Source organism: Lygodium microphyllum, chromosome 22, assembly GCF_053477565.2.
Source record: "Lygodium microphyllum isolate KBCC chromosome 22, Lygodium_microphyllum_v1.1.10, whole genome shotgun sequence".
In the NCBI taxonomy this organism is placed as follows: Eukaryota; Viridiplantae; Streptophyta; class Polypodiopsida; order Schizaeales; family Lygodiaceae; genus Lygodium; species Lygodium microphyllum.
In genome coordinates, this window is record NC_141156.1 from 81,700,627 (window position 1) to 81,772,715 (window position 72,089).

General features: G+C 39.0%; 1 protein-coding gene across 1 annotated transcript; it reads right to left on the minus strand.

Annotated features, from left to right (window-relative positions):
• Positions 1 to 29,166: 29,166 nt before the first annotated feature.
• LOC148017344 (copper transport protein ATX1-like) lies at positions 29,167 to 30,729 on the minus strand. The gene is made up of 3 exons (XM_087663032.1): positions 30,572 to 30,729; positions 29,689 to 29,764; positions 29,167 to 29,548 (listed from the first exon to the last, which is right to left on the minus strand). Exons 1-3 carry the CDS (start codon positions 30,587 to 30,589, stop codon positions 29,406 to 29,408), a joined length of 237 nt encoding a protein of 78 aa, XP_087519158.1. The 5' UTR covers positions 30,590 to 30,729; the 3' UTR covers positions 29,167 to 29,405.
• Positions 30,730 to 72,089: the final 41,360 nt, after the last annotated feature.

A 72,089-nucleotide genomic window follows, 5' to 3' on the forward strand; every position in this document is an offset into this window, starting at 1 on the left:
AAATCACTCGACCTTAGTGGTAATGCTGCTCTAAATATGGATGGTCAAGATAAGGAATGGTTCTTCCCATCCGATTGTCTTGGTACCTACTACAAGATAAAGCTGAATCCTGAAGGATCTACACAGCCACCAAGCCTAATGTCAACCCTTACATGTAGTAAGGCTTCAACTTATTAAAGCTTACCTTAGTTTTAAACTCTACCCCTATAAGTTTGCTAAAAGGGTTGTAGAGCCATTCTTTCCTATATGGACAAATTTATATGCCCCGTCCCATTTGGTTTCTAGTTTACTAGGAAATAGCTCATGAACGACGTGCATCATAGTACAACACCAAGTGACCCTTCACAAATTTATACTTCTTACCCTGAAGGTCGTGAAGCACTTTCATTCTATGTTTCCCTACCTCTTGATGTAATAGAGCCTGCAACAATCGAATTTCATCAAGATGCGCAAGAGAAATAAATCTTTCTTGCAATGCTTCTGCCTCACCCAACGAGAAATCGTATAGTCGGCAACTCTATTTCCAATGGTAAGACACACTCTTCCCCATATACCAGCTTGAACGGGGTGTGGCCTATAGCTCCCTTAAATGTTGTATTGTAAGCCTAAATTGCCACATACAATTTCTTATCCCAAACTTGCTTGCTTTCAGACACTATCTTGGATAAGATCCCTACAAGCTGTTTATTCTCTCAACTTGACCATTTGCTTGCGGATTATATGGGGTGATTTTATTGTGTTTAATCCTCAAATCTTTTGTTAAGCCTATAATAAACTTATTTAGAAAGTTTGTCCCTCAATTAGATATACTAACTCCTTAGGTGGACCAAAATGACAAAAAAATTTCTCCATAATAAAATCGGCCGTCTTCTTAGCATTATCCTTCATTGTTGCTTGAGCTTTAGACCACTTTGAAAAGTATTCTATCACTACAATGATATAACACTTCTGTGTAGTCGATGAAGAGTGTATTGGTTCAAGAAAATTGATACTTCATTTTTCAAAGGATAACATAACTAAAATAGGATTCAACAGGGTGCTTACGATTCTCCGTGGCATCATGTCTTTGATAGATATCACAACGCTTAACATAATTGAAAGCATCCTGGAAAATCAATGGCCACTAATATCCAACATTGTAGAGCTTTCTCTGGGCAGTAAGCCATCCAGCAAAATATCCCCCACATGTTGAATCATGGCATTCCTCAAGAATAAATGGTACCTCATCAGGTACTACACATCAATAATAGATCTCATCCACCCCTTTGTGATACAAGACACCTGCTATAATCGAAAAGTATAGTGCTTGCTACTTAATCTTTCTTTTCTCGGGAATTTGATAGAGCAGCCCCAACCTATCTTGTGGGTAGATAATGCGTTATAGCTATATACCAAGAAGGGATGGAAGTTGTATCAATTTTGAATAAACCTTTGATGTCACTTCCTTCGCCATACTTTCCTTTGGCTTCCCGAAATCCACAAGAGATTTCACAATGCCCTCCAACTTGGTGGCTTACTCTTAATCTCATGATCAAACTATTGTAAAGTGATTAGCCACTTTGCTAAATGGTCAAGCGGTTGACACTTATTCATCGATAGTCTAAGTCCTTCCGCTTTCGTAAAAAATACCACCTTCCCATAAAGAATATAGTGCCTAAATTTTTTTACTGCGAAAACCATTCCAAGGCACAATTTCTCCATATAAGTATAATTAACTTTAGATATCCCCAATTTACAGCTAGCAAAGGCAATTGGATGCTACCATTTCTCTTCCCAAATTTGGGCTAAACAACAACTAATACTATGCCTTGTTACTGCTGAAAATATATAGAAAACCTCACCGCTTTTGGTGCTTTCAGGATTGGCACTTTTGCTAGTTCTTGCTTTACATCCTTCAAAGATACCTAACAAGCTTCACTTCAATTAAACAGACAGTTAAAAGATAGTAGGTTCGTCAATGGCAATGTTCTTTCTACCAATGTATTAATAAATCTCAAATAATATCCCAACGATGACAGAAACATGTGTAGCTCTTTTGGAGTGCATGGCAGACTCATAGCAACTATGACCTTTATCTTTTCATGGTTTGTAGTAATACCAGCCGAACTAATCATATGGCCCAATAACAACACATAGGGCACCCCAAAGACGCATTTTCTTATATTGAGAGTAATGAAAAATTGCTTGCAACGCTCAAAACATTTCCTTAAAATGATCAATTATCTATTCTTTATTATGGTGGCTGCCTCTGCCCCCATATCATCGATGAATAACTCCTCTGGGGAGATGTCACAAAAAGTCTTATTGGCAATTCATTGCCAAGAACCACGTGTATTGCATAACCCAAAGGACATAACATGATACACAAAGGTACCGAAGATAGTAATAAATGTCATTTTTAGCTTATCTTTCTCTGCAATAGCCATTTGGTTGTATCCAGCAAAGCAATCCATAAATGAATAGATTTCCCTATCCCCACTAATTGATCTAAAATCTGATGGATAGTAATCCTTAACCATCTGCTGCTTATTAAGCTCTCTGAAATCTATGCAAAGCTGAATTTGATTACTCTTCTTATCGAAAATATCAGACCAGCTTTTTGTAATTTTGTCAATTCCTTATATAGCCCATCCCTTAGTTCAAAAGGCATATGCCTTACTTTTTGTTACATAGGGTAGCTATCTTCCTTTAGGGGAATGGTATGAATAGCCAGGTTGGGAGGAATACCTCTCAACTCGTCATAACTCCAAGCAAAGAAGTCAAAAAATTCTTGAATCAAGGACACATAGTCCTCTCTTTCTTTTAAACTAAGCATGGATCCTATTTTAATCAGCCGTGAATCATTCATCGTCCCAAGCTCAACTCAATTATGTCCGTGTCTCTTATCCTATCATCTTGAGCCTCTATCGGTTCATTCAAAGTTACCTGATAGATATCCTCTGTAATGGACCCCTCTTTGGATTCATCACTTGATGACATCTCACTAGCAAATAGATCCTCTAATGCATCTAACTCTAATGATGAAGATAAAGGAACTCTCGACTAACCTGGTAGTTCGCTTGTAAGATCCATGGCCTATCTAGCAATACTTGATAGCTAGGTCGCCCTGCTAACCTGATAATCTTAAAGTCCAAAATACATTCCACATTAGCGACAATGACATGGAATTTACTGATGCAACTTTCAGGTTGTCTTAAATTGTCTTCAGTCATTCAGAGAATCGTGGAAGCATCTTTTTGGATTTCTAACCCTAGCCTCTCCATCAATTCCAAACTCATAATGTTGATGGAGGATCCCATGTCCAATAGCATATTCCACCAATATATGATCAACATATGCTACTATATTTGGACAATGCTTTTCATCATGCTCAAACCAGTCATCTCCTACCTGCACTATTCCCAAGGGCTCCACGATATATATAGTGTGAAGAATCTTTTAAAACTCTTTACGCACTCCTGGGGATAATTGTAGGAGATTTACATTCAGCTTAACCTCGCAAAGAGAACTTGCTAAATCAAATTCATGATAGTTAGCGATAGCTCTTTTCTCTCGCCAAACCATTCTCTCCTTTCATCATTGGACAAGCTTTGGTGCCCTTTTCTTGGCTTTTTCCTTCTTCTTTGGCAAAGCCGTATTCTTCTTGGGGTTAGTTTTACTTTTAGAGATCCGTTTTCTATGCCATGATTAAGGACTTGCACCCTTTATCGTCTTGCTTAGGATTTCCCTCAATAGGTTTTACCTTATCTTTGTCATCATCCTTACCCTTTTGACCTCTTATAATGACCTGTAGATTAGAAGCTTTAGTGCCATTGACACATACAACTTCAATAAGGCTAACTCCACTACCACTAGGTAGCTCCTCTACAATAGCCTTCCCTCTTTGTAGTATTTGTTTCGGTCCCTCATCAATAGGTACTAGCTAAGTTTTTGAACTTGCTGCATATGTCACATTTAACATTTGGACAATTCCTAGAAAAATGTTGGCCACCACACCACTTACAGTTGAATCTTGAGGGGACACCCTATTCAGGGCATCGACTCCCTATCAAATTCTACTGCTTTTTAAGGAAATTGAAATCAACAGCTATTTGCATGTATTATTTGGTGATCATATTAGTATAGTGCTTCATCATATCCTTAACTTTGCTAAAGGACATTCAAGGCACTTGACTCATAGCTGTGATCATCTACCTATTGTTCCATTAGCCTAACCACTTGATTGGGAATTGGCTATTGATTCCTTGAAACAACATTAGAATTTGTCATTTGGCTTCCAACATTTTGTGGATCCATATGACTGGCCATAGGCATGGTCACACTAGGAGGAGCTAGTAACATGGACACATTCTAAATTATGCTTTCTCTCCCATTGGAAGTACTCATGGGTGTCCCTTAACCTCCATTTGTCAATGCCAAAGTATTTTTGGTACCTAGACTCGGATTCTACTTTTCCCTAGAGATATAGGCCGCTTGTAATCGCGACTCTATCTCCTCTGCTCATGTAATTAATAGCCATATCAATATCGGAAAGAGAAACACTACTCAATTGCACCTGAATATTAAAGTCCAGCCCATGCAAAAGTATTGCAGTTGAGCAACGACTGGAATGGGATTACAAGGTTGTAACTTACAAAATACTTCCTTCAATTTCTTGGCATAGCCTCAAACATTCTCGTGAGGTTCTTGATGTGTTACATTGAGAACATGTAGCCAATATTGACCTCTCCTTTCAAGGGCAAACTCTCTTCGAAAAGCCGCAAAAAATAGATCAATTGTAGTTATGGTTCTGGCCTATAGGCTGTGATACCATATTGCAGCTCGTCGTCCTTTCAGAGTCATATTAAAGAACATCATCAAAAGTGTCCTTCATCTTGGATTTGACAATTGAACATTAACTTTTGGAACTCATTAATATGAAGTTTTTGCATCTTCCTTTGCTAAGCCATTAAAAATGGATAGAGGAAATCCTAAGGCTGGCAAGTCCGGCATTCCTACTAGGATTGCAATGGGTTGCACCATGACAACCGGATTCGCTAAGGGAGTTTGAACGGATGGCACTACTACCCCACTTGAAGTGGGCTGACTAAGTAGAAGAGAGGAAGTACTAGAATTTCTTCATCCTGCTAACGGACTATTTGTGAAACTAGGGTTGCTAAAACCCCTCTTTTGTTGCAAGGATATTAGACCACTCTGTTGAGGAGAATATCTCCTAATAATCTTGGCCCGCCATCTAGCCCTTTTAGCTCTTTCTTGCTTCTAAAGCTTGGCTTGACGGTCTTTTGGATTTATTTCACTGCATTTTGGCATACACTAATAAATTGGTCCCTATTGACGGACACCGCCACTTATTAGCATATCTCGATAAACACACCACCTGTGGAGACCTAAAATGAGCCCAACACTTGCTCGAAGGCTCTAGCCAGGTCTCTATGTTGCTCAACCAAAACACCCCATGGCCTTGTGGCCAAGAGTGTCTGAAAGGCTAGACATTGATCTAACCAAATAAGCGTTTGTATGGCTCATAGTCCAATAGAAAACCCTTTCCAAGCTCCTCACAGGGATCCTCTACACATATTGGTGTTATACACAACGTAAAATAGACACAGAGAGCACCCCAAGGCTAATTTCTGTGGCCCCTCTATGGCTCTCCTATACCTCGAGGAGGATTGGCCCCCCGAGATGCATCGTGAACACTTCCTTTTGTATTAAGGGTTTTCCTACATTTTTTTTAAGCTTGCCTTTCTTTTCCGCTTTTCTTGCCTTTGGCTGGCATAATCCTCTCTTTTAATCAATAGTTCCAGGAGATAAAAGATCATTCTCACTGCAGACTCCCCAAAGGAAGCTTGGGATACCTCACTCTCAGCATGGGTCAATGTTTATGAAGACAATTGCCATGCATCCAGGATGATACCATGTGTTGAATATAATGCAACTGTGAATGATTCATAGTGCTCAACCATTTTTATTAATTTAAAATAGCATTGTGACAGTGCAACACCATTTCTTTTCATGCTTTCATCCTAATTGTAATCGATGCATTGCATAGGGTTAGCATCAAGTATGCTTGTGCTAGTAAACCCTTTAATTCTAAAAATGCATGTATCCTATATGCAATATTCATCAACAAAAATCAAATTCATCATGTAATCAGCACTTATTACCCTCTCCTCTCCCTATCGTTTAGGGTTGTGCATTTGGTGGTAGGTTTAGAGAGCGTTTTGATATATTTTTCTTCATAAAGAGCAATAAATACTCACTTTAACATAAAGACAGGACTAAGATGAGGCTAAACCTCATACTTCAGCCATACCATACATCCACGAACACATATATTATTTTTTCCTATTTTTAAAGTGAAAAAAAAACTATTTTTTCTCATTTTTCTCTATTTTTTCTATTTATTTACAAATAATTGCTTATATTTCTTGATTTTTTAATGTGACTTGATTAGACTTGCTGAGAATTATCTTCATCCCTCATTTCATCTCATGCGAACACTATTGACACATCAAAACCCCCAAAATCCATGATTTACCTTAAAACCACAATTTACGGGTTTTGTGTGTTTATAGAAAAACTAATAGAGGACTGATTCTTGCTGATTTTCGTAAGGTTTCTCATATATCAGATCATTGGCAATCAAACACAACCATTTGCAATCGAGATTTATCATAAAACCAACGATGAACTTTATCACTTACTCATAAAACCGCGTTTTATTTCACACGTATCTCGCATTTGGAAGGGTGTTGATGCTCATTAAAAGTCACTAACACTCCTCCAAACATCGATCTATGCTCCATCATGTCTCAACATCATCTCCCAATCAAAATCTCTCAAAACAACACACCCTCTTCTCTCATAGCTTGAACCATAGAAACATGTATCAAGAGAAATGAGAGGGAGGAAAGGAAGGAGAGAGAAAGACTAGATTCTAAGATTTCAAACCAAGCAGGCATTTCACATGATGAAGCATGCAACGGAGAGCAAAAAATTTTAGGATTTCATGGCATTGAGTAGTTCTTGCACTTGTTATCAACCCCTAACACCCTCTCTCTAGAATCGTCATGAAGGAGTGGATGCGTCGCATGTGCTACCATCGGAAAAAAAATGTCGCTCCCCCCATGTGATTAATTTTTGGGCCTTTGGCCCCCATAAGCTCCAAAGGTCATGTCTTTCTGTATCTTGGCCATTATTTGGCCCTTCAGATGTCTGTTGGCCTCTTGCTTCTTCTTCATTCAGAACGACTGATTCGCAATCCGGAGAATCATATGCGCCTGCGTGAGGTCCTAAACGGCTGGGAAGTCATCTTACTTTGATTCAGCACTCGAAAAAATTATAAAAATCTACAACCACTACAAAGGTCAAAATTTGCATTCACATCTTCCATGGTCACTTAAAATTGTTAGAGCCGCATCTTTCACTTCCATCACACTTTGAATTCCGCATAAAATTTGAGAATTCCACTCTTTTTTGACATGTTCTAGGCATTTGGATTCTACTCTCACTTAGCGTACATTATGTTGAAGAATGGAATAGCCACAAACTTCTCTAAAGTCAAAGTGATTATAGACCTTTCCCCTTTGACCAACTTCAAGGGAGTTGAATGTTCCTCCTTAGGCCAAGCAGGATACTACCGATGGTTTGTATTAAACTATGTGTTGATTGCTAGACCCTTGTACAAGCTATTGATAGCACTCAAGTGGACCAAAGAATGTCAACAAGCCTATGAAAGGCTTAAACAAACTCTAACTTCAACTTCTATATTCTTAAGAGCCCTAGATTGGTCCATTACCTTTCACGTGCACATTGATGCATCAAAATTTTCCATGGGGGCAGTGTTGTGCCAACCTAGCAAACATAACTTGAAGTATCCAATGAGCTTTGCTAGTAGCAGACAACTCACTGAGACAGAAATGAAATATTCCACAACGGAGAGGGAAGGGTTAGCCATGAGGTTTTCCATAAAGAAGTTCAAACACTATCTTCTAGTGACACCCTTTACCTTCTTTGGGGATCATAAGGCATTGCTTTATCTTGTGAGTAAACCTTGCACGATGCAACGAGATGCATTGCGTGATGGTGGTTGATTTTGCTTTTGGAATTTGACTTCTCTCTGGTCGTACACAAGGGCAAACAACATTATTTGGCATATCATATGTCATGCTGCATACCCACAAGAGAAGCCATGGGATGTGACTCCTTGTATTCATGATGTAAACTATAGAGGTCCATCTTCAAATAAATCTCCTAATTTTTTTGCTTTAGCACCAAAAAATTTATTCCCTTGTTTTTTTTTAATTTCTTTTATATTGGTGTGGTGGATAAGGCTTGGTCCAAAATGCAAACCAATTAAAGTAAGCGATTGTTTATCCTTTTCTACCCATTCTTTAGTAATTTGTGATGGTGCACTATCTTGAATTACCATCCATAATTTTTTACACATGAGCAAGAGTTGCATTTGAGTTTCCCAAGTGTCATATTTTTCCCACCCTTGAATTTTTTAATGCTAAATGAAATATTGGAATTTGAGGCCATGATTTTTATGGAGTGGTCTTGCCAAGTTTATAGCAATACTTGGCAGTGTCTAATTTTGATTTACACAGGATGCTTTAGAGAAATAACTTCTCAAAACTTGTATGCAAAAAATTCTTTATGCTTTTACAATTCTCATGTATGAACTACCTTTCAAATGATTACATGGATCAATTCATACAACAATCAATGTGAGGGAGGCTAAAAATAAACCAGTTTGAGACTGTGAGTGTACATAGCTAAAAAATAACTTGTTCAAGAAGAGATAGTGTGAATGGGATTAATAGTATTAATATTTTAACTTTTATAATTAAAGGATAAGAAAAGAAGAATATTATCATGGAGTAGGGATACCATTTTTTAATAGTGTTGATTATGCCAGGACAAGACTATGTCCTGATTAGCTACCTCCACCACAATGTCCTTTTGTAATTGGCAATGTAGTTAGGAGCCTCAACCCCAACCAAGATCAGAAATAGGCCTCTCTCTCTCTCTCTCTCTCTCTCTCTCTCTCTCTCTCTCTCTCTCTCTCTCTCTCTCTCTCTCTCTCTCTCTCTCTCTCTCTCTCTCTCTCTCTCTCTCTCTCTCTCTCTCTCTCTCTCTCTATCTCTCTCTCTCTCTCTCTCTCTCTCTCTCTCTCTCTCTCTCTCTCTCTCTCTCTCTCTCTCTCTCTCTCTCTCTCTCTCTCTATCTCTCTCTCTCTCTCTCTCTCTCTCCTCAAAACAAGACCCTGCTTGATTGATAAGCAAACCCCCAACTTTTGGCCACAAGTAGGCCCTTGGTGAAAGTTACCCTCTTAAGTAACCCCCTTTCTTGACAATAGCACTTGGCAACCACCAATTTAAAGCTCAAATAATTGATGAGTTGAATGAGCCCAATATAACTCAATGATTTAGTGATAATGGCCTCTTGATTTGTTTCAGGGAATCCTTGCTTTTTGCCTTAGATCTTCAATGGTTTGCTTGGATAAGGGATGCAAACATCACAACCATGAGGATGGTGGCTCTAATACCAATTAAAAAGAAAATAGACTCGTGGAGGTTCATAGGCTATGTAGGCCATAAGTTTGAGAAGCAAAGAAAACCACATATATCATTGCATAGAGGTTTCCTCTTTACATAGGCACATGAATACATTGGATACATTGTATTGGGTTCAGTTTGACTTGCCACCTCATTTCCTTATCCTTCTAACTCATCATCCTTATCTATTCACACTCTAAAGACTAGTTCATATTACATTTTCATACAAAGAAGGCACCACCCTTACATACGCTCAAACAAATGTTTCAACAAGAAAATGTTAGGTTTTAAGCCCAAAAATCAATACGGGGATTAGATTTGACCATGGTATATGCATATCCTTGATGGGATATTGCATGTGGTCTAGCAATGCACAATAAGACTGGTTCAGGTAGTAAATCAAATCTTTTCATGCTTAGGGGATCATAAGTGGGAAAAGTAAGAGATTCATGAGCCTTCTCCTAAATATTTGGATGCCTTTTTTGAGCCTTGCCAAGCCTCATCTTCATCAACTTACCTTTGCTAAGATCTACATAATGGAACCTAATGATTAGATATCCTATCTCTTGGTTGAGACTAAACTTTGTTAAAGTACACAATAGATTTCTTTGCAAAAAATGATGAGCATGATCAAGAAATATATGCCGCCATACACATGCTTGTAAATTTCTCCTACCTGTAATCTCTCCTAAAGAGTGACCTCCATAAATTCTTGAATGTGTAATGATAGGTTGCTTGTGTTCAAGCACACACCTTTTGAGTACTTACTGTATGACCCTCTGATACAAAGTGCTAAGAATAACATGATATGACATGATCTTTAAGCCCAAGTTTCATTTTTTGATACCAATATAGATGAGTAAGTGATTCATTTGGGAACTTGAGAAATTTCTCATAAGAAGAATTAGGTTAGACAACTTGCAAAACTGGAAAAGCTTTACATTCCAAAATTAGTCATTAACTCTTATCCCTAATTCCTCAACGTCCCACCTACTTGCATAATAGATGGGGTGAAACCACCCATTACTTTCTCCTACATCAATATATAACCCATTGCAATATCAAATGAATTTACAAACACATGAAAAGGTAGGTCCAATGGAAGCTACCACCAACATCTTCTTTAAGAATCATCATCCCCCCCATAGAAAATGCATTCCTTGCTTAGTATGTGTAGTAAGTGGGGTATAAATATGAGATGAGCACCTCAGGTACCTAGCATGCCACTTGATGTGGCCAACAAATTTCATATAAACATTCTTGGATGTCTAGACCTTTTATGCTCCTACAATCTTTCTAGGATCAATAGCCATGCTACCCCTAAAAGTATATGACCAAGTGGCACTTGCATTTCTTAAAGGAAACATGCCAAATCTCAAGCATTTCTTAAAGCATAGTCAAAGTTGCAAATACCTAAAAAATCCAACAAGGTTATAATGAACTTTGTAAAGACAAAGGCATTATGAACTACTCCCCTAAAACAAATCATGACTAGTATTAATGAAAAAAGGTTATTGGTGTACTAAAAAATGCTCCCCATCAATAACTTAGCCTTCTTAAGTCATGGGTTTTAGGGCCATATGAATATAGGTGTAACTTGAGAAGCTATCAATAAAGCTAATATTTGATGTCTTACAATACCATCAAAATGAGAACATATGAAATTAATTGGAAAGATATCACTTTTAGTGGGGCTACATTTAACTTGTATTCCAAAACTTTAATCTTTCCATTATTTTTGGGTGATGCAACAGTTGAGATGGCAAGCTCAACACGTGCAAATATTGATGATGGACCGCCTAGTTAGATGGGTATGCATATATACACTTAGCACATCAGTGGTCATTACAATTCTCATACGGTCATTGACTTATCACTTATTATATTTGATTTGTTACAACTACCTATAGTTGGCATACTTATAGCGCTAGTTGATTAGTATAATCAACTATGCACTAATTGACTTAGTAGGCTAATTTTCTTTATGTTGTTTCCTATATATTGTATCTCATCTCCACTTTGTGTACATTATATTGTGTGTGAAAGAAGAAGAAGAAACTAGCAAGAAAACGTTTTGGCCTCCATCTCTCTTCATATGTTCTTAAATGAGCTTCCTCTTGTGTGTACGGTGTGTATTTGGTGCAGTAACTCAAGCAAGTTCCCCCACCATCATGCAATTCGTGACATTGCATTAGAGTGGCACCATTGATAGAGTTGGTTTTGAAAGCTGAAGTGAAGAAGAAGAAGCACGGATGATTCGAGCAACCAAGCAATGAGTAAGAAGCTCTCCCATTATTCCACTCTTTCTCATGGATAGTACATGTGGAGGCATCGAAAGCAAGACAGAGCAAAAATCTCAAATTTATGTGAGATTTAGTGTGCAAGCAAAGCATTGTATATTTTGGAAATAACACCTTTAGGGTATTCTTGCTAGTTTTTTTGCCATCTAAGATTGTTTTAGGCCCCATTTTAGACCCGCAAGGTTACAAACATTAGTTTTGAGATATACTATGATTTTTGTTGTGTCAATTTAAAGTGGGTACACATATTATAAATTTTGAACCTATAAGTTCTAAGGTGTTTTTCAAGAAACAAACACAGGTTTTATCTATAAACGGATTGCAAATTGCATGTACTATTTAGCAGTCAGTGAAAGAGGTTGCTTGGTGTGTTGCTATACACTTGTAAAAGCTTACAAAAGACTTGTTTACTGTTTTATATCAATTTTGTGGAAATGGCAGAGATCAATAGAAACCCCATCATTGAGAAGCTAAACAAGAACAATTACCCACCATCATGGAAGTTTTGTATGACAAACTTCCTTATTGGAAAAGACCTTTATAAGTTTGTTTCAGGTGAAGACAAGGAGCCATAGCTAAGTAATCCTGCGACGTGACTACAAAAGAATTAAAGGCATGGAAAGAATGGAATGCAAAATACAAAACGATAATGTATTGGCTATATCTAGTCGTTGATAATACTATGCTGGGAAATGTAGAGACTTCGCATGTAACTTGGATAAATTTTTAGAACATGTTTTTAGTAAATACAAAAGCACAAAAGATTCAACTCAAGTAAGAGTTGAATAGTTTGAAGAAAGGGAAGATGTTAGTAAGTGAGTATGTTTTAAAAGTGAGAAGCATTGCAAATACCTTAGCAACTATTACTACAATGCGTGATGATGATGATTTGGTTTCATCTACCTTGGGTGGCCTTAAGATTGAGAAGGCCTAGAAATCTTTTTCACTTCTATATATGTATAGAAGCCATTTCCAATTTTTAATAAATTGGTCTCTCATGATCATTGAAGAGATCAATGTTGGAAATAAAAGGACACCATGCTTGCACCTTACATGGGTGTGAATATATTCTTTGCAGGTAGTATTGTACTCTATTTGATATATCAAGCTGAAAACCTAAAGAGGTACATATTATTGTACCCACACATGCTATGTTTTCTCTCTTCACTGTCAACATATTGCATCTCCATTGAAGCATAGAGGAAGATCCATCTCGAATCCTTCACTTCAAACTGGTATCAAAGCTGGACATCTAGAGGAGCTCCTTGGCATTGCTTCCAAATAGACAGCTCAATACCTGTAGGATTGGCAACCATGGTCAGAGCTTGTGAAGGTTCAAATGAGAGCCTACTCTCATCTATGTTTATGTATGCCTATTGAGGCCTTGTGAGAGGATTCTTTGGGACCCCTTTGAGCTCTCTTAACCCTCATTGGTGCTCATCATTTCCCTCAACCCTCCCCAGGATAGCAACATGCAGATTGTGCCTTTTTTTACAGGCAGCCCTACACACGTCATGATCAACATGTCCTCCTTCTTGGCAATCATTGGCTACTTACACACTTCATTGGCAACTCCTAGATGCTTGACATTGGTTCTTGGCTTTGATCTTTGACTTAGCATTGATATTTGAGCTACACACTCTCAATCAAGGGCTTGAAATTACAAGTTTATAGGGTAGAAATATAGGGCAACACCCTATTTGGATGCTTCATGCTCATTTGTGATGCTTATATGATACCCATCCATGAATTTTTACCTATTGATTGGCCATCATTTTTGCACTGATTTGAGCCTCTATTTGCTCAATTTGGATAGAGATATGCTTGCCAGAATACATAGGGTTGAATGCATGTCATAGGGGTTATGTTATGCCTAATGCTTATGGCTACCATTTCGAGTGCTTTCTATGATGCATTGATGTCTACCATGGATATTATGCACTTGAATGTGATTATGGGGATATTTTGAGCTTGGATTTGGGTTTGCCAACATTGTCATTGGCTATAGTAAAATTACAAGTTGCAGGTACAATATGTGGAAGAGCATTTGGTACAAATGTATGCTTTCTATTGATATCTTCAGGTACTAATTTGGTACTGAATCAATGGCATATGCTTGGATAGTGATTGCACATGCTTTGTGTCTCAATTTTGGGCTGAAATATATCATCTTTTGTAGAGACTTTCATGTTATATTGTGGACAATAGGTCTTACATGCAAATAGATTTTCCATCATGCTATCAAATGCTATTTGGTAATGTATTGATATACCATATGCTTGGTTATGCTTGGACATGATTAGTAAGTGGTTGTACTAAGCTGAAGATTTCAAAAATATTTCCGGTTGGTATTTATCTTTCATCTTGGTCATTTGCGTGACAGATTGGGCTTGTATTTGGTGGCATTTAAGTCATCTTTGGGCTATAATCATAGCTAGTAGCAGTGATAACATCAACCTTTTGCACATCAAGAAGCTTGAGGGTGCACATAACTTTTCCATCTTTTGGTTGTAATCATGGCTAGTAGCAGTGATAGCATCAACCCTTTTCACATCAAGAAGCTTGAGGTGCACATAACTTTACCATATGGCAAAAGCACTGCTACAATGTCTTGGTGTAGAAGAAACAAGTGAAGCCCATTAAGATAAAGGGGGTACGATGAGCAGACATAGAGGAAGAGGATTGGGAAGATCTAGATGAGCTTGGATGTTCTATGATAGAGCTTTGAGTTTTAGACTCTTTGTCGTTCAACATAGAGAAGTTGGATTTTTCCTATGGTAGGTGGACTAGACTTGAGGAGTTGTATGCCCGAAAGAATGTTGCTAGCAAGGTTTATTGGCTAAAGAAATCGATGGACCTTCGCATGAAGGAAGGTACAACCATGTCTGTACATCTGAATGAGCTTAACTCAATTTTTAGTCAGATGGTTGCTTTGATGCTTAACATTGATGATGAGTTCAAAGCCACTTTCCTGTTATGCACTTTGCCTTTTAATTTGAGCCACCTATTGTCACATTGCACATGCTTATTGTGGTCATTGTTTCCACTGGCTAATGGACCTATTGCCAATGTTGATATACCTTACAATCTTTATTAGTTGGTAGAGGTGCATAGCCAATGGCAAGTCTACCAACACCAGAATGGTCTTCACTAGTCTTTGTTAGTTGGTAGAGGTGCATAGCCAATGGCAGGTCTACCAGCACCAAAATTTATAGAGCATTTCAATGCAAGTAGATCTACCACCATTGGCGATGCACCTTTGGTGGCTATCTTATTGCTGAATTTTTTATTGAAGTGTTTCTTTCATATGTACTACACTTGAATGCCATGTTGATGTACTTTGATGTGAGAGCTCTTTGTGTATGGAAGAGCTGAATAGACATAATAATGCATCCAACAAGTATTCTAGTGCATTGCATACTAGAGCCAGATCCTAGCAAAAGGGAAAATCTAAAAATAAAGCGCACATCGAGTCTCGTGGGAAAGATGTAGAGTGCCATCATTGTGGCAAGAAAGGACACTTTAAGTGTGACTAGTATAGGTGGAAGAAAGAGAAGGGAAAGGGTAAAAAAATTGATGATAGCAAGGATGAGAAAAAGGACAACCAATCTACAAAGAAGAGCAATTATTTCAAGATAGAGAAAGTCAATATAGTTAGTCACAAGAGTGACAGTAGTAATGACATACTCTTTGCCTCTTCTTTTAGTGCATAGTCTTTGATTGCAAATTCTAATGATGACATGTATACTTGGATTCTTGATTCAAGTGCTTCATTCCATGTAACACCATACTATGAGTGGTCCTATGACTATAATGGTGGCAATCATGACATTGTCCACTTGGGGGACAACTATGCATGTGATATCGCAGGGATTGGCAGTGTGCAGTTGGAATTTTAGCATGGTTTAGTGTTTACCCTGCATGATGTGAGGCATGGACCCCAACTCAAGAAGAGCTTGATAAGCACAAGGTAGCTAGATGACAAAGGCTATCACACTACTTTTGGAGATGGCAAATGGAAGATATGTAAGGGATCTAGAATCACTACTAGAGGCTCTAAGAGTGACATTGTGTATCCATTGCATGTATCTAGTGTGTGTGACCATGTAGTTGCCATAACCAAGCAGCCAAGTGTTTCTTTGTAGCATGGCATGTTGGGACACATGAGTCAAATATGAATGAAAGTGCTTTCTTGTTTGGGTTATTTTCCATGTTCATGTTTATTTTGACTATTGTGTTCATTGAATCTATGGTAAACATGGTTAAACATCACCTAAAAAGCCTCTTTTATCGAAATCTTCTCCCTTAGAGTTGGTACATTCAGATGTATGTGAAATGCTAGGGTTGTATCTAGGGGGAAAGTAATTTATCTCTTTTATTGATGATGCTACACGCGAAGTATGGGTGTATCCTATCTGTCATAAGGGACGAGGCCTTGGATAAATTCAAGAAATTCTTGGCATTTGCTGAAAATATGACTAGTAAGACATTAAAATGTCTTCATTCTAACAATAGTGGGGAATATGTGTCTTAAGTCTTTTAGGAATTTTGTGATAGTAAAGGGATAAAGAGGGAGCTCACTACCCCTCATAATCTACCCCAAAACGGTATTGCAAAGAGCATATGAATAGGACCATTTAGGGGACAAGGTTTGTACTATGTTGTTTAATGTTGCATTATCTCATGGATTTTGGGCAAAGGCTATTATGACAGTAGTACACTTGATAAGTCAGTCATTGAATAGGTCTTTGGAGGGGAGAGTCCCTCAGGAAGTGTGGTTAGGAAAGCCACCTTCATATGCTCATTTGCAACAAGGAAGAACATAGCAAACTTGAGCCAAGTCCTATAAATGCATTTTCCTAGAATATGGTGATGAGGGTGAAACGGGATATAGATTATGGGATCCCAAGAAAAGGAAAGTTATATATAGAAATGATGTTATCTTTTAGGAAGACCATATGCATAAACAACTTGAAAAGCTAGAGGAGGTCAGAAGGGTTGTATTCTGAGAAGAGATACATGTAGGACAACAAAGAATGCGTGTTGGACAATAGCAAGTACCTCTTGTAAATGACCTTGAAAATGCAACGAATGATGCTGAAAATGATCGGCAAGGAGTTGCCCATGATATACCAAATATGCAGTTAGGACAGTCGGAACTAGTCAGATAGCATGCTGAAATTTTTGAATAGCAAGTTGTAAATGCAGTTTTGCAAGCCCAACAACCCGCAAACCTTAAACTTTTGGTCCATAGGTCTGACCTAAACTTCAAGTCAACTAGATAGATTTGTTCTTGGTGCTTAGTATGTTGTTGATTATGTCATGGTGGCAAACTATGGTGAACCATCATGCTTCAAGGAAGCAATGAGAAAAGAGAGGACAGCAAGAAATGGCATAAGGCTATGCTATCAAAGATGGAATCTCTAGAGAAGAATGGCACTTGAGATTTAGTGCATATGCCTAAAGGGCAAAAATTACTACCATGCAAATGGGTTTATAAGATGAAAATCACTTCTGGTTCCTTGAAAGCATGACTTTTTGCAAAGGGATACAAGCCTGAACATGGGATTTGATCTTCTCTCCTGTAGTCAAAATGACTACTTTGCAAACCATCTTGGGCTTGGTTGCATTTGATGATATTGAACTCATACAAATGGATGTAAAGACTAGTTTTTTACATGGTGACATCCATGAGGACATCTATATGCAAGAGCCTGAGGGTTTTGCTACAAAGGGGAAAGAAAATATGGTATGTAAACTCAACAAGAGTTTATATGGACTTAAACAGCACTACGAGAATGGTATCATAAGTTTGATATAGCCATGCAGTCTCAAGGGTTCAACAAGAGTCAAGTGCATCACTACTTATACACCAAGAAAGCAACAGATGGCAATCTTATTCTCTTGGTTTTGTATGTGGATGACATGTTGATTGCAAGCAGGGATGTTCATGCTTTGGACACCTTGAAACAAATCCTACACATCAGTTTTGACATGAAGGATCTTGGTGAGGCAAATCATATTCTTAGGATGTGCATATACTCAATGACAAATCAAAGGGTCTTCTCTATCTGTCACAATAGGAGTATGTCTCCAAGATTTTGCAATGCTTCAATATGGAGGGGAGAGGAAGTGATTGGTGTATTGTTTCCTCCATATGTGAAACTCAGTGCAGAGGACAACCCTACATATAATGATGAAAATGTTGAAATGGCCAAGATTTTGTATGCTTTAGTTGTTGGTAGCTTGATGTATGCTATGGTTGCTACGTGTCCTAACATAGCATTTGTAGTAGGAATAGTTATAGCAGGTACATGACACGTCCTAGCAAAAAGCATTGGAAAGCAGTGAAGGGTATAATGAGATACCTTAAGGACACAAAGGATTTATGCATCTGCTTTAGAAAGTAGAAGGCATTTATCATTGGCTTTATGAGTGCAGGACTATGCTAGTCATTCTAACTACATGAAGTTTACTTCAAGGTATGTATTCATCTTCACAAGGGGGTCAGTCTCTTTAATATCCAAGCTGCATAAGTGTGTTGCATTGTCTAGTACAGAGGTACAGTATGTGGATGTGGCTACCATGGAGACATACAAGGAGGCTTTATGGCTTTCACGTCTAGTGGGAGAGCTTGGCATTACAGAGATTCCTATCCTCCATTGTGATAGTCAAAGTGCTATCATGCTAGCATGGAATCCTGTCTTTCATACAAAGACGAAGCACATATAAATGAAGTAGCATTTTATCAGGGATGTACTCAACAGCAAGATCATTGAGCTTATCAAGGTATATATAGATTATAATCATGTATATCTTCTCACACGAAGGGTCTTCCAATAGAGTGATTTGCCCATTACCACCAGATAATGGGAGTTGGATAGGTATAGGTGTCTTCAACTTTGTACATACTTAGACTTAGTTGATTCTTTCTTCTACCTTTAGGCATGCTACCTTAAGGTGGGAGGTTGTTTGGAATAAAGGGTCAATGTGCATGTACCCTACATGTGTGTAAAAATACCCTTTGCATGTATTGTACTATGTTTAATATATCTATCTAAAAAACCTAAAGATGTACATGTTATTGTACCCACACATGTTGTGTCTACTCTCTTCACTCTCAACCTACTGCATCTCCATTGATAGAGAAATCTCCATCTTAAATCCTTCACTTCAATCAACATACACGGTGAATCATCTAAAAGAAGTGGTGAATATATCAAGGCATTTTACTCAAGTTTAGGAAGAGGACATGGCAGATCCTCTTCAAGAGGCATGGTATGGGATGTATTGGTGATAACCAACAAAATAGGTTAAATCAGGAATTCGATGAAATGTAGGTTTTAGGAGGCCATGGAAACTTTAGAGGTAGGGGGAGCTCTAGGCGAATAGGTGGATGGAAAAATAGAGGTTCTAGCAATTCTAATATTGTTTGTCATTATTGCAGAAAAAAAACCATATTGCAGCCTAGCATTATGCTCAGAAGGGTGATATCTGCAATGGTAAATTGCAACAAGAAAACTATGCATCATCTTCACGTTTATTTGTTGTGCAATACATGATACGATGAATGCTATTGCAAGAAAGGGGACACATGATGACGTAAAGTATACTGATTCAAACACATCTAATCATATGACCAGCCATATTGAATGGTTTGGAGACATGTAGGATTCACAAAATCGAGGTTATGTATAGACAGGTGATAATTTATGCCACCTAATTTCACACATTGAAAGTGTTCCATTGTCCTTGCATGATGATTGGACAAAGAGTCTATTAGATATATTATATGTGCCATCCTTCATAAAGATGTTATTGTACATCAACCAACTAGTAGAGCAAGGGCTATAGATTTGATTTAATGTAAAATGTTGTTTTGTGGAAGAGTTTAATGATAATTCTAGGTTGGTCACAAAAGGAAGTAGATTGGCCCCATGTTCACTTTAGATGCTGGAATTCCTGCTATGAATGTTGCTATATATTCTAAAGGCAAAGGAGTGGTTGCTGACATTGAAATATGGCATAAACTTATTGGACATATAAATGTGCAAAGGCTAAAATTAATGCACTCCAAAGGATTGGGTATAGGGTTTCCTGCTTTAGAGTTACAGAATTTCATAAAGTATGTGAAGCATATCAAGTTGGTAAGTAGACAAGATAACCTTTTTTGCATGATAGAGATGTGAGCAAGAATATACTTAATGTTGTGCATATAGATATTTGGGAACCTACACAAAATATATCTCTTAGTAGCAACAAATGTTTTGTCATGTTTATTTTGATGATTGTTCAAGAAAGCTATGGGTGTATTTCATGAAGGAAAAGAGTGATGTGTTTGAGCACTTCAAAACTTTCAAGGCTAGTATTGTAAAAGAAACATGCTTGAAAGTTAAGTGGTTGAGGTTAGATGAAGGGGAAGAGTATCTCTCTAATGAGTTTAGTATTTCTTGAGGGCTTATGGAATAAAGAGACAATTTACTTATAGGTATACCCCATAGCAAAATGGGGCTACAAAAAGAAGAAATAGGCATATTGCAAAAGTTGCACAGGCATTGATGGCTAAAAAGGAATTTTCCAAAATATTTTTTGTTTAAAGTTGTTCATACTATTGTCTATATTATGAATAGAACTCCCACATCTGTAGTTCATGAGATGACCCCCAAAGAATTCTTTACATGAAAGAAGCCTGATGTATCACACTTGAAAGCATTTAGTTGTATTGCATATATTCATGTATCAAATAAGCTATGAAAGAAGCTGCAAAATGTATTTTTATTAAATACTCTTTAGAGAAAAAAGGGTATTGCTGTTATAACCTTGTTAACACACGTGAGTTCAGAGTGAGCAAGGATGTTATTTTTTATGAGATGAGTAGTTGGTATGCATCTAGTGCTGATGATGATAATCATGATAGTTATGTACAGAAAGAAAAGTAAGAATTACGGAGCCTTAGTGGACTAAAAGCATCATTTGATACTACATCTATATTTAGCCCTTGATCTGGGAGACTAAGGAGCAATCCCACATCTTTAGATGCATCTACTAGTGTTGCAAGTAAAGACAAAGGAAAGAAAAAAGTGTCAGATGGTAATGATGCATCTGCTAGTCATTTGGGATTTGATGGAGATTGTAGTGTTTCAGAGATCTTGGATAATGAGCTTGGTATTCCTTTAGTCAGGACACTAGGTATACAGAAAGCACATGGGTAATGTAAAGGCTCCATTAAAAGTGATCCAATGGTACACAAGTCTTGCAAGGTCAAATACTTTATCAAAAGATTTGGTTCTGAATGTTATGCAGCTCACCATTATGCTTATATGATAAAGGTAATTAAGCATGTTGAGCCCACTTGTTTTGAGGATGTTGTTGGCCATGCTCATTGGGATGTAGCAATGGATGAGGAGATGACTACGTTAGAATAAGACTTGAAAACTAGTACCATTTCCTAAGGGGAAAGAAAGCTATTGGCCATAAGTGGATCTAAAAAATTAAGCGTAATGTAGATGGTTCTTTTAGAAAGTATAACGCTAGGCTGGTTACAAAAGATCGTGCTCAAATATATGGCATTGATTATAAAGAGACATTGAGTCCAATTGCTAGCATGGCAACTGTTAGATGTATGATTGCTTTGGCAACAACCAAAGGTTAGAGTTTATAGAAAATAGATATAAAAAATGCATTTTTGCATAGTGAATTGCAAGGAGAGGTGTATATGGAGCAGCTAGTAGGTTATGAGGATTTAGAGTATCCCACATATATGTGTAAGTTAAAGAATGTGTTCTATGGGCTAAAGCAAGTACCTAGAGCATGGTCTGACAAGATTGAATATCAACATTGGCTTTTATGTTTCTAATGTTGATCACTCACTTTATGTGAGAAAGGGAGATACATGTTTAGTCATCATAGTCATCTATGTGGATGACTTGATTATTACAGATGACAATGATGTTGGGATTGCTAAAGTCAAGGACCTTTTGAAGAAGAAGTTTGAGATGAAGGATTTGGGTGAGCTAAGGTACTTGCTTGGTATTGTGATGATCAAATGTGATGATTAGATATAGCTATCCCAAAGGTAGCATAGCTTGGATATGTTGTCCAAGTATTGTATAACTAAGTATAAGCTTCTTTCAATGCCATTAAAGCAAAATGTGAAGTTGAGTGCTAATGTTGGGGATGAGATAGAAGACCCTGCTATGTTTAAGAGGATAGTAGGGAGTCTAATTTACATGACTATCACAAGGCCAAACTATAGTTGTGTTGTTGGTCTTGTTAATCAGTTTATGCAAATGCCTAGAAAGCCTCATTTGGATACAGTTAGATGCATATTGAGGTATGTGAAGTGAACTTTGCATTATGGACTTTCTTATGAGGTAGGTAAGGATATACAACTATTTGGATATACAAATGCAAATTGGTCTAGTAGTATGTCTAACAAGAGATCTACCAATGGATTCGTATTTTCCCTTGGTGGTCTAGTAGTTACATGGAGTAGCAAAAAGTAACCTACAATTGCTTTATCAAGCACACAGAGGCTGAGTACAAAGTTGCTGATATGGCAACATGTGAGGTGATATGGCTTCAAAAGTTATTGGGTGATTTGAGTGTGCAAGGAGATGGTCCAATTGTTATTCACTATGACAACATGAGCAGCATACAATTAGCTAGAAACTCTATATTCCATGCTAAGACAAAACACATTAAGGTACATTACCACTTTGTGAGAGAGAAGGTACTTGCAGGAGAGATTGATTTGGTATAGTCAATACACAAGATCAAATAGCTAACATTTTCACAAAGGCATTGGGTGCAGAAAAGCTTTGAAATTTTTTATGCTTACTTGGAGTTACAAAGATACAGTTGAGCTTGAGGGAGAGTGTTGAGATGGCAAGCTCAACATGTGTGGGTATTGATGATAGGCCACTTGGTTAGATGATCCCACACATCTACACTAAGCACATCAGTGGTTATTATGATCCTCACATGGCCCTAAATTATCACTTATTATATTTAGTTTATTGCACCTATCTATAATTAGTATAGTTATAGCACCAATCAATTAGTATAGTCAATTATGCATTGATTGACTTAGTAGGCCACTTTCCTTTATGTGTTCTCTTATCTATAATTTGTATACAATGTATTGTGTGTGAAAGAAGAAGAAGAAACCAACAAGAAAATGTTTTTGGCCTCCATCTCTCTTTTTGTGTTCTTGAGTGAGCTTCCTGTTATGTGTATGGTATGTGTTTGGCATAGTAGCTCAAGCAAGTCCCGCTACCACATGATTCATGACAATAGTCAAGTGACAACACTTCATTAAGTGACTCAATAAATCTTACCCAAGTAATAATGTATTTCATCGTTAAGTTGGTTGGCATAATTTTGGTTCATGTTATATCTGTTTTTGTACTAGCTACTTTACGTTCTCCAAATTAATGATATGATGACATAGTGGGCTCAAAACCCCTCATGTCAATGATATCCCAAACAAAAATTTCTAACACATTTCCACTAGCTAGCCTTTAAACTCATTTTTAATATATGCAAATGTTGATTAGTTTTGTTTCTCCTTAGTACTAAGGTTTTATGTCTTGAGCTTCATCTTCCACTATGCCTATAGATTTCATCATGGTATTGCTCAACTTGGCCATGTTGTTCGTGCATACGATCCTCAAAATTTATTCTTCTTTTAACAATTTCCAATTTTCTTTGTTATGTAGGTTGTTGCACCTAAGCTCTAGGATCATGCACTTTAGATTTAGATTCTTAAACTTTGGTTCTTGCACTTTAGTTCCCCAAATAATTGTTGTGCTTGAACCTAATCAAGTGCATATTAATCCTAATCTTTTTTGCTATCTATTCTTACATTATTCACCCTTGGATACAGTGGGTTCACATGCCTATCTCTCAACACCCCCTCTCAATGCCAAGGTGGCATTGGATTACAATACATATTAATGTCCCCCCTCCCCCCAAATCAAAGTGGATGCCTTTATAAATCTAGCTACAAGAGTGCTTATAGATAGAGGATTTATAGATTTAGAAGAGTCGATCATCAAGTGTTGTGGAGCCATAGTTGGCATCCAATCCTTGTGGTACTTCAAGGGTGGTAGGGCATTTATTGGTTATATGCCCTGTCTTCTTACATTTGTTGTACTTTATTTTTTCGAGATATTTTTTTCCAACAATTGCTTACAATATATCCCTTTTTATTACAAAACGAGCATTTTGTGAAAACAGTATGAGCTAGTTGATCATGTGCTGTTGAAGTAGATGCTTGACTAGTATTGCCTTCTTTCTAATTTCATTTCTCCTTATCCAAACAAGATTGGATGGTGCTTTCCCAGGTTGGATTAGGGATATTTGTAAGAGTAGTTACAAGGGTTGGAAACACCTTCTTTACAACTTTCAAGAGGATGGCAATGGCAACTTCATCATGAATTGGAGCTTGAACTAAGGATAGCTATGCCATGAGCTCCTTCAAATGAGAGATAAACTTGCCCGAGTCTTCTCTTTGCTTATACTCCAAGCAAAAAGATTCGATCTTGAGTAAAATTTTAGAGTTCTTTCATTTAGCACCATAAGGCTTTTCAAGCTCATCCCATTTCTCCTTGGTAGAAGAGAGCTAGTCAATGTGATGAATCAAAGATTCATCCAAATGAAGCATGATTATGGCTTGGACTCTTTCATCATCTTCTACATCAATAAGGTTGGATGATTCAATAACTTTGGTCCCTTTCATGAAGGGACAGTAACCCCACTCCATCATTTTGTACTTTACTAATGCCTACCATGGATGAAAGTCTTTTCCATCAAACTTAGGGATTTGAGGCCTGGCACTGGCATAAGCCATGGCCATGATAGGAAGGGCTTGCCAATTGCACTAGACAATGGCAGTGTCTAATCCTTTACACAACGACCAAGAAGTGTGAAAGCAAATGAAATGATGTTTACATTAATAAGTAACATGCTCAAGTGTGATGTTCAACAAGATGAGATAAGAGATTATAAAAATTGTCTGTGTGTTTATAGCACAAAATTGGTCAAAATAGGATGATGATACTTAAGCACTTAATGAATATGCTAAGGTCAAAAAACTTTCATATTTCTAAAAGTAACTAGCAAGCAACGATCACTAGATTTAGTATTTGTGCTAAGAAGCACTCATTGCCAAGCATAGGTGAAGCATTTTGACATTAAACCACCTGCATATCGGCTTGAAGAGTCACCTTCAGTTGAAAATGCTCTAAACTTTGGAGCCTTTCTAACACAATGAACTCCATAAAGGATTAATCAATTATTAAAATCATTGTTAGTAACTTCAATGAGAAGAAAACTCAAAAAGGACCAAGCTGTGAAGCTTTGGCTAGGCTACCTACAAACACACATTTAGGATTTTGCTCTATGTGAACAATAGTGATAGAATTTCAAGAACAAGAAATCCTCTAAGGTGGAGATAGCCCACTTGGGGGGCTACAATTGCCCTATGAAAGCCCATTCAATGGGGTTTACTGAGGAGAGCATATGGAGGTCACCTCCCTTGCTATGAAAACTATACCAAATTAAAGTTTTTGTCAATGCAAACCTCCTGCGAGCATAATGTTGAGCTTTATCATGCCATTTGCTATGCCCTGAGCAAAGGAAGAGGTCTCAAGAAGAAAGTGGGACCTAAAATGCTCTCTTTTGCTCTCCCCAGGTCCTCCAACAAAGGTGGGTATGGCAAACAACTATGGAGATCAAGAGGATAAGATAGAAAATGAAGGTCTCATGTGCACTCAAGCTAAGATGTGGGTATAAAGTCAAATCTCTTTCTGTCCTTGAGAAAGGGAAACAATTTCCATACCCCCAATCTTTCTTCAACTTGGTTATTTTGAACCAAGGTCATCCCAAGTGTGTGTGTGATATGACTCTTCAAGCTCATCTATCCTTGCTATTGTAAAGTTGACTTAAAATTCTAGATCTATGACTTTAATGAAATATGCAAGTGGTTTGCCATCTTGCAATGCAATCAATAATAAGTCATCAAATTCATTAGCCAAGTACACAAACTTTAGGTATTATATTTGTCTCTAGCCCTCATTAGCAATATCTCATTAAATTCCTTTCTTGCATACTGAACTTGAATGGTTTTTTTTTTTTTTTTTTGCAAACCAAAGATTAAGTCTAATACCTTTGCAATGTCAATTACAATACTTGAAATATCTCCTCAAATCCACTCAATCTTTTGCATCCACTCAATCTTTTGCTTGAAAGTATCTCAAGTTCAAGATCTAGACTTTCAAGTATCGAAATTTCCCACACTTCAAGAGCAAGTATGTGCTCTAGAAAATTTCGATTAAGCATACTATTCTATGTTGTCTTGTGGTTCTACAACCTAGGGAGCTACTTTATGGCTCATTTCCTCGCATTCTTTTACACTAATCAATCAATGTTGCTCTTGTCATTGGTCCAAGTGTTTATAATGGCCATAGCTAAAACTCCTAGTTAGTTTTCACTCTAAACTCGATTTGAGAAATCATCTCTAACATGCAAATCCTTTGTTGAATGTTTGATTTTCCCAACTTGCTTATTAGAGTATGTTTCCAAAAAACTCTAGGTATTCTTGCACTTCAAGCCCCTACTCTTTCTTTGCTTTATCAAGTACTTTTATAAATAGAGCTAATATCAAGGCTATCAACGGCTAACATAAAGATGCTCTTTGTAAGCCATGCCTTATTCCAATTCCTTGTAATTAGCGTGTCTTTTAGCCCTATGCCTAACTTTTGACAACTAGGACCAACAAGTGCCCTCGATTGCCCAATAATGAAAAGCCCTTTATTGATTCCCCTATTGTCTATGTTGACTATTCCATGGTGGCCTATTTTCAAACTATGATGCCCTCCAAGTCCCCTCTATTGATTGACATCACTTTATTTACAAGTACCACTTTTTGTAATCCCATTTTTGGATGCTTGTGTTTTATGGCCAGCTTTTGACATCTCTCTCATAACTTTTAGCCAACCCATATATGTGAGTTTTTCTATTGTTTTCTTATTGCTATTCCAAGATCTACTTGATGCCTTACATTTGGACTTATATTTTCTCTATTCCATGTTTCTATTTTCTTCATCTTCTTTTACTTCCTATTATCATCATCAATGCCATAAGAATCTAAATCCTCTTCCTCACTATCAATTTCAAAGGTTGACCGTAAAGAGTCTCCATCAACTTCTACCTCTTAATTAAAGACCTCCAAGTCTTTTCTACACCTTGAATTAAATCATCCCAATCATTGGTACTATCCACATTTAAATCTATTGCCCTTATATTGCTCCTCAAACATCTAATAAATAGGAGGCCCACATTTCATTGGATGGTCTCTCATGGTACTCCAATCTATGATGTAACTTCCTAGATTCCTAAGCATAGTCCTCAACTAGCATGTCTTCCTATTTCATCACACTTGGTCCCTCTTCCCTCCTAAAATGCCCCAACATGTTGATTTTAATCCATCATAATGATAAATTGGAGTAAGCCATATAGCTAGACCAATCCATTGCCTTTTTTTTTAATGTGGCTACAAAACATGTAGTTGCAAACTACTACGCTTTCACCTCATCATGTATAAAGCCTTGAATCCATGTACTTCGTGTCAAGTTGTAAATCGAGCCATATAGCAATAACAAGAGTCATTTGGCTTTCCTAAAAATTTAAAGAGACTTCAACTTTTATGTCACAAGAGAGGAGAGTGCACCATATTTTGAGGTGGTGTTTGTGTTCTCCTTGGCCAAGGTCTAACTCAAAGTGGATTAAATACCAATTGCCTTTTGGGAACTTGACAAAATCTTGATAAAGCAACACTTCCGAAGTATTAACCATATATTAGATTCTCCCATGCAATTCATCTAATGGAGTCTACACGCATAAAGTGTGAACAATTAGAATTACTTTGTATCTTCCTATAAATTCTATGCTTCCACTTGTTGTTCTTGCTTGACCTATTCATTTGCATTAACAAACTCTTCAAGAGAGGCTAGAAATTCAAGTTGCTTCGTCTATTGTTGTTCCCTTGACCATTTTGCTCTTGCTCTAATGAATTAAAATGATGTCATGTATGGAATCTTGGTAGACATGCATGTTGTAGAAGACCATATAGTAGGATATCAACCACCATAAGCAAATGAGCCCAACCAAGGTAAAATCTCAAGCATTTCAGAAGTGCAAGCCCAATGTAATAGTGATATGTGTAGGAACCTTTGCAAGATTACCAAGGGTTTGCCTAATATACCACAACTGACTACATCAGCAAATCAAAGAATAAACATCTAGGGGTGCAGATCAGAGACATCTCATAGGCCTACTCAGAAGCACACCCATTTTGTAGTCCTTTCATAACTTCAAGACGGATGGCGTAAGATGAGAGAGGATTTAAAAGCACTTCATTTTAAAGCACAAACTTTATTAATTAATACTACACTTACAATGTCAGATGCCTGCTAAAATTTGGAATCACTTACATTACTTGTCAAATACACTTTTTCATGTCAAACACAACCTAAATTTCTCCTTGCATTCTTTTGTGACAGTGTATAAGACAGTCTAATATCACCTCCTTTATGTAATTGCTCCAGCCCAAACTTCTGTGTCATCCAAAGACATTTACATAAAATTTTTCCAATCCTTTGCATGCACACCAAACATTATCCCCTAGATAAGCTTTTTGCATTGGAAGGAAGCAAATAAAACAGGGCCCACAGCACATGCAAGAAACCTGATCTCTAATAAGACAAACTGAAACTAGTGACCCATGAATTGGATATCATGTGCAGCACAAGCTCTCACAAAAGGGAAACAACTGCACATATGTGGCAACATTTTGCAAATAACTATCAGACTTCGTATTGTCACTGCAAACAAAAGGAGCCCCACTTGAATATAGAGACAGTGAAGCCATGCACCCATTACAAGCTTGAACTTTTGTGCATGAGATGAAATTATAGGCTTAAGAACATGTGATGTCCAAAAAAGAAGAGACTACAATCCTTACTCATGAACGACCTGCCTTCATAATCGATAAATATTCATAAGGTAGGCAAGCTGGGTGTACCCTGGCTTTGGAGTAACAGAAAATCTACATGACATTGTCAAGGCAATTAATTTGTGAGGACTATTTTGCTACATTGAACGATCAAATTTCTGTTATGTCGAACAAAGTGGCAAGGGCATATAATGCATGTCAAAGTCTGTTCAAAGCTGTCAGACCAACACTTATAACCTCTCTAGACATCACATTCACAGATCTTAGATATCAAGCTTATGTGTAAGCATTCTAAAGAGTTGCCTTTAGCAGGCAGCTTAATCATCAGTATTATGCTTTATTTATAAAAGTCCCATCAGGATTTACCCAACCTTAACCTTATCCCACATCACCACTAAGATCTGCAACTAAAGACATGGATAAAAGACTAATATGGCTTGGAAGGTGCAAAGAACACAGAAAGTTCAAGCCCTTTGAATGTTACAATATTTATGCAAGAGACACGTATTGATCCCTGCAGTTAGCAATTTAAACTGCAGCTGCCCCTTCTTTTGGCCAGAAAGTTGTAGCCTTGCCCGTCTTGGACACAGTATTGAGAACATCCTCTGGCTTAACTTTGCCTTTGACTGTTACTTTCTGCTCTTTCAAGTCAATATCATATGTTTCTACTCCTGCCAACATAAGCCCATAAGCATTAGCAAGTAGCCTGACATATGCATCCTAAAATTTAGTTTCCAGCATCTGAATCACCAGAACGATACAGAAATTTCCACCAAATATCAGTTAAAAGAAAGAGGTTAGCATGCTGCACCTTCCATTTTCCCAAGAACTCTTTTCACTGCCCCCACGCAACCTTGGCAACTCATGGCCACTTTAAGTTCCACAGTCTGGCAAAACACACACCAGCCATGAAATTCACAAACATCCAGTAAAAATTCACAAACATGACAAAGAGCGGCCATGAAATTCACAAACATCCAGTAAAAATTGTACCTGTGATTTACAGCAGATAATTTCTATGCTTCCCTCTCTTTAGTTAGGTACAAAAATTATAAGTCTAGGATAGATCTAGATAGTAGAAATGGAAGACCAATCAAGCAATTCAAAACAGCAGTACCTATCTTACATCATCGTGTGATCAAACGATAAGTCACAGAGAAATCAATGCAAATGCCTTATATCCTACAACAAGGCCTCTTTGTAGCAATCCTTCTCGTGTGATCGAGCATCAAATTGCAAATCAATATCAAAATTCGGGCCAAATGTGTTGCACATGCTCTCTCTCTCTCTCTCTCTCTCTCTCTCTCTCTCTCTCTCTCTGCGCGCGTGTGTGTGTCTTTGTGTGTGTGCCCGTGCTTGTGCGCACGCGACAGGGAGAGAGTACGAGAACTCCAAACAGAGATCCCTCCTTACAAAACAGCCTTCGACATGTGAAAGGCCTCTGCACATCTACACAGCCGTACTTCACGTTGTACAGATGGATACAATCTTGCCGCCACAGAAGAAGACAAAGAGCTAACGATCGAGACAGAAATGCACCAAATCCAACGCTTTAGACATGGACTTGAGAGATGCTACAGCGGGGAAGATTATTAGCCACAAAAGGACTGCTTCGTCTGACATAGAATATATAGAACAAATGTTAAAACTTCAAGGGGATTCGGGCAAAGACAAGATGAGGCACAAGGACGAACCTGCGGGGCGTCGGCCATGGCTATTGGAAACACGCAGACCGATGAAGAAGGCGAAGCAGAAACAAAGGAATGCGCAAATGTGGTACACTGGAATGAGTTTCGAAAGGTCAACACGGGCACGTTCAAATAGCAACGCCACAACCCATCGATTGCTACGATTAAAACAAAGACTAAAGGTAGATACATTGGGTACCTTGTACATACATGAAGAATACCAATAATAGAACACCTTGGCATGCCCACAATTCTCAAAGAGAAAGTCACATTAGCTGACCTAGTCACCCGGGTCCACTATTTGTGTGCTGCACAATCAGTAAGCTTGCAAAGCTCGCGAAGTTGCGCCTCGTCTACTTCTCGTTCTTGTGAGCCAAAGAAAACAGTCATGCTCTCATACGATTGCTTGATTTGGAACAAAACAAAGACAATTTATTGTCAAGAATGTCAGAGCATAAAGAGGCAATAATATCCCATTTAAGTTGGGTTAGCTTATTTCTAGGTTTACACACTCTAGGTCTTTATGTACATAAGGATGTCATGCCAGCCTTTGGAACTCCAGAAAAACAGGTTCTTATTGAGCCCGTTTTGCACAATGGATACAATCCACTCACACAGCAAAGTCTTGTATGGTTTTGACACAAGAAAAAGAATTAAGAACATGCCCGTAATATTGTATAGGGCCCATGAATCTACAGAGGCATTAAGTTATATGTTTATAAGGGCCAATTGCTTCTTTGAAAGATTGTTGTTTCAATCTTAAAATATGCAATCAAACTTCCCCATGGGCATTAGTCTAGCACACACACACACACACACACACACACACACACACACACACACACACATAGGCAGAGGCTGCTACTAGTGACAACACCAAACATAGAACTCCACAAGCATGCAAGTAGTGAGGCTTGCAATTACTTTCAATTTTTGAATTAGCCCATCAAAAATAGAACTCTACAAACAATGATGTTTGGGAAGCAAGGATAGGACTTGGCCTAGTTTTCTTTCCACATAGAATATAATGAAGTTGTATGCAATACACATGCATGTTAACACCCAATGTTTGTGGAAAACAGTTTTGGTAGCAAAGATAAAAACTCTCAACTTCAAATTTCAAAGGGTTTTTATCAAACCACATACATTGTCGATTTTCATCAATGAGAGTTTTGGGAACGTTGAGGTTTTAGACCTTCTTCTTGAAATTTTGGAGGTCTTAGTTGAAAATTAATCACATGGAATACCCAAAAGTCAATTTTTGTGCCTATTGAATTTGAACACATGCCTTTACCTTATATACTCCTCGTAAAGCAATCTCATATAACAAAAGTGTGCATAAAGCTTGAATGCCCACCTCTCATGAGTTACCTAACAAATCATAGTTTTTGGTGGACATCTACCAATGTTACATGCTATGATTAAAAATGTCTCTTAGACCCATTACAACAACAATCATTGTCTTGTTTAGTCTTTCTCAAAATCACCAACTAAACTCTTACAGATGCATAGGTGGATAGTAGTATGCCATTAATTAAACATTTTTTAATTTGCAAGGACAATTGTGTAGAGTTTGTACAAAGAACACATTGACTTGAAAGCATGTTTTGTGCATGTTTCCCATCTCCATAACGGATAGTGATAAGATTTCTATCCTTCACACATTGCAAGCTTTAAAAGATTTGTAGCATTATTGGAGACTTTGCTTCATGTTTTTCTTAAACTAGATACCTTTTTGCTTCATATTTCATGTGGTCTCTCTCAAAGTGTAGACCTCATGATTGCTATCGTACAACATCTTGCCTCCATGGTTTTAGGGTTAAAAACCAAGCCAATACAACAAGTCATATGAGAGCCACGCCTTTAACAAGTCATATGAAGCTTCATGTTGATATCCAAAAGATATACACTATTGGAGCTTCAAGCACCTTGACCTTTACAAACTACTTTTTCCCTTTACCCTTTAAAACTCTAGGCCATTGCTAAAGTAATCGTTAGGAAGCTTGATTCCCATCTATAATTAGTACACCTTGTACTAGACCACTTTAACCCATTGGAGGCTTCATTCATGTCTATGAGTAGTACACCTTGTACTACACCTTGAGATGAGTTAATGTGCATAATTACAACTTATCGTATACATCAATCTAAAAGGAGGCTTGATTCCTACACCTTCTACAACTCGTTACATATGTTATCCAATAGGAAACTTGAATCCTTTTTGTAACCAATGAGGCTTCATTCATGCCTATAAGAAGTACACCTTGTAGTAAACCAAGAGATAGAATAGTATGCATTATTAAAACCTAGCCTATACACCAATCCAGAAGGAGGCTTGACTCCTATACCTTGTATTACAACTCAACACATACATTAATCTAATAGAAAGAGTGAGTATGTTTTATAAATAATACAAGTTATACTAGACGTAAATGATACATCAATGATTTGTTCAGGTCCTTGTTGGGACATCCTAGCTACAAGTGCTTGTGAAAGTCCACTTGACATCATTAATAGTAATAACACAAAAGAATAGTCTTGAACCATACATTTTGTATGGGGTAAAACACGTAATAACACTAATTTGCATCTTAAGCATGTATGTGTGTCCTTAAACTTGCTAAGTCTTAGGGCTTCTCACTTTCCAAGTGAACATAATTCTAGAAAAAGGTATTCAATATCATTTGTAGAAGAGTTTGTTTGATGTATATGCACATATGTCCATGGCTTTCAAGGTCTCATTATGGAAAATGAATACCACAAAGGGCCTCACAAGGATTTAATTAGGGAAACGAAATCTATATTATTTTTTTCAATTTAAAATTCACAAAAATTAGATCCATGATTTCCTTTCCCCTCCCCCCCCTTAAAACTACTTCATTTAGGTTCCTAATTGCCCAATCTCCTCTATATTGACCTAATCTTGCATGCTACTTACACAGTTTTGCTTTGTCTCACCTTTTTCATTGCACCTTTCTTTTTAGTGTATCATACACTCAATCATAAGGCCTCACTTTTAGAATCTCCACACACCAAGTTAATCTCTCTTTCACTAGTTTTCACTTTTCCAAAATATATTTGTTGTCACACAAAAACTTCATGTGAATAGCTTACTAGAATTTTTTAATTTTTACACAAAGAAAATCTATGCCCATGTCATTCCTTCTAAACATACTTTTCAAATCATAAATCCTATACTAAAGCATTCTGCCCCCTTTTGCTAGGTCTAAAGGGAAATGGGTGTTACAAAGTGCACGTGTACATGCGTGCTCTTTTGCATACTTCCTTTCTCTCGTGCACTTTCTCACTCAAGCATTCTTATGCAAATCAATTGCATTAAGATGTGAAGATAGCAAATGCTCTTTCAACATCCTCTTTCTCATGCTCTTTCTCACTCAAACACAATAACACATTGAATCCCATCTCTAAAAATAAAATATAATAAATATATTGTAAAGCCTTGTCATTTGCCATGGGAGATAAGCATTACCCATGCTTGAATTTCTTCTCAAACACTATTGTTTCCATGAGAAGCTAGCATTGAAATGAAGCTTAAAAACTCATGTATGCTCATGCATTGAAGAAGTTCGCAATAGATAGATACCAACCCCAAACATATGCAAACTACAAGTCTACCAAAAAATTAGTATTATGAAATAAAAGCTTTGCCTATTAGAAGAAATTCTAAGCATCTCTTTCCCATTGAATAAAATACTTCTCACATAGATCAATAACTTTTCAAAAGTTCCAGTTCTAAAGCTCATTGCATTTTATTACATCAAATCCACAATAGAAAACTTTAATACAAATTGTAAAAGTAACATGAAAGTTATGAACTAAAGGACAAAATAACAATCTCTCTCTCTCTCTCTCTCTTTGAGAAACATATAGGAATACTTGCCTTGCACCCAATAACAATTGAATAGCACTCTATTTTTGCCTCCCATTTGATTCATATGAAAACCCATACTTGAGTTGTAAGGATTTCTTGTAAAAGTACTATATGATTCATTTTGCATCTCCTACACAATGCTATAGTTATGAATCCAAAATAGCACCATTGCAACTATGGTTGGTTACAAGTTACCACTTCCTCACTCCAATTCCAAAATCTAAAAACTTGGGCATAGATTCTTTACACACCAAAATGTTTGATTAACATCAAAAGATGGGTCATGGCCTAGTGTTTTAGCCAATGTTCTCTTAGCAGGTTGCACATGCCATCTTGACCAAGCATGTTAGTCACTATAGCAATTGCAAAGCCAGTGAGAGTGCCTTCCATGAGAAAGCCAATCCCTCCCAAATTATACTTAAAGCAAGGCAATTAGTGGTTCCTCTATCCTGAACCAATCATGTCACTCTCCACACTTAGCTTCAAGGTCAACAATGTGTTGATCTAAATGACTCAGGACGGTGTGCACGATAGAGAGAGAGAGAGAGAGAGAGAGAGAGAGAGAGAGAGAGAGAGAGAGAGAGCATGCACCTTCACCTTCCATGATCTTCTTGCAGTTGTCACATGGTTAGGAAATTAAAGAGCTAGTCTACAAGCTTTTAGCACCATGAGATTGCTACAAAAAATAGGTATGAACAACATGGTTGAGCATATCCAAAATAAGTAGGATGATTTAAAAGGTGACAGTGCTACAATCATCACAAGTCAATCCAAAAATCACACGAGTGCTTTAAAAATAAGCAAGCATAGCTTGAATTTTCTCAAAGTTTAAAATGGGGTTTGGTGTGTTCCTTTGATGTAGAAGTTATACTTTTTTTACATGTAGGTTTGGGATGGGAATATTTCTACTTCTTTGAGAGGTGCAACTTTTGAAGGTTTTTTCAAAGGGTGCCATGTAGGTTTGGGTGCGATATGGTGGCTTGGAGTGGCACCTTGACTGCATTCATAGAACAAAACTATCATTCCTACCTCCTCAATAGTGGTTGTATTTTTGTGGAGGGAAAATCCAAGGAGAAAATTTTATGAATGATGAGGAAGTGACCCATCTTAAAGAGAGGGAGAGGATGGTGTATGGAAGTCGGCAACATGTGGATGATCTTGGAGGAAGGCTAGAGGTGCTCAAAAAGCAAGTACAAACTAGATCTTAGTACCATTAGTGTGCCATGATACAATAGATCTATACGAGAGAGAGAGAGAGAGAGAGAGAGAGAGAGAGAGAGAGAGAGAGAGAGAGAGAGAGAGAGAGAGAGAGAGAGAGAGAGAGAGAGAGAGAGAGAGAGAGAGAGAGAGAGAGAGAGAGAGAGAGAGAGAGAGAGAGAGAGAGAGAGAGAGAGAGATCATGAGGTGCCCTTATATAGGGAAATTACCTATCAATTAAGGTAAGTCAAGAATTTTAATACTATGTGATCATGGGGTTTTCTATCTTAATAAAGTATATTAGGTGGTCTATGCCTAGGCCATGCAAAGCATGTCACTAAGTTGGTGCTACACAGTGGATGGCCCTAATCTTACATACAATGTTTTGATGTTTAAAATGTGGGACACATTTCAATACTCAATTAAAAAAATTTGACTTGATAAACATTTCTAATACTCAAAGTGGAGATATCATATATCCAAATGGAGAGGCTCCTTGTTGCCATCATTAAGGGGAGCTTCATCCACCATCAACATATTGTGTACAAGAATAGATATGACCAACATAGACTTGCATAGGCATTCTTGGTTAGAACCAAAGTATCAAAAAGCATATGCCCCTAGCATATCATTTGGGTCATAATAGATCTCAAGTGGCCTTTTAATCATACTGTGGGGGGATTGAGATTGGTAGGCCTATGAGGTCTACAAACGACCTTGTTTGCAAAGAGGTGGACCTAGCAATATGAGAGTCAGAATTTTATCATATGTGAATGACCAAGAAGATAGATCTATATATCTTTATGTAATTTGTCAACCATTATTTTGATATCTTTAGATTTCTAATATAATGGTCACCTTGAGAGAGAAGATGTAGAAGGTTTTGCGATCTATTATCTTGCTCCCATGTGGTTTTTGTTAAGCTCTAACTTTTTTAATGTGAAAGAGCACATTTGAGATCTACCCTTTAACTTTGAAAGAGCACACTCACAAGTATACGTGAGCTAATCTAATCAATCATCCTAATAAGTTTTAGAGCCACTTCTAGCTCTAAACTAGTTGGGTCCAATTAGGTGTTGTAAATATTTTTGTATCCATATGTGTGTGTGTGTGTGTGATAACATGGGAAATTATTATTTACTATTTAAGATTTTGACAAGGGAGATAGTAAAGGAAAAGAGAGAGTGTGGTTTCAATTCAAGCAATTACTATCCTTTGTGAATGGGAGGCAAAAATAAGGTAGAGGGCCTAGAAGAGAGTGATGGCATTGATGATGATGGCAATGAGGAGGTTGTGATCATCAGGGAGGGTGCCATAATAGAGCCATAGGGCCCTATTCAAGCACGCACACGCACACACACACACACACACACACACACACACACACACACACACACACACACACACACACACACACACACACACATTTTTTTGGTAATATCGAGTGCAGTATATTTATGTGCTCACAAATTTACAAGCTGGGGACCCCTGAAAAAGGGGGCTATCCCAAACTATCAGAAGCATAAAAAGAAAAGCTCTATGCAGGAAGCATCCATGTCACCCTCATAGCTGGCATCATATAAAGATTGCCGTAGTGAGGCTCGGAAGGATTCATATTGCTGGTGATTTTGGCGACCCAAGTATGCCAAATTATGATCACTCCAGATTGTCCAAAGAGCCCAATATCTCACCCAAAAAAGAAAGAGTGAGTATTGAGACAAAGAATGCATAAATCTGCCAAAGAGCCAGAAATTTTTCCCAAAGCTATAACTTGGTAAACGAAGCCGAAGTGAATCTGAAATTCTCCTGAGGAGGATCCTGGAACAAGGACAATGCCAAAATAAATGAGGGACAATCTCTGAGGGAGCCAAACATCTCAGACATGTGGATGATGCAATGTGACGTTTAGCAAGTGTGACCCCCGCTGATAGTGTGCCTGTCAAACATCTCCAAAGAAAAAGCCATTGTTTCAGTGGCATTTTACACTTCCAGAGCATCCTAAGATTCTTTCGCCACCATGCAAGAGACTTCGTTAAGTGCCCAGAGAATTAGCATGCTGCTGAATCCATGGGGCAGGCTGAAGAAGCTTGTATACTTTGATGGAAGTTAAGGCAGAAAGAGAGACAGGACCAATTCCACCTATGCTTGATACAGACAGGCTTATGGATTGGCAATTACACACACACACACATTTATTATTATATTATTGATATTGCTATTATTATTATTATTATTATTATAGATTATAGATTATAGATTATAGAGTTTTAATTATATTTTTACATGTTTATGCTATCAATACCTTACAAGCCAATCAATATAGTAATCCCATCAATAGCTCACTAAGCCTTTATAAGACCCCATCAGGCCTTGCCAAAACATGCATATTTCTTGCAAAGCACCGTGAGAGTAGTCCCTATTCTACCTGAGCCTACTGCCTAGTCATCATGTCTGACAAGTTAGATAATTATAATTAAAGACAATGGTTGTTATCGGGGGACTCCTCATTTTACTTCTACTTGTCTCTGTTTAGGAATCAGAGTCAAGCCATTATCATATTTTTGAAAAAATTGGTTATCTACCACCCTTCTAAAATAATAAAAGATTATAGCTATTGAATAATTATTTTTATTATATTTTTATGATAATTAAAATAGTTAGTTTAAAATAGGTTTGAGATTTGTCTTTGTGTTATTTAGCTAGCACAATGAGTTGTCCCTTTAACTTATTTAAAAAATAAGTTAAATGTTAACTAATAAGAATATCAAAGTGTTTGATCAAAGGTCAAAATTATGGCATAATGAGTCAGTTCTAAAATTTAAAGTAACAAATAAACAAGACCATATGTGTATGGCGCCCACTTATTGACTCTTTCAATTCTAAAATTTAATGTAACAAATAAACAAGACCATATGTGTATGGTGCCCACTTCTTGACTCTTTGTTGTTATTTTGGAAGATGGGTTGTTTGCATTGGCATGTCAGTCTCCTTGGCACTTGGTTGTACTTTCAACTGTATATGTCATCAAGACATGGTACCTTCCATTACCCTCCTCATCAACCTTGTGTGCTCTTATTTTTTAGTGAGAGATGACTATAATATTATGAACTATATGGATTATTAGGTCATTCATTCTACCATAAGTGTCATCCTTAGACTTACATTAGGTTTAGGATCACAATATTTGGCACATTATCATTTATTTTGCAAGAAGTGTTAATCCATACAAAAGATTACACATGATCTTGATGATTTATCGTTAATCTAGTTTATATGTGTCATCTTCCCTTCTATACTTCTTACAACCACATTCATTTTCTTTATGTGTGCTCTCTTTAGAAGCTCTCTCTTCTAATGGACTCTCTATAACATTTAGGGACTCTCTTTACAGGCACTCTCTCTATGCTTTCTCTCTTTCAATACACTATATATGGCTTTTAGGGACTCTTTTTATATGCACCCTCTCTTTCAATGCAATACCTTTAGTCTTTAGAGACACTCTTTACATGCACCCTCTTTGTATGATTTCTCTTCCAGTGCACTCTCTCTAAGGTTTAGGGGACTTTACATTTGTGCTATCTATATGCTTTCTCTCTTCCAATGCACTCTGCACCTTCTTGCTCTACATGCATGATCTATATCCAGTGTAATCTCATGTTACATGATACCATGTTAACACTTCTTAGCAAGATAGCATGATTCTTTTTCATTTTTGTCTTCCTATCTATGCAAAGTGGCTTGCAATTACAAGAAAGACAAGACCAAAGAGGTGGTTCAACAAATTGTCTGGAGTTCATGCATTAGGGGTGATTTGAGCTCACCTTTTACCCTTGTATGAAATTGAGGAGAGAGAAATTGCAATGCAAATTTTAGAAAAAATCTTGGAAAAAAAATAAAAAATTGAGGGAATGTTCCCCCTTTTGTACTTGGTATTTTCATTGTCAATCATTGAAGACAAATGCATTGCATGCAATTGTCTCCTTCAATGTCTCATCACCACTCAAAAACCTTCCCTTTCCCCTTGATTTTCAAATTTCCATTTTGATGGACCTTAAACCATCTCCATATTGCCAGCATGGATCAATTCCTGCTAACTCTATTGCAAGCATGGATGACCGTATATGACGTCTATACCATCTTCATATTATATATGGAAGATGAGCATGAATCTAGTCATAAAAGAAACAAGGTTATTATGAATACACTGAGTGCAATGGAAGCATTAAGATTAGAAGGTATAAATAATATTAATCTACAGACTAATGACATATTCTATTGTGTTGATCCTACAACAAGAAGCACCCGTCTATTCTCTAATTATTCCTCATTTGCTAAGATTTGTTGGAGATATATGTCAATGGCTTCAAGCTTATACAAAGAATCTAATGGCCCATTTAAACATTTCTAAACATTTTACAACTATAAAACCAATGGCTATATCAAGAAAGAGGTACAACAAGGAAACAATTAGAGGAGAGGCAAGAAAAAATGAGAAAAAACAATTAGTAGAGAGACAGAAGGAAACAAACTTTGTGGTGCATGAAAGATAGAGAAGTTTGAAGAATATTGAGACTTTCAAGCTTGAAAGTGGAGGTTGTAACAAAAGAATAAGAGTGATATGGTAACCATTAGTCACTCACTCGAAATTATTTTTGTGTTCTTCTATTATTTTTTAAGAGTAGCAAGTCCCAACTAAGTGCACATTGTGTCATTGTTTTGCAAGAATTCACCATAGGTTAGAACAAAACTAAAGAGAATTGAGAGAATCACTAATTGCAAGAAAATAGAGTTGAGAGACAAAAAATACATGAGAGACCAATTGGATACAAATTTTTCCCCATGCATGGGTGATATTTATTTTGCTTTGATTATCTTGGTACTCGAAATATAAAAGGCATATTAAAATAGGCCCATACATTTCTCTTTGTTGCATGGTTCTTCTTTTCCTAAATTTTTCTCAAAAGTAAATTATATTTCCCAAAGATAAGATCTAAAAATATTAATCTTAATCTATTCAAGTTATATATCAAAATAATAATAAAATAATAATTTTAAGCTTTTCTAAATTAGCCCTCAAGTAACCCACTAGCACTTGTGTGTTTCATGCTTAAGAACTTACATCCAAAATATAATGATTCTATGCTACTCAAGCACCTAATAAATAAATATCATTTGTGCACCATAAGCGCTTTTTGAAGAATAACATCTTTACCCAATAATCTACTACACTAACATAAAACACATTAGTCCTTGCCATTTAACTACCAAGCATGAGTAACCAATGTCACACCTAGGTCTACGCATAGTAAGTTATAATCATGAAGTAACTCAATAATGTTGAAAAGCTATAAAAATAAATTAAATCTCCATTTTATTTATAATTATTCTTGTAATTTTGATAACATGTTGGGGGAGGGGGGTTAAGAAGCAACTATCCTTAGTTGAATAAAATAATCCACAAATAAATGCAAAGGTGGTCAACAATGTTGGCTTAACGCAGCAAAATTGTATTAAAAAATAAGGAGAACAGAAAGATTTATGTACTGCCTCAATGCAGTGAATATGTACATATCCCCCCAAAGAAAAATAGGGTAGCCATAGATTTTCATAGGTCACTACCTCAGTGCAGTAGATCTGTGATCTTTGGACTTATAATGTGATTGTGTATGACATGCAGCAATTAAGGAATCATAAGTTGGAGATGAAGATGATTTTTGAATCCATTGTAATTCTTCAAGAGAATGGTTTCTATATTTAACTAAATATTTAAGATATTGATTACCAAGTTGGATAGTGATCAAATCATGATATATTATCTTTTCAAAAACTAAAATCTCAATATTCTCATCTAATGAAGGAGGGTTCTCAATGACAAAAGTGGGAGGAGATATACCTTTAAATAGTTTCAATAAAATGATATGAAAGGAGTTATGGATTTTCTAATGTGAAGGTATATCCAATCAAAAAACATTATTATTAATCTTGTGTATAATACGAAATGGGCCATAATAGCAAGGAGCTAGCTTGATCCTCAAATGCTTGTTAATAGATTTTAATTAGCAATTTTCTATCTGCAACCATACTAAATCATTTTCATTAAATTTAATGGATCTATGTTTTTTATTAGCTTAAGTGATGTAGTAAATTGAGTTTGTTTAATGTGTTCAATCACATGCTCTAAAATTTTCTTATGGTCAAATACCAAAGCATTGCCAACAAGAACATTAAAAGCTATAGTGGTTATGGGAATATGAAATTTCTTAATGTATATAATCTTGAATGGTGCTTGGCTAGTAGCAAAGTGTGGTGTGTTAATAAGTGAATTGTAAAATGGGCAAATATTGGTCCCAATTATAGGTTGATCAATCGTATAAGATCAAAGAAGGTCTAAAATAGTGTTGTTAGTAGCCTCAGGCAACTTGATCATTACTAATTTTAGGATGGAAATCATATGTGAAATCCAGTTTAGAACCCAAGTTCTTAACAAGCAACCCAAAAATGATTAAAAAAGTCATGGTCATAATTAGAGAGAAGAATTTGGAGAGAGCCATGTTGAGGAAAAACAGTGCTAATAAAAAACTTGGCAGCTTAAGGAATAGTTAAAGTCTTTTCACCTGGAATAAAATAGGCTTGTTTGCTAAATGTACCAACAATGGTGCAAATCATATCATTATGGAAGGAAGTAGTGGGTAAACCAATGATAAAATATATGGAAATTTGTTCCCACAAATTGGTAGGGATGACTAAAGGCATGAGTAAACCAAATGTTTTGCCATGATGTTGTTTAACCCTTTAACGAATATCTAGAGCATGGACAATGGCTAATAACTCTTTATCATATATGCTATGATTCCTCACCAAGGGTTTTATTTTGCGGCTCTTGTAGGAATAGGGTGGTCATTCTATATGAGTACAATAGTTATTTTTGATCCACTATCATAAGTGACAACCAAAAAGAAGGGCTAGTTAAAATCATGTAATAACATGAGTCAAGAAATACTTTAAAGAATCAAAAGTTTTTTGTTGACTAGCTCCCCAATGGAAAATAATATTTTTATGTAGTAAGAGTGTTAGAGTCAAAGCAATCAAAGAAAAATTATGCAAAAACTTTCTATAAAAACTAGCTAATTTGAGAAAAGATTGAAATTCATGCAGATTTCTAGAAACATGCCATTCATTAATAGTATGCACTTTCTTTGAATCTACACTAATGCCATTTGCAAAAACAATATGTCCTAAATATTCAATCTGAGTTTGAAAGAAAATGCTTTTGGTCAAATTAGCATAGAGGTGATTAGCTTTCAACAAATCAAAACTAGATTTAGATGTTTCTAATTCTTAATTTTCAATTTACTAAAAAACAAAATTTCATTAAAAAACATAATGTGAAAATGTTGGTAATCAATAAATTTTTTATTTATAAGCCTAGCAAAAGTAGAAGGTGCATTCATTAGCTAGCATGACAACAAATTCATAGTGACCAAATTGTGTGCAAATAGTAATTTTAACAATATCAAGAGAGTCCATTCTAATTTTATGGTATCCTAAATTTAAACCAATTTTACTAAAAATTGAGGCTCCCTTTAATTTATCTAACAAATCATTAATATGAGGTATAGGATACTAATTTTTTATAGTGACTTTGTTGAGTGCCCTATAGTCAATATACATGTGATATGTTTTGTTTTCTTTTTTAACAAAAAGTACATGTGATCCAAAGGGTGACAAACTAAGACAAATGAGACCTTCATCTGGGAGTTCAGTGACTTGCCACTAAATTTTCTTTGTGGTGAAGTGGATTATGCCTATAAGGTGCCTCAGGAGGAGGATAGACTCCAGAAAAGGATTCAATCTTATGGTCTAACTCAACTCTAATAGTGGCAACTAACATGGATAATCATTGGCAAACTAGTTCTTATAGGTAGCTCGAAAGTACCTTTATGATGTTGTAAGAATTGTAATGTTAGGAAGGATTCTCAATCTCTGTGACATAAATCATACATGATTTGTTTTGCTTCCTAAGAGCATGCTTGGCTTAGGTATGTGAAATCAAGGGAAATAACTCTAATTCTGTATTGCCATGCAAGGTAATATGCTCTCCTTAAGGATATTAAATGAATGAGGTAATCGATATTAGTATTATACTAGTGGCGAAAAGGAAAACCTAGTATAATAGCATAAGATTGTAAAGAAACCACAAGAAAATCATGTTTTTCTTTGTAAGAACCCATAGTTATTTCTAGTCCTTTAATTACAAGGGTTCCGTTTGTAGTGAAAGTGATTGTGAGTAAAAGAGGGAGAGACAATGAGACAATGAGACAATGAGACAATGAGAGGGAGAATGAATTACACACTTGTATTGCAATGGCTAAGAGTATACATATATATACAAGAAAGTTATGGATATCGTAGGTTATCTTATTAAAGTATCCCTCACATGTTCTAGATCCATCTTGTCTAATTCTCCTAAATATTTAGATATTGTCTTTCTAGATATTCTCTAAGTACATGTTCATATGAGTACATCCCATCACTCTAACATTCCCCCTCTCTAAAAATATATATATATTATATTCTATTATTCTTAGTTCCTTCTTAGAAGAAAATGGGATGTCTTTTTCAGTAACAAAGACTTTTTGCTAATTATCTTAGCTACAAGAGAAGTAAGATTATAATGATGAGTATAGCATGAGACCTTGTACTTGTTGTTGTAGAAGATATACATTAATATTTTCTTACAATGATTCAAGGGATGTAAGTTGATGATGAAGATCTTTGGACTTCTAATCACCATAGTTTGCTTCATGATAGACTTGATAAGAGATAGGCTTGTCGTCTTGTAGATAAATGATGTATTGCAATTGCAACTTGATAGTGGTGGAGTGAAACAAGGGTGAGAAAAAACAATGAGATAGAATGTTTGTAGATGGAGATATGATCCCAATGTGACTAGACACCATAATAAGAGAGTGATTGATAAAGTGCTTGTGACTTGATCTTTCAAAAGGTTACTAATGAGTACGGAAGTGTAATAGCAAGTGATTAATAAGGAATTTCAAGCATGTTATCTTTGAGAGTATTCCAAGAGTTGCGCATAACATATTAAGTAATAGCATACTTAGTATCAGTGTGCTCTTTTATGCATACAAAGTAGTTTGGGCAAATGTGCTCATGTATTTTTTTGTACTTTATCAACTTCTTTCCTCCCCTTTGGAAGGCCAAGATAGTTGGTCAATTTGAGAAACATACAATTTGTAGATGATGATTTGGGAAAGATAAGTAGTAGATGACTTTATAATGTGATGTGAAAAAAATTAGAAGAGAGAGATTGTTGATGAGGTTGTTGCCATGTAAGGTAGAATGATGATTGGGATTTGACTATACAATTAGAGAAAGATGATTGTAGGAGGAAGGTAACTATGTGGATGGTTGGATAGGGTATGATAGAAAGAAATGATGATTTGATGGATTGGGAGTAATGGGAGATAAATAAACATAATGTGGATGGAATGTGATAGCAAGATAAGGTCATGCATAATGAGGAACTCAAGGAGATAGGATTTTGATGTGAACTTTGAAACATTATGAGAATCCTGAATGTGTAGGAGGATGCCAAGAGAGTGTATGATTTCATTTTATCAAGAGATTGTGGCACATAGTTGAAGTGGAGTGTGTGTGAGACCATAAGAAGATGAGGATATTAAGTACATAGAGAGAGTGGAAGATAAGGAACAAGATATGATCTTGATTTTGTAGTGGAGTTTAGATAGTGAGTAGATGTGAGTGATGAACATAAGGAAATAGGACATTATTTAGAGATGTAAGAGAAGTGGAAGTAATGTATATGATGAGGAAGTAACCTTGAAGGTTGGTAGAAATTATATAATAAGAGTTGATGAGGAATGATAGGAGTATCCACATTGTTCATTGAGAGAATGATGGGGTTTTGGTGCGCAGATCGGTCGCTGTATGCTCGCGTAGTGAATGCCGGAAGGTCCCCAAGAACAATGAACTCTAATTTTTGCACAAGTTACAAGGTAAAAAGCATGAACGACAAGAGCAAGAGACCAATTGGGTGCAATCTCCCCCCATGCCTTGTGTGAGCGCTTCACAAAGCATGTATTTTATGTATATTTCATCTTCATGCTCAATAATAGCCCAAATTACAAAAATATAACAAGCTTTTAGCTTTTGAGTTTGCTTTTACAAAAATAGGAATAAAGCTAATGAACGGTGCCCAAAGAGTCTGGCACGCCCAATACCATGTCCAAATAGAAATAACATAACCGTGAGTCCATGCGCATACAAAATAATAATAAATAATCGATGCCTCAATAAATAGGCATGACAAAATATAGGCGTGGTGCCTATCAAAATATAATCCATATTTCGAATACTCGCTATCCTCCAATGCTTTCCTCTGCCACTGCTGCTATCTCTACACATCAACTGAAGCATTCACAATCGTTAGTAAAATAATACAATTAAACCAACAAAAGTGAATACCTAGCAGTCTTCAGCTACATAAATAAATCAACTGGTTAGAAATAAATCCTAACCTTAATTTATTACGAGTGCGCACTCTAAACTCATAAACGTTTTTTAATTTAATATGCATTTTGTGGAATCACCCGCTATGGAATCACCCATGTACACACTAAATTAATGAAATGCCTGAAAAGACAGGCATCCCCATCAACTTTTCGCACAAAGAATCCACTTTGTGCATGAGCCCCGGTCATCAAAGTTTACGGAATCCACCGTAAAATCTCACGGAATCCACCGTGGAATATGCCTCCTGGCATCAGGTTTTACCTGTAACAAGCGGGATACACACTGGCTAGGGTTTAGACACCCCATCACACTGACCGGGGTATTTAAGGTGTAAGAGCCCCAGATTAGGGCAACCAGTTATTATCAAGATCACACTCTTCACCTTCATCTCCAGCTTCCATGGCTTCCTTCTCCTTTCTCTCCTCTCTCCTCTCTTCCTCTCTCCTCTTCTAGTCTTCTTCCTTCTTCTTCTTGTTCTCTTTCTCTCTCCTAAGCTCTCTTTCTCTCTCCCCTCAGCTTCTTTCATTACAAGTGGTATCGGAGCTTTAGGCTTTGGTCCTTTTCCTCTTTCCCTTTCTCCCTTTTCAAATCCCAAAAACCCTAGTTACTCAGCTTACATGTACAGGTACAGTAAGAAGGACTGCAGTTAACTCCAGCTTTTTGGAGTAAGCAGGAGCTATGGCTGGAGACTCAGACACATCTGGAGGTAAAACGATTAAAATAGCAGGTCATCACTTCTTTTCATGCAAATTTTAAGGGTTCCAAGCCAAGTTTAGGGTCCCAGGAGTTAGAAGAGGGAAAAACCCCAGTTACTTTTTGCTCTAGCCCCCTTTCTCTCTCCTCCCAGGCAAGTTGCCATAGCCACACAGCAGAGGAAACTCATCTTTTTCCTTGGAGCAACCATGAGAGGGCAAGACTGAAGCCTCAGGAGCCTTCCCCACTTGCCCCTGATCACAGGCAATACTCTTGACAAGGGTCACATGCCAGGAGAGACCCCAGGGAACAGCCCACAATCTGCGACGCATTTTGCATTGCTGTTCCCTGCTCCTCCTGCCTCCCCCCTCTGTCCTAGCCCTCCTTCCCTGCTCCCCTCTGCCATTCTAGGTCCTGAATCCACACATTGATCTCCTCCTCCTTGACACTCTTGCTGCGGGGGATTCAGCCATAAGGTGGACAGCAACTGTTTGGAACAGTTTGGGGGCAGCCATGGATTCTCCTAATTGAAGCTTCCTCTCACCTGGAGAGCTCAACCCCACAACCCCTTCAGCCTGTGAAGGATTCTTCTTGCTTGGATGAAGCCGTTGAGCTCAGCATGCATGGGAGCTTTGCGGGCAGCCATGAAAGCTTCACTTGAAGCTTCCCGTCCTTGAAGCTCAAGCTTGGGGATAAGCTTGGAAACCCTCTTCATCAGCAAGAGCACTCGAAGGCTGAAGCACTCTTCCATGGATGCCCAACCAACAACCGGACTTCATCAATGGAGCAAGCGGCATCATAATGATTCGAGCTTCAACGGTCATCACAAGCATTACAGAGGTATGCCACTCTGATCTTAATCTCTCAATTTAGCCATTTGCTAAGCTTAATCCATTATTGAAGAGATTCAAGATTGCATACAAGCATCATACATCTTCCCGGGATTTCATTGTAATGGCTCACATTAACCCCTACTTTGTCTTTTGATCTTGGAAGAATATTAGGCATTGTAAATTGGGTAAGTAGCAGCCAATGAGTCACTTGACTGCCAAGGTAACCCCTACTCGAACCCTCCCCATTCCTTGCATCTCATGAAAAGGCCCAATGTCTTCTTTCCAATGCATCTCATGCTGATTGCTATTTAAAAATGTCTGCCATGTATACTCCGGCTGAGGAAAAAGGCCGATGCCAAGCGAGGTGGTAAGACAAAAGAGAGGTGACCCTCCCTTACCACTTAAGACCTTGAAGGGGTGCACAACCCGAATTGGGGGGAACTTTGCCCACCTCCCGGTGATCCATAGCCCAATACTTGTTTGCAGGTGCAGGTACTTCCATAAGCCCCACTTCCCTACTCAATGATCCCTCTTGAATACCCCGCAATGATAATGGCACCCATGTATGCCACTTGAGGTACATGCAGTCAATGGAGATGTATGGCAACGAATGTACTTATGCATGAATGGTAGAGTTGATGGTATGCAATGATGCTCCAGATTATGTTCAGTATGCTCAAGATGCTATTGAGATGTCAGATTAGGCCCCTTGATCTATGCTCTATCCATGTTAGATATTGGCACTAAGGGATAGCCAGTGTTTTTGGTCACAGTCCTGCAGGACTGTCACAAGATCCAATTGCAGAAAATTCTATCCTGAATTTGGGGGTAAACTCTATAGCTCACCTTAAAGAGGGCTTTGTCCCCTCCGGTTTGAATAAAAAATCTCCCCAATTGGAGTTACGGTGTGAAAGTTATGCCCATTTTTGTGCACTAGGGTCACTGTGGACAGGTTGCAAACCCACTCTAGGACAGCTATTCTAAAACCCCTACAGAAAATTTTTGTGCACTAGGGTCATTGTGGACAGGTTGTAGACCGCTCTAGGATAGCCACTAGGGTCACTGGACAGGGTTGCAGACCGCTCTAGGACACCCACTGTAAAACCCCTACAGAAAATTTTGATCATTTTTTGTCATAAATATTAATAGCTCATCTCAAAGAGACCATCGTCGCCTCCAACTTGAGCCCAAAACCTCAGAAATCGGAGTTTCCTACTAAGAGTTACGTCCTTTTTACTAACAGCAGGTCCTGTGGGTTGCATCCAGATGGTTGGCCAGAAAGGCAAAAGCAAGGCCCAAGAGTAACTCCAAAGGGAGATTAGAGACTCTCGGACCTCCATGAATGAGGAACCAATCTCAGCGCAAGATTACCATGGTGATATATAGGAGGACATGCCTGAAACGGACTCATATACCCTTCTTAATCACACCCTCTGTCAACATGAGCTCCATCATATGGAACGCCACAATGATATGGTCACCAACCACCGCTAGATGATGTCTAAGTTTGATGAAGCGATTGAGCACATGGCCATCTCAAACTCAAAGATCCAACAGGCCTTGGAATAGCTCACTGCTCTTGTTGCTCAATTAGCGACCGCTTCATCCCAAGAGAAGACCAATGACTCTAGACATGAGTCTAGACGCTTTCCACATTAGGAACCATCGCATGGACCACATGATATACTTGGCACTAGGGGAATTTCCCCTTCTACTTATGAGGTCGGGGAACCCTCTCACATGTATGATGAGCCCCTATTGAATTCCCCTATCCACCATGCCGGCAATATTCACTTGAGGCCTTCCCCTACCTTAGGTCGAATTTCACCCGCTCTACCTAGGAGCCCCCATGCACCACATATGAATCAGCCCCATCAAGGACAATATGGTACAAATGGCCAGCCTGGCAATCATGGACAACAAGGCATTTATGGCCACCATGAGATGCATGGACAACAAGGATTTCATGGGCAGCATGGCCCCTATGATTTGCGTTACAAGGTCATTCTCACGAAGTATAATGGGCAATCTCCCTCACCATCTGACCTGGAAGAATGGATGCCCAAGTTGGAGTCCTACTTCAACATCTACCCCCGCATCGATGAGCAGAAAATTCTTTTTGCTTCTCTCCACTTGGAAGGCTTTGCCCACACTTGGTGGCACTATATCAATCAGGAGAATCAGCAGTTCATTGATTGGGAACATTTTAAAATGCATATGGTCCAAGTTTTTGTGTCCCTTGTGGAAAAGGAACAGTTGGCAAGAAGATGATACACTCTTGACCAACGTAACCTCACTGTACGTGACTACACCAATCAATTCATGAACTTGACCATGTATGTGGAAAGCATCAACGACGATGCTAAATTGCACAAGTACATCTATGGGTTGGAACCGAGTCTATTAGCTGATGTCATGGCCCAAAAACCCACTACACTGTTTGATGCAATTGAACTGGCTAAGAGATATGCAAGAAAGTATCGCAAGAATGAGCATTTTCAGCAAGATGTGGGACCTCCCCGCATCCCTTCACGATCAGCCCCATACGGAGGTGGTTTTCGAGGCTCTTCTATGCCTAATAACAGCCCCAAAGTACCCACTTACCCTGCCTTCCATGCTGAAAGAAAAACGGGCACTTTTGGGACAGCATCGAGCTCTATGGCTGAAAATAGGTATGCTAAAAATAAACAGTCCACTGCATTACCTTCTCATGGATCTAGTAGTCAACGGTTCATCTCCCCAGATGTTGTCAAAGAATGGAAAGAAAAGGGCCTATGCTTTAAATGTGGAGATAAGTACACTGCTGATCATGCATCTAAATGCCCCTATAAGTTAGCTAAGGTCAAAGTTCATAGCATGTATGTCATGGAAGATTAGCACAATGAGGAGGATGACCTGGCCTTTGACTAGACTGAGCCCACGGAGGATGTTGATCATGAGCAGTTCTATGACCTGGAGGATGGGTTTCCCTTTGACCCAGGCGGTGTGCCCTCACAGATACTTGATTTAACATCCCACCCACCTCCCAATTTTGGCGAGTTTTCGGGACATTTTCGTGAGTATTTTTTGACATTTTTCCATGCGAACATGCCCTATTTTCAACAGAATTCCTATTCAATTTGACAACCGTGTCCAACCTACCTTTTTTCACTTTTTTCTTTTTTCTCCACCCTATTTTTCCCTTTGAATTTTTAGTTATTAAATTTTCAACACGCACAGTTTTGTCAATAAATCAGCCATTGATTGGTTGAAATGTATTCCTATGGCATTACACCACCCCTTGAAGGTCCAAGTAGCAAACGGAGAAGAAGAAATTAGCACACATGTATGTCCCGCAGTTCCCTTATGCTTGGTTGAAAATTATGTGGCACTGGTTGATCTGATTGCCCTCGATATGGGCCCCATTGATGTTGTCTTGGGCCGTGATTGGCTGAAACAATTGGGGAAAATTGCTATGGACTTCTCTCAGCTTTACATGGAGTTTATGATGCATGGACAGCCTATCCACCTAGAGGGAGTTTGAGATCATGCTCATTTTCAGCTCATTACAGCAAAGCAACTCAAATAGAGTTTAAGAAATGCTCACAGAACTTTGTTTTGCAATTAAATAAGGACAATTTTGCAACTCAAATGGGAGTTTAAGAAATGCTCATAGACATTTGTTTTGCAATTAAATAAGGACAATTCTGATCAGCCCTCCACAGTATCATATGACTCTGCCTTGTAGGCCCTACTTGAGGAATACAATGACTTATTTCAGATGCCTACATCCCTCCCTCCCAAGAGACAAGTGGACCACCCACTTGACCTAGAGCCCCATTCGAAGCCAATGAACAAACCCCCCTATAGACTCTCCAAGTGTGAGCGTGAAGAGGTTGCAAAGCAAATCAAGGAGTTGCTGGAGATGGGTTTCATCGAACCGAGTTCTTCCCCCTATGCATCCCCTGTTCTCTTAGTCAAAAAGAAAGATGGCTCCTTCTGCATGTGTATTGACTACAGAGATTTGAACAAGATTACAGTGAAGAACCGCTACCCCATCCCACGGATTGATGATTTGCTGGACGAGTTAAAAGGGGCATGCTTTTTCACTAAGATTGACTTGCACTCTGGCTACCATCAGATTCGTATGCGGGCAGGAGATGAGGTCAAAACGGCCTTCCGGACTGATCGTGGACTTTACCATTTTCTTGTGATGCCTTTTGGGTTGACTAATGCCCCTGCCACCTTTCAAAGCCTCATGAACAAAATCCTACAGCCCTTTTTGTTCAAGTTCGTGCTTGTTTTCTTTGATGGCATCCTCATTTACAGCAAGTCATCTATGGAGCACTTAACACATGTTCGGAGGGTGTTTGACATATTGAGAGAGTGTCGACTCTTTGCTAAGGAGAGCAAATTTATATTTATGCAAACATCTGTGGAGTACTTGGGACACATTGTAAGCAAAAATGGTATACAGGTTGACCCCAAAAAGGTGCAATGTGTTAAGGATTGGCCCACTCCTTCCACCACCACCTCCTTGTGTGGCTTCCTTGGTCTTTCCTCATTCTACAGACGCTTCATTAAGCACTATGCCACCATTGCAGCACCTTTGACTGATCGCTTGAAAAAAGAGTCATTCTTTTGGGATGCCACGGTAGATCATAGCTTCAAACAGTTAAAGGACACGCGTACTTCAGCCCCCATCCTTATTTGCCCTGACTTCTCTAAGCTCTTTACCATTCATTGTGATGCGAGTGTGGCTAGGGTATTGGTGTAGTATTGTTGCAAGAGCATGGTGTGATTGCATTTGAAAGCCGCAAGCTTGATGAGAAGGAGATGCAAATGAATGTATACGACCAAGAGATGTTGGTCATCCTCCATGCCATCAAGAAGTGGCACCACTATTTGTATGACAGCCGCTTCAAGAGTGATCGCTGAGTCCTCCAATACTTCTTGACTCAGTCTACTTTGACTCCTAAGCAAAGGCGATGGGTGATAACCTTACAGAACTATAACTTTGACATTTCACACATGCGGGGCAAGGATAATATTGTGGTTGATTCTCTCTCTCGAATGTGGGCATGCAGAGTGTCATCTATCTCAGAATTGCACTGATTGGGTTGAAGAGCTCCAGGAGGCTTACTTGTTAGATGACCATTTCAGCCACATATTTCAGAAATTACAGCATGGGGTTATGGCTGAAAACTCCCAATATCAGCTCAAGCATGGCCTTATTTGGTCCCATGGCAAGATTGTCATCCCACACACTTCCCCCTTCACGCAAAAGATCATGGAAGAAATGCATTCTTGCCCCATTGCCAGTCACTTGGGTGTTTTCAAAACATATGACAGGATTGCCAAGAGCTTTCATTGGAAAGGCTTATGGAGGGATGTCAAGGACTTTGTGACCAAATGTGTTCCATGCCAACAGAACAAGGATAGTATGCTCAGGCCCGCTGGCCTCTTGCAGCCTCTTCCCATCCCTGACGGGAAATGGACTCACATCACAATGGACTTTATCACCGGTCTTCCCGTGACTAAGAACGGGTGGAACAATATCTATGTGGTAGTTGATCGCCTTAGCAAAGCTGCCCACTTTATCCCCACTAAGATCCAATATATTGCCTCTCAGGTGGCCACTCAGTTCATGGAAAATGTCTTCAAGTTGCATGGCCTACCACAAGTCATAGTACATGATTGGGATGCAAAGTTTATGAGCAACTTCTGGCAGACAGTTTTCACCTCCATGGGGACCAAGCTTGCTCCATCCACTGCATACCACCCTCAGATTGATGGCCAAACTCAGAGAGTGAACAAATGGCTTGAGACATACTTGAGGCACTTTTGCCATGATGTACAACACAGTTGGGATATGTGGCTTCACTTGGATGAGTTTGCATATAATAATTCCACACACACTAGCATTGGAGTTTCCCCTTTTGAGGCCTTATATGGGTATAAGGTTCCTCTTCCTACAGTCTCGTTTACTGATAAGATCAATCCTGAGAGTCAAGTTGAATTGGATCTCATGCAAGCTTTACTTCAGCAATGAAAAATGAATCTTCAAAAGGTCCAAACACACACGAAACTCTATGCTGATGAAAGATGCAGGAATTTGGAATTCCAAGAAGGGGAATTGGTCCTTTTGAAAGTGCCTAAGTCCCGCTACTCCACTCTCAAAGAGGGCAATGGTAACAAGCTAGCCCACCGCTTCTATGGCCCATACCGCATCTTGAAGAGAGTTGGCAACTTGGCCTACTGCTTGGAACTTCCCCCTACCACCAAAATCCACAATGTGTTTCATGTCAGTCAGCTGAAACCCTTTGTAAGCTCCTCAGTGGACTATGTGGAAGAACTTCCCCCCATCGATGAAGAGGGCATCACTCAATATGTTCCTGAAGCAATCATTGGGCAGCGAGATAAGCACTTACGATCCCGATCCATCAAAGAATACCTCATCAAATGGCAAGGCCTACCCTTGGAAGAATCCTCTTGGCGCCCAGCAACCATCCTCGATGAATTTCCCTACCTCCATGAACCCCAACGGCTGGAAGACTAACCGATCATGACCCAAATTGGCCACTTTCCACCCGCAGATTGCACACTGTTTTAGAACAGTTTTGTACTTACTCAAATCCAATGCATGATGGATTGCTCTATTGTCTAGAGCAATGGGATCGCTTATCTCCTGGATGTCATGGACTCAGGGATGCTTGACTCTTCTTGTGAGGAGGTTCCCGCCACTTATTGCACAACTCACTTTCCAATTGGGCATTGGGTGAGATGTCATGATTCCTCACCTTGTCTCTTTTGTTTTGTTTTGTTTTTTCACTCCTTGGCCCATTGGCCTTTTAGTGGGAGGTTGTTGGGGTAAAAGGCCCTTGGGCTTGCTCGTGTACAGTGACTGTCCATATTAGTTATTCATATATATATGAAAGTGCAATAAGGCTATCATAACACTATTGACATCATCTACATTGTGTGTGCTCTTCTCTCTCGTGTCTCCTGCATCCCTTTCAACTAAAGGCATAACCATTGGTTGACCTCCTGTCATAGAGACAAGCAACCCAATCAACATCTGTATAACCTGTCAAGTCGAATGATTTTCCATGCTCATAAAACAACCCATAATCAGGAGTACCCTTCATGTACAACATAATCTTCCTAATTGCATCTAAGTGTGGCTTACGAGATTTCTGCATAAACTAGCTAATCACCCTTATTACATAACTCAAGTCAGGACGAGTAATAGTAAGGTAAATCAGGCTACCCACCATTTGTCTGTACACATAGTGACGTTCTCGATCTCAGTCCCAACATCAACTGCAAGTTTGACATTTTGATCCAATGGTGTTTCCATGGCTTTACACTCCATCATGCCATATTTCAGCAACATATCATGAGCATACTGTTTTTGCAATAGCCATATACCTTGAGGTGTAGACACAACCTCAATCCCAAGAAAGTACTTCAGCTCACCAAGATCCTTAACTTTGAATTCAGCATGTTACATTGCTTTAAATTTAGAAATCCTATGATCATCATCTCCAGTGATGATCAAATCATTGACACAAACCACCAGAAAAACAAAACCATGCTCTGTCTTCTTTGTAAACAGGCTATGATTTGTATGACCTATCTAAAAACCAAGTTGTTGCAAATAAGTGCTTATGCGAGCATTCCATGCTCTTAGTGCCTATTTCAGCCCATACAAGGCCTTTTTCAGCTTACACACATATGTTGGATAGTCAGGGTGGTGTACATAACCCTGAGTCTGCTCCATATACACCTCTTCAAGTAAGTCACCATTCAAGAATGCATTTTTGACATCCATCTGCGATAATTTATTGCTCTTAGAAGCTGCTAATGCAATAACTATTCTCATCGTTGCCATCTTGGCAACTGGACTGAAAGTCTCCTCATAATCTAGGCCGTACTGTTATGCATGTCCCTTTGCAACCAGCCGGGATTTATACCTTTCCAACAAACCATTTGACTTGCATTTCACTTTATAAACCCATTTGCAGCCAATGGGAACTTTGCCTTCAAGTAAATGGACCAATTACCATGTCTCATTTTCAGCCAAATGCTACATATTCCTCATCCATGGCGCAACACACCAATTCTCATTTGTAACTACCTCACTGAACTTCGTAGGTTCTTTGTAGCCTGACACTTTAGTCATATATGCATAACGTCTGACTGAATACCCAGTGCATGTCAGCCTATCAATTGGTTTTCTGACCCTTTTAGACCTCCTCAACTGTAGTGCACTTTGGGCTTGCCTCTCATGAGGCAGCACATACCTACTTTGCCTTGCACTAGGTGTCATAACTCATGGTATGTGCAATACACTGTAAAGACTGTCATTGCTAGGTGACTCATATCCAGATGTAAGTGGGCCAGTAACATCATCAAACATCTTTTCTTTGCCTTTATCCAATCTTCCCCCTCACTGATATATCCATGTTAGTGATTGCAGTAGTACGACTTTGGAGTCGTCTTGGTCCAATGACTAATAGTAGATGAACCATCACCTATTGGGCCACTCATAGACATACTAGTTGAAGGATAATTTTCAGCATAAGTAGGGCTGGTTGGTCCATCAAAGACCGTTGCATTCAAATTACCATACCATGAGGCGAGCTCATAAAAAACTATATCCCTGCTGATTAGGGTTTCTTGAGTGGAGGGATCATAGCATTTGTAAGCCTTTCTATCAAAAGACGCACGATCTAGTGCATGGCAGAAGCTATGGTGGATGGAAGATGAAGATTAAGCTCATGATGACATAGATAAAGTCTTGACTTGTTACACAAGTGAATTAGGTTCCAAGATTGAGACTTGGAATCATAAACACAATCTTGCGTATAAGACTGACAATGACCAAGAAACTAACTGAAAGGGGAAAGCATCATGATATTGCATTCATCATATATGAAAAAGTGATAGTCAAGTACAAAGCTTTATAGTTGTTGGATAGGTAGTAGTCTCCCTCTTTATGCCTATGGGATTTAGTGTGTCTGCATATCCTAAGTCGCAGAACTGCCTCATACAAAGAGGCTGAGCTAGGTGTGATTGCAAACATCTCAACACCCCTCCTCAATCACAACCAGAAATGTGAGCACCACTTGCAAAGTGTGGGCACACCATAAACATGGCAAACACCAGGGGCTGTCGCAGAAAAGGCTAAGTGTGGGTACCAAAGACATGGTGGACAGCCAGAGGCTATAACAAGGGCCTCACAAAGTGTACAGAGGCTGTAGTACAAGGCTACATGAGGAGTTTACAAGCTTATGGCCAAAGAATTAGGGCTAGGCATTACAAGGCTAAAAAAGTATAGTAAAAACATGAGTCAAGGGCCAGTGGCCCTTGCGATTTTAAACATTTCTTTTGGCATAGATCTTCTGTTCATTGCAGGTCTTCTTGTCCTTGTCCATGTAGTCCAACTTGCTCTTTTTGATTATGTACTTGTTCTTCACTTTTCTTGCATTGATCTTTCCTTCGTGGTCATCATTTCCATGGACTTTGCTTGAGTCAACTGCTTCTTTTCTTTATGGTCCCCCTAAAGTAAAGGTACAATCTCTGAGCTTTGCATGGTCTTCAAGATAGAAGAAATGTCTTCAAAATCTTGCACTATCTCTAAGGTAGCAGGCATTTCTTCAAGTTCTTCAAATGGAAACATGGATGGCACTTGAATGCTCACAACTCCATTTTTCCCTACAAGTAGAGCAAGTACATCTTCTATGTGGTACAAGTGAGTAAAAATGATTGCACTTCTCTTTATGAATGGCATCTTCATGGAAAACTTCATGTTTGTCATTGAAAATCAGCTCCAAATCTCTGATTTTCTGACTAGCATTGAAACTTAAAGTGTCAAAAGACACAAGAGATAACAGTGCCAAAAAGCACTATGTAAGTATCAGGAGATACTAGCAAATTTGAACTTTTGATGTTTGATGGTGATGTTGATCCTTTGCTTGATGAACCCATTTCTTGAGTCCTCTCCTGACTGGTAAAGTCTTGATGAACACTGAGTAAATACTTAGATCAGAGTGACAGTAGTTGCCTTGCCAAATGGAGGAAGAATGAAGCAAAGAAAGAAGCTTTGGTGTTGATGCTATGGCTTGAGGTCTTCAAGACTTCATAAAATCTTCAAAATATCCCAAATTTTTGCTAAAACCTTCAGATTTAGTGCAATCAGGGTGGCATTTGAGTGGCAAGAGAGAGGGAATGAAGAAAATGATGAGATTTTATGAGCTTGAGCTCAAAAGATATAGAGTCTCTACAATTAGGGTTTTGACTCGACTGGTTTTTGATTCAGTGCAGCTCATATACACAACTAGAGCACGAATGGTTTGATGGCGAGTAAGCGTACAAGATATGCATCATTTGCCCCATGAACAGCATGGATTTGCGCAACACAGGAGAAGAATGAACAATATGACCAGAATCAGGTGTATATTAGGCAATGTCTTCAAATTTGTGCAATGTTGAGTAGCTGGGAGGTCAATGTCTGGCTGTGATGCGACATGGAGCTACATTAGGAGTAGACAAATGTTTTCTCAAAAAGAGAGCTTGTGAAAATATTGCTTGGATGGCGAGATCCAACGCCTCTAAGTGAGTAGGGTCTTGTTTGGCTATGGTAGCCATTGAAGCTTCACTGAAGGTAGAGTGAACATTGGAAACATGAATTGACCTGCGGTTAGGAGAAGCTGGAAGAGCAAAGAGAAGAGTTGGGTTGAGCTAGGCCATGTCCAATCGGGCTCTGATACCATGTCAAAAGATGTGGGATCTAGAGCATGGCACAAGCTATGGTGGATGGAAGATGAAGATTAAGTTCATGATGACATAGAAAACAAAGACTTGACCTGTTACACAAGTGAATTAGGTTCCAAGATTGAGACTTGGACTCATAAACACAATCTTGTGTATAAGACTAACAATGACCAAAACACTAATTGAAAGAGGAAAGCATCAAGATATTGAATTCATCTTATATGAAAAAGTGATAGTCAAGTACAATGCTTTATAGTTGTTGGATAGGTAGCAGTCTCCCTCTCTGTGCCTATGGGATTTAGTCTACTTGCATGTCCTAAGCCCCAGAACTGCCTCATACAAAGAGGCCGAGTTAGGTGTGATTGCAAACATCTCAACACTTTCTCTCCTGTGCATAGCCAAGTTAGGTGTGATTGCAAACATCTCAACACTTTCTCTCCTATGCATAGCCAAGAAAAACACTTTTGACAGCCTTCGGGTCTAACTTCTTCCTCTTTTCATCAGGCACATGTACGTAGGCAAAAATGCCTTATACTCCTTGCCTAACCCATTCAATGTCATTGCAATCATATCATCCTTTGAAACATGAGATCCAATAGTAGCCAAATGGTCAACTATGGTCTTTATTTTTGTTGTGTATGCTTGAATGCTCCTGCCATTCCTAAACATGTTGTTGAATTTTTGCTTCAGCTGTATCTTCCTTGCATGTGTGATATTACCATAATTCTTCATGAGTGCATCCCAAGCATCCTTCGGGAATAGCAATTGGTAATGTACATAGCCATTGCATCAGAAATGCATAAAGAAAACCAATGTAGTACTTTACTTGCTCTTTTTGACCATTGTCGATGAGCTCTCCACTGTTCTTGTGTAGGATGTTTAGGCAATTCGGGTTCAGCTTTAGCCCCTGTATATAAATCCTAATAACCTCTGCCAATGAAAAAGTTTTGCAACCTAAACTTCCATAGAGCAAAGTTTTTGTTATCAAGCTTCTCTCCTACAATTGAGTGATATTGTCAATGCCTTGAGCATTTGCCATATTTGCAACTAAGGTATTCAATGCTATATGCAATCTGTAAAAAGTGCTTGACTTCGTGCAGTTCAGGAAAATAATACTTTCTACAGTTCTGGAACAATTTCATGCAATCTAGGAACAATTTCTTGCAGTTCAGGACCAGTTTCCTGACAACCTGCTTGCTGTAAACTGTATTCCAACAATGAAAAACACAGTCAACTGAGCATAAACTAAGCTCAGATCACTTCAAAACATTCTATGGTAGTGGCAAAACATCCTAGTAACAAACTATGCCCATACAAGCATCAATAGATGCATAGAACTGATGCTGACAGTCACTAGACTTTCCCACAGTTTATGACAGGCAAGCAGCTTGTTATGACCAATAGCATAAACTTTGCGATAATCAGCGTATTCTCAGCTCAAAAATATCATCAAACCACCATAAACATGTCCTAGTACATTGGGGATTCAATATGTGACCAAACAAGCATCAAAGTTTGTACTATATGCAAGTAGCAGTACCAAATACTCGAACCATAGGTTGTTTACAGCTAGTCCACTGCTGTAACTAGTAGTATTTTCTGTGCTAAAACAAGAGTATTTATACCTAAAAAAAGCTTTAACACTCCAGAACCATGCTCAAATTCATGAGAATAAGGGCATATACATTGTTAGGATGAAAGCCCCAGTGCCTCAGAACCACCTGTTATTTGTTGTAGTAATTAACTAGTCTACGCAGGTCTATGCTAAATATCTCAAAATCTATGAAGAATTTGAAAAAACTTTCTTTTGCAAAGTTGTAGATCACGTCGAAACGGTCAAGAATGGCATGCCATTTCTCCAAGATCCATTTATGTAGCAAAAATGGCTTTTGCAAAAAAAAAAGAGATGCAGGCACAATCTCCTTTGGTGAAGTTTTTTTTAAAAGATCTGATGTCTTTGATGTCAAATGGCCACTGCCAAGCCTTTAGGCTTTAAGCTCTGATACCATGTTCAAGATTCAAGGGGAGAGAGAGAGACAAAGACATAGAGCTGTAATAGAGAGTAGTGAACTCTCATTGTTCTCTTCTTCTCATTCTTCCATAATTCTTACTAAAGACTAATCACACATAATTGATAAATACACTAGGTCACTAACTGACCACACCACTGATTGTGGTTGAGTCTAACCGACTCAGTTATTACAACATCCATGTCGAGTGACAGCTAAGATGATAGCTGTCTAGATAAATTCAGGGTCATGTGGGTGATACTGATCACAAGCTTGATTCTCAACAACTAGAAGCCTCCTAGTGAAATGTTTTGCCTTCCTTAAGAAGATGATGCCTATTCCTCATCCTCTTGTACTTTATTACTTTTTCTTGTTCTCTCCTCACTAGAGACATATTCACCTTTAAGTGGAAGGTTATTGGGGGTAAAGATGCCTATGCCTATGCCACCCTGTAGTTACTTTTCACACCATGACTACACATTTGTGCACTGCAGGTGGCAAGCACCCATCATTGTCACTTTATTCTTTATTCTTTCAGTGAATATTGAATAAGGGAGGGCTAGTCATACATTACGATTGTTGAAGTTATCACATACAATGTTTTTCTCTTGCTCTCTTGCTCCATCCACCATAGCTTTTGCTTTGCTCTTGCTTCCACTTGTGTGCTTCCATTTGGGCTCTGCCTTTCATTTAGCAACTCTTCTTCTTATGGCACACCTTCTTCTTCAAATCATTTTCCTCTTCTCCCTCGTGTTCATCATCATCATCATCATCATTACCAACATCTTCCTGGAGACTAGCATTAGCATCATCTTCATCATCATCTCCTGTGATAATTGCACCTGCTATTGCTCATGATCAGCACATCGCCATTGCCACCATTGCTCATGATCAGCACATCGCCATTGCCACCATCTCCTATTAATGACCAATAGGCTGTTTGCTACCTTGCTGGGGTACCATCATCATCATCAACATCTCCTCAATGCAACATGACCTACATGGGTAGAGAGCAGCATGGAAAGGATGTCTTTAGCATCTTCATCATCATTGATTGTAGTAGTAGTGTGGGAACTTGATCATCGATGAGAGAAATAACAAAAGGCACCTCAATATCATCATCAACAAATTTATTATAATCATCATCATTAGCATATTCATCATCATCATCATCAGTGTATTAATCATCAGTCTAAACACTAATACAATCACCATTAGCATCGTATTCATCATTATCTTCTCCTTCACAAGCACCACAACCTACAATACACCCTGCTCCATGACCCACATTGTGATCGATAACATGGTCCACAACAATTCTTCATCTTCAACATCATCATAATCTTCTTCCTTGTTGTTAGCAATATCATGATCATCCTCATCTTTTTCTTCTCTATTATCATCTCTCATCTTGATCATCATCTGTTAACCTCAGCACAAGAAAAAGTGAAAAAGCACAAGTCGGGAGCTAAAAGAGGCGACCCAGAAGGAAATCAGACACAATGGAAGAAGCAGGAAGGGAAATGACCGAAAGTGCAAGGGCGGTCTCAAAAGCTAAGTCAAAGGAAAAAGCACATTTTTAAATGTAAGGCACCCCTGAGACTTTTGTAAAAGAGTGCTAGGCTATCTCTTGTGCAAATTGTAAGGGTAGACGGGCGGTAGAAAGGAAGCTAAGAAGATAGGAGGACAATGGGAAAGAGGGTTTAGGCCACGACTAGCCATGTAAAAAAGGTGATGACCACCAAAAGGGATTAGGGTTTTGTATATAAACTCAAAAATTGAATGAGAAGCTCATTCTTTGGTGTGTGGCAAACGTGATCTCTTCTTCTCTCCTTCTTGCTTGCTTGTGTGTGCTTGAGAGAGAGGGAGTGTGAGAGTGTGAGGGAGTGAGTGTGTGAGGGGTGAGGGATGAGGGAGAAGAAGCTCTCCATCGTCTCCTCTCTTCTTCTCTTATTTTCTCTTCTCTTCTCTTGTCTCACACGCAGCTATGGAGAATGAAGCTTGAAGGTGGAGGCTTGAGGTTGCTTGAGCTCGCACATCTAGAATTGTGGAGCTACTGGGTTGCTTGTGGGAGGAGGCTACTCATTCGGGCATAAGTGGTCGCTAGCCATTTGTGCTCACTTGAAGAACTTGAAAGAATAAGTGGTCAGTGGGTCTTGATGGTCGAGCGTGAGCTCCCATTACATTTTGGTTCCATTGTCGAGATCAACGGATTCAAGCTTGAGCACTTGCATGCCTCAAATCGAGCAATGAAGTAAGGGTTTCATCCCCAAACCGGAGCTTGAGATAAGTAGGAGATTTGGGATTTTTAATCTTCAAAACAAGTAAGTATTTCAGTTTTTGATGAGTAGACATGTAAGATGATTCATTTCAATATTTGCGTTTCGATTTTTGTTGCATTTAGAGTAGGATAGGATTAAGAAATCAAAGGGAAAAGCTTTAGGATTTCTATTGTAAATCAGACCAAAATAGGAAAAAATTGGGAAAAAAAGGGCTTGTAATCCATTCACAAGGCATGAGCATTAATGAGGCAACACTTGAGTATCAGGACAAGGGCTTAAGACCCAAGGAAGGGGGTTGGAAGGCTCATTTTTAGAGAGAGAGAGAGAGAGAGAGAGAGAGAGAGAGAGAGAGAGAGAGAGAGAGAGAGAGAGAGAGAGCTTAAGAGTGAGAGTGAGACTTCGAGCTTCTCATGAATCAATCGATGTTCCCAGGAGCTTTTCACTTTTGGATCAAGTACGTAGAAACCTTCCTGTGTATCTACCCTTGGACTTTGGAGAACCTTGCTTGTGGGCATGACCAAAATTGTTACCACGAAGCGATTTTTTGTTGTCATTGTTTAAGTGTCGACGGAATCGAACACAGTCCACAGGGGTTCAATTCCCAAAATTGGACACTTGAACGTCTGATTCCTGGAATTCAAACACTCCCAGATTTAGATAGCCACTTTGGGCCAAGCCACTTTGTTGTCATTGTTTAAGTGTCGACGGAATCGAACACAATCCACAGGGGTTCAATTTCCAAAATTGGACACTTGAACATCTGATTCCTGGAATTCAAACACTCCCAGATTTAGATAGCCACTTTGGGCCAAGCCATTGGAATCGGCCCTCGACCGCTCACATTCGACTCACTCGGTGAACCTACCCACCCAGCCATTCAGCCCAGCCACATTCGAAGGCTTCACTTGGACGTTTAGCTGGCCAATTCGGCCCACTTTGCCACATGGCATTCAAATGGTTCGTCCCTCAGACACTTGGCCTCAGATTCGGCTTTGATATCATTCGGCCCTAGGGCACTTGGACATGCTGAATCTGATAATTGAACCATGCAATTCAGACCAGCTAGGCCAAATCTAGAATCTATTAGATTTGACATCTGTAGACTCTAACCGACTTGGACCATGGATGTACAAATCCTCGAGAGCGATACACACAAACAAAACACCTTTCTGGTGCAAGAAACAAGAGAACCAATGAGTTGCTGACCTAGAAGCAATGCTAGTTAGCCTACTAGTTGTCCACCCCACTAAGAGCGTGAAAATGAACCATAAACCTTGAGTTGGACGAGTAGAAGGACATGACATAGACCCTAGAGACCATCGAGAGCGCCATAGTGCGACCGAGCTTAAAGTCCTATTAGGTCAAGAAGACTGATGAGAATGCTGAAGCTGCATATACCATTTTGCATTGCACCCCACATTGTTTTTTGACACTTGAAGTGCACCTGAAGAAAAACTGAAAGCCTGATTTCGCACAGTGCATGGAAAAGAGCACACATACACACACATAGAGAAATGGTTAATTGAGGACTGTTTGTAAATAACAAGAAACTCACTCAGGCTTAAGAAACTGAACGAACCCACCACTAGGAGAAGACCCTGAAACTCAAGCGGGTGACCAAGAACCCCAAGTGGCAGGACCAAGAGGAAGATGCAAAATAGGAGCTAGATGAATCGAAGGTCCACGACATCATTGCTAGAGTGAATCTACCTGATATAATCAACCTCATCGATACCCTGGTGGAACAAGAGACCACGGATATGATAGAGACTAGCACAAACCGAAGATGTGACAAAGAGCTCGATCTGGGGGATTTCTCGGATGGAATCCAACAGATGCTAAGAAAGTACGACTTGAAAACCCAGATGGACCACCACGATAGGCCATCCGAGGATATCATAACAGAACTCAAAGAGGAGAGGAGACTAGCATGAGAAGCTTTGCAAGGTATAGTGGCCTACAATCAAGAAAAGTAAGCTAGAAGCTTGCGACATAACATAGAAATGCAAGAGATCCAGTGAGTGTTAGCCTTAGCAAACAGAAATCAATAAAGGCCTGACGCGGAGAGAGAGAGGGAGTGCTAGAAGGATACCTTATGTTAAGCGAGCTTCTTATGAGGGGACTATTAGAGACAACACCTCCATAGAGCAGAGTGCAGTAGCACTTGTGACATCATTGCTTACAAGGCTAGGAGTCAACCACGGCTCAAAGAGCCAATCAAAAATCCATGTCGTCACTAAGCAGTTAGAAAAGTACCAACCAAGTGACAAATCCCTACAGCTTCGTAGAGCAGTTCGAGCAGGTCTGTGAAGCCAATGGCCTCATCGATCTCACCCAGCACTTGTAGGCCTTTGCCCTATGCTTAGGTGATAAGGGAAGGACTTGGCATACTAGCTTAGATGCTGCAGAACATAACAACTTCAACCATCTCATGAACCTCTTCATTAAGAGATTCTCAAAGGTTGGGTACTCTGACAATTTGATCATACGGCTCATGAACGTGAAGCAGAGAGATAAGAAGGATATCAGGGATTATGTGACCCATGTGAGGAGTCTCTTTAAGAGAATATTGACAAAAAAATGACCCATGGAAAGAGCGGTGTCCACGATCTTCATCAACGGAATACTAAGTGAGGAATTCTACAAGGTCTTGGTAGGCAACTCAAGCTTGCAGCGAGACGTGCTAACTAGGGTATTTGAAGAGGCCATTTGAGTGGATGACTAGCTCAAGGAGAGGAGCTCTAGGAGCTCAAACCAAGACAAGGCTAACTCTAGAACCTTAAAAAGGGCAACCACATCCAACGAATGATTGATCTCAAATAGCCAGGATAAGGGAAAGAGTATTGACCAGAACCAGGAGCTGGCGGAGATGAAGATGGAGATTGCAAGGCTACAAAAAATGGTGAGGAGATCAATGCGGCCACACATCCAATGAGTGTATTATGGTGGAAACCACCTACCAGTCGAGTGTTAGGACCCTAGGTCATGACCTTGCACGCCAATTGTAGTAGGTTCAGTCACGATACCGTGCCATTGCAGACTATCAAGATGACTTCCATACTCGCAACCTTACAACCAGACTTACCTAGGGAATAGGCTACCAAATTTCTTCGGGAGAGGAGCCCCATTTGCTATCCTGGTACCTAATGATGGTAAACCAACTATTCCTAGGATAGAAATAAATCCCACAGGCATACATTGACCACCTCAACCTTTCATAAACCATCCACCAGAGCAATGCTCTAGTCCACTATGTGGATGATCCAGCCCTATGTGAACCCTTATGTCTCGTATAACGAAGAGGGAAATCCAATCCTCATGGATTATCAACCAGTGCTGGTGATGGTGCTAGGTAGAGGCAGAGACAGAGGATTAGGGGGTAGACCTAAGAACCAATTTCTTGTTGGATTTGTGGTCACCCAAGACACATCTCCTCATGCTACCCCAAATGGGAGCAAGCTAATCAATAAAAGGCCAATCTTAGGTGCCTAGAGTGTGGAATCACTCACTTGTTTGCCAAATGCCCTCGATGGAAACCACCTCCTAGTGTAGTGAACAAGCCATCAGTACTGTTGGGGCTGTTTCGAGTTGAGACGTTTGACAGAGAGGACACCCCTATCCCATTGCACGTTATGACTCAGGCACAGATGAAGCAGGCGACATATCATTGCATGGATCCAGCAATCTAGACACAATCTTGATAGGAAAAAAGAGCCATAGGTGAAGGAAGAAGAGGACGAAGGCTAATGTCATGCTTAAAATGGAGAGTGCTATGAGATTGCCCACATGAAAGAAAGTCACCGACGTAGAGGTAGAGACATCTGCTCCAAGGATTGCTGAGAAGGGGAGTGCTAGGGCAGGGGTATACCCCAACCCAAAATGCCAGTTTGAAGTGATATAGAAGGTCAAGGAGTGGGTGAAAAAGGCCTAAGAGCACCTTAATGATGTTGAGCCCATCTTGGAGGACGAGATCGATGATCTCTCAAGAATAAGCACACCAGCTTTGCCTCCATGACCAAAGTCGAAAGATGCTTTTGCACCATGAACAGTGCTGCTTAGATGGGTTTAAATGCTACGGGATAGTAAACTAGTCAAGACCATTGGGGCCAAGAAATGTAGGCCTAGAAGAAGAGCAAGCAGCTAGCAATCTTCTTACAATGCTAGTAACCACCCCAGTGACTCTAACCTTAGGAGATCTACTTAGGAAACATACGATGCTATGGCAAGAACTAAAGTAGTGGACTGAAGGACCAATGGAGCAAGGGGCAGTTGATCCACATGATCATGATACAGTAACTTAGATACCAAGTTTGACGTTGCACTCAATATCCAAGTCCTTGCACATTAATGATTTTCGGGAGGGCACAATGATGCATGCAGTCCTATCAGTCCTAGCATTAGGAGATGCCACACAAAAAGGGATTGTAGACATGAGGGTAGGAGTCAATGTGCTTAGCCATGCAATACTCCAGGCTTGGGATAACCCACCTATCGAGAATGCTAGGTTTACTGTTACACTGGCTAATGGAATGAAAGTTAAGCCATTTGGAGTATTGAAGAATTGGCCATTGAAGATTGTAGGTGTCCAATTTTCTATGAACTTCATTGTCATGAAGGGAGTGGATTACAACATCCTGTTAGGCTGACCTTAGATGCGCAATTCATGAGTCATAGAAGAATGGGGCAATAGTCTAATCTTCCTAGGAAACCAAACAAAAGCGGTAAGGGTAGAGATGAATACTTGGAAGACTATGCCAGTTGACTTAGATACCATCTCAGCCATGCTAAAGGGGTGATGCACAAGTTAGAAAATCGTACAGGCCGCTCACGAAGTATATTCCTTGTCCAAAGGATAAGCAAGATTGGATGCACATTTTAGCCACAATAGAACAAGCATTCTCAGATAATGAGGAGTACAAGCAAGCCACTAAGGCAATTGGTAAGACTAGTGACATGCCCCTAGTACCAGTCTGCATGATGGCAAGGAGCTTGCATAGACATCCCAACCCTATCAAGGTACAAGTGGCCACCATCACAGAAATTGAAGATGAAGATAAGGAAGTGGTGGCACCTGCCTACCTATGCATATTAGTACTGCCTAGAATACACACGTCTTTGACACACTCATTGATGAGGGAGCTGACTATAACATCCTTATGTACGATCATTGGACCCTCATTGGTCAACCCCAACTGTAGCCTACCAACACTAAACTCAATCCATTTGGAGGATAGTCCTACTCACTGCTAGGAAAGTGCAAAATAGCAATCTCTATCGAGACTGAAAGCGTACCTATGATCTTCTATGTGATGCCTAACACTAAGACTACTCGTAAAGAATCACTGCTAGGATGACACACATTCAAGAAACAAGCACACTGCAATGTCGACAATGACTCGCAGTGCATTCACCTTGCCATTGACAATGTTTGGATAGTGACAGCTTCTAGCAAGGGCAACGCGGCTCCATCAAAGCTTGCAATGCCACCGATGGAGGAACCTAATGCAAGGTCTAAGGAGGGGGGTTGTAACTTGACCCATCCTATGAAGACAAGTTGGCTGTAGCCTAAAGGAGACACATCCAAGACCATTGAGTAGGAGCTCAAATGGGTGCCCAAACAACAACTGCAGTTGCCTAGAAGCCAACTCTCACGAACCCGTGACCATAAAATATCATGTCTTAGGCCTAGAAGGCAAAGTTGATGCTATCAAAGTAGACGAACAGTCAAGCCACAATGGGTACCCAAGGACCTATTGCGTGCTCAAGGCTACTACAAAGGCAACAATAGGAATTGATTGCCCAAGTCCATGAACGGTACACGTGCTCCTCAATCCAAGCCCTCTAGCCCATCTCCACAAAGTGGTGAGCCAACTAGGGATGAGAAATCCATTACCTCAAAAAGCACCAAATCCATAGAATCTCACAGAGTCTATCAACCAAAGTGGCAACCAGTCGTCCCTAGGCCAACTCAACCTAACACTTCTAGGGTCCCAACTGCTCCACAAGCCGAGAGTAGTATATCAATCAAGCCGTAGAACCAATCTATCACACAAGTGGCTGACAGACTCCCATTGAACAACCTAGAAGACATGCATTAGTAGTGGAGTTATCTAGCTCGAACCTCCCACAAACCTCAAACCCTCATATAAGTGTAATCTATCCTTATGATGGCCATGGACCTAACCGCAAATACGAGGGATGATTTAGTCACCTGCATCAGATGCTTGGATGCCACATTCACCACACTAGCCAGGAACTATGAACGATTGGGACTTAGGCCTCCTCGATGAGACATTAGCAATGAAGTGCATTCCTTGCCATGCACTTGGGAGAACTATAAGTTTTTGCTTGTCAAGATTCCCAAGGTAGCCAAGGAACTAATTGACAATGAGATCTCTCAAGAGTAAGCTTGCACACAATGGCTGATCCCATCATATCGCAGGAGCAAAGTCCTTGCAATAGGCCAAGAGCTAGAAGAGCTGACAAAGCTAGGTGACTTTGATTTCTCTTTCTTGAGGAAGCAATAGGGCTGCCAAATCATGACCAACATTGAGCAAGGATGTGCCATCAAAGCCTCAGAGTATGACCCCACTTATGTAGCTCCAATCTCCTATAGGGTATTGACCACCATACGTAATCAATCCCTAGAAGAGCATCTCTTGATCCACTTGTATTTAGATCGCATTCTGACTAAGGAGGAGTTGCACATTGCTAGTTGAATAGACTTCGGTTACTTCCTCATGGATGTTCCCACCTACATCACTCAAGTAGGCATCCGTCCTTTTGCCAAGGATCACTACGCTAATCCAAAATACAAATTTCTATTCTTGGCTCATGTGAAAGCAAAACACCGCAATCATGCATTGAATGCCCTTGACCTCTCAAACCTTAATCCTAGGAAGGATTCTCCTCAATTCCAAAGGGGAGGGGGTAAGGTGAATCAAACATGTAATTATGCAAGGTGAATGGAACATGCAAGGAAGAAGCCTCAATCAAGGAAAAAAATCATAAATGTTTTGGAATGAATGGACTACTTAAAGGAAAAAATTCTCTTTTTGTACTTAAGCATTTTATTCTTTCCATAAAAGCATAATCAATTCCTACTTACCTTTCAGTGGTAATTATCCTAACAACACTAATGGTAAACTATGGCTTCATGACAGGCACCTACAATGGCAAGTCAAGAGAAAAGCAACAAACTTCCATTCTTGGAGGAAAAGTAGGCAAAGTACGGTCTCTCGTTGGAAACAAGGGCTTTCAATAAATTCAAATTCATGGATATCTTGAATTTGGAAGACATAGTCATGGAGGAGCCACCTATCAAGCAATTGGTGTATTTCAATAGGAATTGTAGCACCATCATGATGCATCAAGAGAATGAAGCCCATCAGGTGGAATTTGAGCTAACCCTAGAGTTGGTAGAAAGGGCGTTGGGCCTAGCCAACAAAGTTGAAAGATGGCCAAAAAAAGACATGTATGGCATGTTGGAAATGGACAAGGTGATAGTCCACACCAATGATGACATCGGCCTAGTTGACATCCCCAACCCTGAAGTCCAAATACAGGCAAAAATGGTGCATGACTTGTTCTACAACTAAAGGTACAACATTAATGAGTAGAATCAATGTGCTAATGCTGGAGAGCATCGCTACCAAGTCTTTCGATAAGGTGAGCCTAAACATCTTCATGAGGAAGATGATAGAAACATCAGCAAAAGCATTTCCCACCAGTGGAGGCTCGTGGTGGGTGGAGAATCCCCGACCTCCAAAGCTCAAAAGTTGTCGTCTCATCAAAGGCCTCCACCATTGGGTTTGGTGGGGTTTTTATACCCCTCTTTAGAGAAGCCTTGGGGGAAGCATGAGAAGATGAGGAAGTCGGACAAGTCACCCCTATGCCAAGAATAGGGGCATTCTAGCAAAATAACAGTGAGTGAGGAAGAAGGAGAGAAACAAGCATAATCTAGTCGAGGAGGGGCCAAGAAATCAAAGAAAAAGACTTCATAGAAGAAGGCCAAAGAAGAGAGTAGGAAGAAAGAAAAAGAAAACCTAAAAAAAGCCTAAAGGGAGCCCAAAAGTGCCAAAGAAAAAAGAAAAAGGAGAGAGACGGAGGATGTAATATTTCCACACAATTAAAAATTAGTTGGTTAGTTTGAAAGTTAGTTAGTAAATTAATAAGTTAGTAAGACTACTAACTAAAGACCAACTAAAGAAAAAAACTAACTAACATTAATAATTAACACTTTTTATTTAATTAAAAATATATATTTAAAAAATTGAGAGTCGTAATTTGATATTTTTCTCAGATTGACAAGGACCGTAGCCACCCTTTATGGAAGTTACAACATGAACGAGGGTTATGAGATATATTAATCACTAGTATTAATGTGTATAGTATGGATGGTCCAAAAATATTAAATTTTTGGGTAAAAACTAGCATATTTTAGATATTTTCCTAAAAATATATGGAGAAATCTAGAACTAGATGTCATTAAAAAAAAAGAACAAGTGATTTTCTAGCTAGTTTTGGAGATTTAATACAAGAAAATGAGGGATTTGTGAAATCGCATACGCCGTGATTGCAGTGTGCAAGCAGTAAACAACACTTCAAATAGGGAGAGAAAGAAGTGGTGATCTGAAAGATTTCTAATCAAGTGTGCTGGGGTTTTACCCCCCTTTCGGAGCCAATGGAGCATCTGATTTATGATTTGAGCATCAGATCATTGATTTTTCCAAGATCCCCTCCACAAAGAGCTCTTTTTCTCAGCCACAACCCCTCTTCTCTAATTCACCATAAATATGAGGCATGGGAGGCACAAGGACACACAAGGAACCCCGAGAGGCTAAGAGAGAGAGGTAGAAGGATACCCCTCCAAGAGATTGCAAGAAGGAGCTTGAGAGAGAGAGAGAGAGAGAGAGAGAGAGAGAGAGAGAGAGAGAGAGAGAGAGAGAGAGAGAGAGAGAGAGAGAGAGAGAGAGAGAGAGAGAGAGAGAGAGAGAGAGAGAGAGAGAGAGAGAGAGAGAGAGAGAGAGAGAGAGGAGACCTCGAGAGGCTACAAGGGAAAGAGTATCTCGATTCCCCCTATCTCGGTCTTCGACTAAGCAATCTTATCTTACGCTCTTCCATCTCAAAATCCATTCCTTATCTCTTGAATCTACTTGCGTATGATGGCCCCCAAGCAAAGAATGCCGTGTGTAGATGGCAAGCCTACAACCATCAACAAAGCTTCGGGCGAAGGCATCACTGTCAATCCAACTATGGTACTGGTCGTAAGTAATGTATTTTCAAATTGATAGATGCTTTCTGTGA

Coding starts and splice junctions, on each gene's coding strand:
- LOC148017344 (XM_087663032.1), bottom strand. Junction 29,549..29,688: donor AGTTCTTGGGAAAATGGAAG/GTGCAGCATGCT, acceptor TTATGTTGGCAG/GAGTAGAAACATATGATATT.